Source organism: Triticum urartu, chromosome 1, assembly GCF_003073215.2.
Source record: "Triticum urartu cultivar G1812 chromosome 1, Tu2.1, whole genome shotgun sequence".
In the NCBI taxonomy this organism is placed as follows: domain Eukaryota; kingdom Viridiplantae; phylum Streptophyta; class Magnoliopsida; order Poales; family Poaceae; genus Triticum; species Triticum urartu.
Genome location: NC_053022.1, coordinates 556,814,511 through 556,886,599, shown reverse-complemented (window position 1 = coordinate 556,886,599; position 72,089 = coordinate 556,814,511). Strand labels below are relative to the sequence as shown.

Here is a 72,089-nt window from a genome sequence, read left to right as displayed (position 1 = left end):
GGGGGCCACACCACCTTGGCCACAAGGGTCCAGCGCGCGCCCCCTGCCTCATGGGCCCCATGTGGACCCCTCCACTTACTCCAGCACCCACACGCCTCGTCTTCCTCCAGAAAAAATCATCCCACAACTCAAACCCGTGTTCTAGCTCATCTTGCTGCCATTTTTGATCTCCTGGCTCAAAGCTCCATTCACAAAACTGCTTTGCAGGATTGTTCTTCGGTATGTGACTCCTCCAATGGTCCAATTAGTTTTTGTGCTAGTGCTTTATTTATTGCAAATTTTTGCTGCTTAGGTGGCCCTGTTCTTAAGCTTGCATGTCAAATTTATGTGGTCAAAAGTAGTTTTAATGCATGATATGGCCTCTAGGCACTTGTAGGAGTAGTTTCTATCAATCTTGTTGAGTTTGATTCACTTTTATTTTGAGTCACTAAAAATTTCAAAAATTTCCAGAGGAAGAAAATGTTGAAGAGATTATTGAGAGGCTCCTCGAGACGAAGCTCGAAGGATAACCATAATGAGGAGAATAAAAAGCCCAAATACAATATTCCTCACACTGCGAAAGTTCGGCCATGCGAATGGCCATGTGATGATTTCTTGAGAGCAGCCGAGATTTACGATGAATTTTATTATTTGGCTGAGAATGCAGGCTTCACCGACTTCCTTCGCGACCAGCGCGAATAGTATCTTCTACTCACTAATATTTTCGTGCAAAATTTTTATTTCCATGCTAAGAAATCGCCACCTTCAGTTGAGTTTCATTTATATGATGAGGTTAAGGAGATGTCACTTCTTGATTTTTGTCGGGTCTGCAAGATCCCCTTTGAGGGCAGCATTGACGAACCACATCGTAGCGATGTGGATGGGTTTATTGATAGAATTGCTGTAGGAGAAACTAGGAAAATTTCAGATGCAAGAATTACCAGTATACATTTTCCTGTTCTTCGTTACTTTGCGATATTTGCTAGTAGATGCTTAATTGGTCACGGGAACAATGGAAATCTTAGTGCTCCTGATATTGTCATTTTGCGCCATGCTTTGTTTCATGATACCACTTTCAGCTTAGGCGCTATTGTTGCTAAATGATTAAATCTGAACTGAACAAAGGGTCCCCTCTTCGGAGGCGTCTTTGCTTCACACCTTGCTGAACACTTTGGGGTACCTATTAGGCACTATAAGAAAGAGGAAAAGTTGATGCCCCCTATTTTCCTAGATTATAAGAGTATGGTAGCACATGATTTTATTGTTAAAGATAAGAAGAAGTTGCTTAAGTATAAATTGATATTTGATAAAACTTACTGTGAGATTATTACCTTGCCTGCACCCTCTCTGTTTAACATACTTTTAGGCACATACCTCATCTTACCCGAAGCCATTTATGCATACTGGAGGCTGACACAAGTCCCAGAGCCTGAGCCGGAGCCACCACTTGATCCTTATAGTCAGTCTGTCTATTAGTGGGGTCCGAAGGAGATCGCCAACCAGCGGCACCCTGAGGACCCTCCTCAGTACACCGGAGAGAGTAGCTTCGATCAGTGGCCATAGACCAACTTAGGGCAAAAGCCTAAGCTTGGGGGAGTACGTATTTCTCACCGACATTACATTCATGTTCACACACTCATTCCAGTTGTCGGTGCTCATACTTTTTCATTGTACTATCCATGCTAGTTTAATTTCTTTTAAGCCTTCTTCTTGCGTGTTTGAAAAACCTTAAGAAAAAACAAAACAAATTAGTTGTAGCTTTTAGCTAGTTTACTTTCCATGCTTGTAGTAGTAGTAATTAAAAGAAAACCCAAAAAGATTTCTCGTTCTTCTTTTGCTTGTTGGGAGCTTTCCCATGTAAATAGTTTTATTTCTTTTCTTTGGGGGTCAAGAGGAGAAGACCATGATGAAAATGTTGAGTGGCTCTCATATGCATTATTGTTGATCTAACCAAGAGCCCATATTACCTTGTCTTCTCCCTTGTATTAAATGCTTGCAGATTCCAGCTTAGTCCAATGCATGTGCACTATTATTATTATCCACACCGTTTGATTGTGCAAGTGAAAGGCAATAATGATGATATATGATGGACCAATTGAGATGAGAGAAGCTGGTATGAACTCGACCTATCTTGTTTTTGTAAATATGATTAGTTCATCGTTCCTGATTCAGCCTACTATGAATGAAACATGTTTGCAATGACAATTAGAGATTATAGTTGCTCATGCCATGCTTAATCAGCTAGGAGTTTATAATGGTTTACCTTGTGTGCCAACATGCTATTAAAATAATTGTGATGTGGTATGATAGGGTGGTATCCTCCTTTGAACGATTCGAGTGACTTGACTTGGCACATGTTCATGCATGTAGTTGAAACAAAATCAACATAGCCTCCACGATATTTATGTTCATGGTGAATTTGTTGGGGAACGTTGCAGAAAACAAAAAATTTCCTACGGTTTCACCAAGATCCATCTATGAGTTCATCTAACAACGAGTGATCGATTGCATCTACATACCTTTGTAGATCACACGTGGAAGCGTTCAAAGAACGGGGATGAGGAAGTCGTACTCGACGTGATCCAAATCACCAGAGATCCTAGCGCCGAACAGACGGCACCTCCGTGTTCAACACACGTACGGTCAGGGTGACATCTGCTCCTTCTTGATCCATCAAGGGGGAGGAGAGGTTGATGAAGATCCAGCAGCACGACGGCATGGTGGTGGATGCAGCAATCACCGCAGCAGGGCTTCGCCGTTCTTCTGCGAGAGGGAGAGGTGTAGCAGGGGAGAGGGAGGCACCAAGAGTCAAGGGTGCGGCTGCCCCTCCCTCCCCCCCTTTATATAGGCTCCCCAAGGGGGGGCGCCGGCCCTAGGAGATGGGATCTCCTAGGGGGGCGGCGGCCAAGGGTGGAGTGGCCCCCAAGGCAAGTGGGGCGCCCCCCCCCACCCTAGGGTTTCCAACCCTAGGCGCAAGGGGTGGGCCAAGGGGGGCGCACCAGCCCACTATGGGCTGGTTCCCCTCCCCACTTCAGCCCATGGGGCCCTCCGGGATGGGTGGTCCCACCCGATGGACCCCCGGGACCCATCCGGTGGTCCCGGTACAATACCGGTGACCCCCGAAACTCTCCCGATGGCCGAAACTGCACTTCCTATATATATAATTCTTCACCTCCGGACCATTCCGGAACTCCTCGTGACGTCCGGGATCTCATTCGGGACTCCGAACAACTTTCGGGTTACTGCATATTCATATCTCTACAACCCTAGCGTCACCGAACCTTAAGTGTGTAGACCCTACAGGTTCGGGAGACATGTAGACATGACCGAGATGGCTCTCCGATCAATAACCAACAGCGGGATCTGGATACCCATGTTGGCTCCCACATGCTCCTCGATGATCTCATCGGATGAACCACGATGTCGAGGATTCAAGCAACCCCGTATACAATTCCCTTTGTCAACCGGTACGTTACTTGCCCGAGATTCGATCGTCGGTATCCCAATACCTTGTTCAATCTCGTTACCGGCAAGTCACTTTACTCGTACCGTAATGCATGATCCCGTGACCAGACACTTGGTCACTTTGAGCTCATTATGATGATGCATTACCGAGTGGGCCCAGAGATACCTCTCCGTCATACGGAGTGACAAATCCTAGTCTTGATCCGTTCCAACCTAACAGACACTTTCGGAGATACCCATAGTATACCTTTATAGTCACCCAGTTACGTTGTGACGTTTGGTACACCCAAAGCACTCCTACGGTATCCGGGAGTTACCCGATCTCATGGTCTAAGGAAAAGATACTTGACATTGGAAAAACTCTAGCAAACGAACTATACGATCTTGTGCTATGTTTAGGATTGGGTCTTGTCCATCACATCATTCTCCTAATGATGTGATCTCGTTATCAATGAAATCCAATGTCCATAGTCAGGAAACCATGACTATCTGTTGATCAACGAGCTAGTCAACTAGAGGCTTACTAGGGACATGTTGGTGTCTATGTATTCACACATGTATTACGATTTCCGGATAACACAATTATAGCATGAATAAAAGACAATTATCATGAACAAGGAAATATAATAATCCTTTTATTATTGCCTCTAGGGCATATTTCCAACAGAATTATATCCTACTTATGCTCGCACTCAGTGTTAATTAATTTTAATGCATGTTCATGACTGTTGTCGCTCTCTAGTTGCTCGCTTCCCAGTCTTTTTCTAGCCTTCACTTGTACTAAGCGGGAATACTGCTTGTTCATTGCTACCTCTTGAGCACTTGTGTTGGTTTTCCCTTGAAGATGAAAGGGTGGTGCAGCAATGTAGCGTAAGTATTTCCCTCAGTTTTTGAGAACCAAGGTTTCAATCCAGTAGGAGGCTACGCGTGAGTCCCTCGCACCTACACAAAACAAATAAATCCTCGCAACCAACGTGATAAGGGGTTGTCAATCCCTACACGGTCACTTACGAGAGTGAGATATGATATATATGATAAGATAATATTTTTGGTATTTTTATGATAAAGATGCAAAGTAAAATAAAAGGCAATGAAAATAACTAAGTATTGGAAGATTAATATGATGAACATAGACCCGGGGGCCATAGGTTTCACTAGTGGCTTCTCTCAAGAGCATAAGTATTTTACGGTGGGTGAACAAATTACTGTTGAGCAATTGACAGAATTGAGCATAGTTATGAGAATATCTAGGTATGATCATGTATATAGGCATCACGTCCGAGACAAGTAGACCGACTCCTGCCTCCATCTACTACTATTACTCCACACATCGACCGCTATCCAGCATGCGTCTAGAGTATTAAGTTCAAGAGAACAGAGTAACGCCTTAAGCAAGATGACATGATGTAGAGGGATAAATTCATGCAATATGATAAAAAAAACCATCTTGTTATCCTCGATGGAAACAATACAATATGCGCCTTGCTGCCCCTACTGTCACTGGGAAAGGACACTGCAAGATTGAACCCAAAGCTAAGCACTTCTCCCATTGCAAGAAAGATCAATCTAGTAGGCCAAACCAAACTGATAATTCGAAGAGACTTGCAAAGATAACCAATCATACATAAAAGAATTCAGAGAAGATTCAAATATTGTGCATAGATAAACTTGATCATAAACCCACAATTCATCGGTCTCAACAAACACACCACAAAAGAAGATTACATCGAATAGATCTCCACAAGAGAGGGGTAGAACTTTGTATTGAGATCCAAAAAGAGAGAAGAAGCCATCTAGCTAATAACTATGGACCCGAAGGTCTGAGGTAAACTACTCACACTTCATCGGAAGGGCTATGGTGTTGATGTAGAAGCCCTCCGTGATCGATGCCCCCTCCGGCGGAGCTCCGGAACAGGCCCCAAGATGGGATCTCGTGGATACAGGAAGTTACGGCGGTGGAATTAGGGTTTTGGCTCCGTATCTGATCGTTTGGGGGTATGTAGGTATATATAGGAGGAAGAAGTACGTTGGTGGAGCAATAGGGGGCCCACGAGGGTGGAGGGCGCGCCTGGGGGGGGGGGGGGGGGGGGGGCGGGGGGGGGGGGGGGGTAGGCGCGCCCCCTACCTCGTGGTTTCCCTGTTGGTTGCGTGACGTAGGGTCCAAGTCTCCTGGATCTTGTTCGTTCCAAAAATCACGTTCCCGAAGGTTCATTCCGTTTGGACTCTGTTTGATATTCCTTTTCTTCGAAACCCTAAAATAGGCAAAAAACAGTAATTCCGGGCTGGGCCTCCGGTTAATAGGTTAGTCCAAAAAATAATATAAAAGTGGATAATAAAGCCCAATAATGTCCAAAACAGAAGATAATATAGCATGGAGCAATCAAAAATTATAGATGCGTTGGAGACGTATCAAGCATCCCCAGGCTTAATTCCTGCTCGTCCTCGAGTAGGTAAATGATAAAAACATAATTTTTGATGTGGAATGCTACTAGGCATAATTTCAATGTAATTCTTCTTAATTGTGGCATGAATATTCAGATTCGAAAGATTCAAGATAAAAGTTTAATATTGACATAGAAATAATAATACTTCAAGCATACTAACTAAGCAATTATGTCTTCTCAAAATAACATGGCCAAAGAAAGTTATCCCTACAAAATCATATAGTCTGGCTATGCTCCATCTTCACCACACAAAGTATTCAAATCATGCACAACCCCGATGACAAGCCAAGCAATTGTTTCATACTTTTAATGGTCTCAAACTTTTTCAATCTTCACGCAATACATGAGCGTGAGCCATGGACATAGCACTTATAGGTGGAATAGAATGGTGGTTGTGGAGAAGACAAAAAGGGAGAAGATAGTCTCACATCAACTAGGCGTATCAATGGGCTATGGAGATACCCATCAATAGATATCAATGTGAGTGAGTAGGGATTGCCATGCAACGGATGCACTAGAGCTATAAGTATATGAAAGCTCAACAAAATGAACTAAGTGGGTGTGCATCCAACTCGCTTGCTCATGAAGACCTAGGGCATTTTGAGGAAGCCCATCATTGGAATATACAAGCCAAGTTCTATAATGAAAAATTCCCACTAGTATATGAAAGTGATAACATAGGAGACTCTCTATCGTGAAGATCATGGTGCTACTTTGAAGCACAAGTGTGGTAAAAGGATAGTAGCATTGCCTCTTCTCTCTTTTTCTCTCACCTTTTTTTATTTGGGCCTTCTCCTTTTTTATGGCCTCTTTTTTTATTATTTTTTCGTCCGGAGTCTCATCCTGACTTGTGGGGGAATCATAGTCTCCATCATCCTTTCCTCACTTGGGACAATGCTCTAATAATGATGATCATCACACTTTTATTTACTTATAACTCAAGAATTACAACTCGATACTTAGAACAAAATATGACTCTATATGAATGCCTCCACCGGTGTACTGGGATATGCAATGACTCATGAGTGACATGTATGAAAGAATTATGAACGGTGGCTTTGCCACAAATACAATGTCAACTACATGATCATGCAAAGAAATATGACAATGATGGAGCGTGTCATGATAAACGGAACGGTGGAAAGTTGCCTGGCAATATATCTCGGAATGGCTATGGAAATGCCATGACAGTTAGGTATGGTGGCTGTTTTGAGGAAGGCATATGGTGGGTGTATGATACCGGCGGAAGGTGTGCGGTATTAGAGAGGCTAGCAATGATGGAACGGTGAGAGTGCGTATAATCCATGGACTCAACATTAGTCATAAAGAACTCACATACTTATTGCAAAAATTTATTAGTTATCGAAACAAAGTACTATGCGCATGCTCCTAGGGGGATACATTGGTAGGAAAAGACCATCGCTCGTCCCCGACCGCCACTCATAAGGAAGACAATCAATAAATAAATCATGCTCCGACTTCATCACATAACGGTTCACCATACGTGCATGCTACGGGAATCACAAACTTCAACACAAGCATTTATCAAATTCACAACTACTCGACTAGCACAACTCTAATATCACCATATCCATATCTCAAAACAATTATCAAGCATCAAACTTTTCTTAGTATTCAACACACTCATAAGAAAGTTTTACTAATCTTGTATACCTAGCATATTAGGATTATTTAAGCAAATTACCATGCTATTTAATACTCTCAATATAATCTAAGTGAAGCATGAGATATCAATAGTATCTATAAAACAAATCCACCGACATGCTCTAAAAGATATAAGTGAGGCACTAGAGCAAAACTATATAACTCAAAAGGTATAAGTGAAGCACATAGAGTATTCTAATAATTTCCGAATCATGTGTGTCTCTCTCAAAAGGTGTGTACAGCAAGTATGATTGTGGTAAACTAACAAATAAATACTCATAATACAAGACGCTCCAAGCAAAACAAATATCATGTGGTGAATAAAAATATAGCTCCAAGTAAAGTTACCGAAGGAAGTCGACGAAAGAGGGGATGCCTTCCGGAGCATCCCCAAGCTTTGGCTTTTTGGTGTCCTTAGATTATATTGGGGGTTCCATGGGAATCCCCAATTTTAGGCTCTTGCCACTCCTTGTTCCATAATCCATCAAATCTTTACCCAAAACTTGAAAACTTCACAACACAAAACTTAAAGTAGAAAATCTCGTGAGCTTCGTTAGCGAAAGAAAACAAAACACCACTTCAAGGTACTGTAATGAACCCATTATTTATTTATATTGGTGTTAAACCTACTGTATTCCAACTTCTCTATGGTTTATAAACTATTTTACTAGCCATAGATTCATCAAAATAAGCAAACAACACACGAAAAATAGAATCTGTCAAAAACAGAACAGTCTGTAGTAATCTGTAGCTACCGCAAGATCTGGAACCCCAAAAATACTAAAATAAATTTCTGGACGTGAGGAATTTATATATTAATCATCTGCAAAAATAATTAACTAAATATCACTTTCCAAATAAAAATGACAGCAGTTCTCGTGAGCGCTAAAGTTTCTGTTTTTTACAGCAAGATTAACAAGACTTTCCCCAAGTCTTCCCAACGGTTCTACTTGGCACAAACACTAATTAAACACAAAAAACACAACCAAAACAGAGGCCAGATGAATTATTTATTACTAAACATGAGCAAAAATCAAGTAATAAAAATAAAATTGGCTTGCCTCCCAACAAGCGCTATCGTTTAACGCCCATAGCTAGGCATAAAAAGCAAGGATAGATCTATGTATTGCCATCTTTGGTAGGCAATTCTTCAATAAGACATCTATCATCCTTAGGAGTTTCTTTATTTTTATTGATTATCAAACTTTTAGGCACAAGATCGAAATATTCATTTGTAACAAATGGTTCCTTAATGATAGCAAAAAGATTGGGATGAATACTTATAGATTTGAGATCCGCGGTATCCTTACTAGAGGATTCACCCTTATTTTTAGGAACATACATAAGCTTGGCAATTTTAGTAGGAGGACTTGGAGTATTCTTTACGGAAGAAAAAGCGGTTCCCAAGTTGATAATAATACCCTCAAGTTTATTGATTCTAGTGGAATCCTAATTTATTTTCTCATTAACTATAGGTTCCTTTTCTTTAATATTTTTCAAAGTGACTCCTACTTTAGATCCATATTGAGTGATTCGGTTGTGGATATTTTTATCCAAATTTTTAATTAAATCTACAGTAGTAACCTTATTTTCAATAATTTCAAGTCTTTGCATTACATGCTCCAAAGTTAACATAGTTCCATTAACCAAAAGAGGTGGTGAGCCAAACAAATCTAACATAGCATTATAAGAATCAAAAATATGGCTACCCAAGAAGTTCCCTCCGGTAATGGTATCAGGGATATATCTGTGCCAAGGAGTAGCGCCTACATAAAAATTGCAAAGAAGAATGGAAGTAGATTGCTTCCTGGTAGATCTATTTTGAGCATTGCAAATTCTATACCAAGCGTCTTTTAGATTTTCTCCCTCCCTTTGCTTAAAATTTAGAACTTCATTCTCGGGAGATAACGGAGAAGATAAGGGACTAGCCATAACGACAAGCAAACGGAAAAGAGGCGAACGGAAAAAGAGAGGGAGGACACACACACACACACAGAGAGGGAGAGAGAGGGCGAATAAAACGGCAAGGATGAAGTGGGGGAGAGGAAAATGAGAGGCAAATGGAAAATAATGTAATGCGGGAGGTAAGGGTATGTGATGGGTACTTGGTATGTTGACTTTTGCGTAGACCTCCCCGGCAATGGCGCCAGAAATCCTTCTTTCTACCTCTTGAGCACTTGCATTGGTTTTCCCTCGAAGAGGAAAGGGTGGTGCAGCAAAGTAGCGTAAGTATTTCCCTCAGTTTTTGAGAACCAAGGTATCAATCCAGTAGGAGGCTACGCGCGAGTCCCTCGCACCTACACAAAACAAATAAATCCTCGCAACCAACGCGATAAGGGGTTGTCAATCCCTACACGGTCACTTACGAGAGTGAGATCTGATAGATATGATAAGATAATATTTTTGGTATTTTTATGATAAAGATGCAAAGTAAAATAAAAGGCAATGAAAATAACTAAGTATTGGAGGATTAATATGATGAAGATAGACCCGGGGGCCATAGGTTTCACTAGTGGCTTCTCTCAAGAGCATAAGTATTTTACGGTGGGTGAACAAATTACTGTTGAGCAATTGATAGAATTGACCATAGTTATGAGAATATCTAGGTATGATCATGTATATAGTCATCACGTTCGAGACAAGTAGACCAACTCCTGCCTGCATCTACTACTATTACTCCACACATCAACCGCTATCCAGCATGCATCTAGAGTATTAAGTTCAAGAGAACAGAGTAATACCTTAAGCAAGATGACATGATGTAGAGGGATAAATTCATGCAATATGATAAAAACCCCATCTTGTTATCCTCGATGGCAACAATACAATACGTGCCTTGCTGCCCCTACTTGTTGGGGAGCGTAGTAATTTCAAAAAAATTCCTACGCACAAGCAAGATCATGGTGATGCATAGCAACGAGGGGAGAGTGTGATCTACGTACCCTTGTAGACCAACAGCGGAAGCGTTATGACAACGCGGTTGATGTAGTTGTACGTCTTCACGGCCCGGCCGATCAAGCACCGAAACTACGGCACCTCCGAGTTCTAGCACATGTTCAGCTCGATGACGATCCCCGGACTCCGATCCAGCAAAGTGTCGGGGAAGAGTTCCGTCAGCACGACGGCGTGGTGACGATCTTGATGTACTACCGTCGCAGGGCTTCGCCTAAGCACCGCTACAATATTATCGAGGATTATGGTGGAAGGGGGCACCGCTCACGGCTAAGAATATGATCACATGGATCAACTTGTGTGTCTATGGGGTGCCCCCTGCCCCCGTATATAAAGGAGCAAGGGGGAGGCCGGCCGGCCCTTGTGGGCACGCCAAGGAGGAGTAGGATTCCTACTCCTAGTTGGAGTAGGTTTCCACCTTTCCTAGTCCAACTAGGAGAAGGGGGGAAAGGGGGGAAGAGGGGAAGGAAGGGAGAGAGGGGCCGCGCCCCAAACCCCTTGTCCAATTCGGACTGGGCTTGGGAGGGGCGCGCGCCACCTCCTGGTCCTTCCCACTAAAGCCCATTAAGGCCCATTGCTTCTTCCTCGTATTCCCGTAACTCCCTGGTACCTCCGAAAATACCCGAATCACTCGGAACCTTTCCGATGTCCGAATATAGTCGTCCAATATATCGATCTTTACGTCTCGACCATTTCGAGACTCCTCGTCATGTCCCCGATCTCATCCGGAACTCCGAACTCCTTCGGTACATCAAAACATATAAACTCATAATGAAACTATCATCGAAACCGTAAGCGTGCGGACCCTATGGGTTCGAGAACAATGTAGACATGACCGAGACACATCTCCGGTCAATAACCAATAGCAGAACCTGGATGCTCATATTGGCTCCCACATATTCTACGAAGATCTTTATCGGTCAGACCGCATAACAACATACGTTGTTCCCTTTGTCATCGGTATGTTACTTGCCCGAGATTCGATCGTCGGTATCTCAATACCAAGTTCAATCTCATTACCGGCAAGTCTCTTTACTCGTTTCGTAATACATCATCTCGCAACTAACTCATTAGTTGCAATGCTTGCAAGGCTTATGTGATGTGCATTACCGAGAGGGCCCAGAGATAACTCTCCGACAATCGAAGTGACAAATCCTAATCTCGAAATACGCCAACACAACATTTACCTTTGGAGACACCTGTAGAGCTCCTTTATAATCACCCAGTTACGTTGTGACGTTTGGTAGCACACAAAGTGCTCCTCCGAAAAACGGGAGTTGCATAATCTCATAGTCATAGGAACATGTATAAGTCATGAAGAAAGCAATAGCAACATACTAAACGATCGTGTGCTAAGCTAATGGAATGGGTCATGTCAATCACATCATTCTCCTAATGATGTGATCCCGTTAATCAAATAACAACTCTTTGTCCATGGTTAGGAAACATAACCATCTTTGATTAACGAGCTAGTCAAGTAGAGGCATACTAGTGACACTCTGTTTGTCTATGTATTCACACATGTATTATGTTTCCGGTTAATACAATTCTAGCATGAATAATAAACATTTATCATGAAATAAGGAAATAAATAATAACTTTATTATTGCCTCTAGGGAATATTTCCTTCAGTCTCCCACTTGCACTAGAGTCAATAATCTAGTTCACAGCGCCATGTGATTCAACACTAATAGTTCACATCACCATGTGATTAACACCCATAGTTCACAATGTCATGTGACCTATACCCAAAGGGTTTACTAGAGTCAGTAATCTAGTTCACATCGTTTATGTGATTAAGACCCAAAGAGTACTAAGGTGTGATCATGTTTTGCTTGTGAGATAATTTTAGTCAAGGGTCTGTCACATACAGATCCGTAAGTATTTTGCGAATTCTATGTCTACAATGCTCTGCACGGAGCTACTCTAGCTAATTGCTCCCTCTTTCAATATGTATCTAGATCGAGACTTAGAGTCATCCAGATCTGTGTCAAAACTTGCATTGACGTAACTCTTTACGACGAACCTTTTTTTTCACCTCCATAATTGAGAAATATTTCCTTATTCCACTAAGGATAATTTTGACCGCTGTCCAGTGATCTACTCTTAGATCACTATTGTACTCCCTTGCTTAACACAGTGTAGGGTATACAATAGATCTGGTACACAACATGGCATACTTTATAGAACCTATGGCTGAGGCATAGGGAATGACTTTCATTCTCTTTCTATCTTCTGCCGTGGTCGGGCTTTGAGTCTTACTCAATTTCACACCTTGTAACACAGCCAAGAACTCTTTCTTTGACTGTTCCAATTTTTTAACTACTTCAAAATATTGTCAAGGTATGTACTCATTGAAAAAAAACTTATCAAGCGTCTTGATCTATCTCTATAGATCTTGATGCTTAATATGTAAGCAGCTTCACCGAGGTCTTTCTTTGAAAAACTTCTTTCAAAACACTCCTTTATGCTTTGCAGAATAATTCTACATTATTTCCGATCAACAATATGTCATTCACATATACTTATCAGAAATTTTGTAGTGCTCCCACTCACTTTCTTGTAAATACAGGCTTCACCGCAAGTCTGTATAAAACTATATGCTTTGATCATCTCATCAAAGTGCATATTCCAACTCCGAGATGCTTGCACCAGTCCATAGATGGATCGCTGGAGCTTGCACATTTTGTTAGCACCTTTAGGATTGACAAAACTTTCTGGTTGTATCATATACAACTCTTCTTTAATAAATCCATTAAGGAATGCAGTTTGTTTATCCATTTGCCGGATTTCATAAAATGCGGAAATTGCTAACATGATTCGGACTGACTTAAGCATAGATACGAGTGAGAAACTCTCATCGTAGTCAACACCTTGAACTTGTCGAAAACCTTTTTGTGACAATTCTAGCTTTGTAGATAGTAACACTACTATCAGCGTCTGTCTTCATCTTGAAGATCCATTTAATATCAATGGCTCGCCGATCATTGGGCAAGTCAATCAAAGTCCATACTTTGTTTTCATACATGGATCTCATCTCAGATTTCATGGCCTCAAGCCATTTCACGGAATCTGGGCTCATCATCGCTTCCTCATAGTTCGTAGGCTCGTCATGGTCGAGTAACATGACCTCCAGAACTGGATTACCGTACCACTCTGGTGCGGATCTCACTCTGGTTTTACCTACGAGGTTTGGTAGTAACTTGATCTGAAGTTACATGATCATCATCATTAGCTTCCTCACTAATCGGTCTAGTAGTCACAGGAACAGATTTCTGTGATGAACTACTTTCCAATAAGGGAGCAGGTACAGTTACCTCATCAAGTTCTACTTTCCTCTCACTCACTTCTTTCGAGAGAAATTCCTTCACTAGAAAGGATCCATTCAAAGCAATGAATATCTTGCCTTCGAATCTGTGATAGAAGGTGTACCCAACATTTTCTTTTGGGTATCCTATGAAGACGCACTTCTCCGATTTGGGTTTGAGCTTATCAGGTTGAAATTTTTTCACATAAGCATTGCAACCTCAAACTTTAAGAAACGACAACTTTGGTTTCTTGCCAAACCATAGTTCATATGGTGTCGTCTCAACAAATTTAGATGGTGCCCTTTTAACGTGAATGCAGCTGTCTCTAATGCATAACCCCAAAACGATAGTGGTAAATTGGTAAGAAACATCATAGATTGCACTATATCCAATAAAGTACGGTTATGACGTTCGGACATACCATTATGCTGTGGTGTTCCAGGTGGCGTGAGTAGTGAAACTATTTCACATTGTTTTAACTGAAGACCAAACTCGTAACTCAAATACTCTTCTCCACGATCAGATCGTAAAAACTTTATTTTCTTGTTATGATGATTTTCCACTTCACTCTGAAATTATATGAACTTTTCAAATGTTTCAGACTTCTATTTCATTAAGTAGATATACCCATATCTGCTCAAATCATCTGTGAAGGTCAGAAAATAATGATACCCGCTGCAAGCCTTAATATTCATCAGACCACATACATCAGTATGTATGATTTCCAACAAATCTGTTGCTTTCTCCATTGTTCTGGAGAACGGCGTTTTAGTCATCTTGCCCAAGAGACATGGTTCGCAAGCATCAAGTGATTCATAATAAAGTGATTCCAAAATCCCATCAACATGGAGTTTCTTCATGCGCTTTACACCAATATGACCTAAACGGCAGTGCCATCAATAAGTTGCACTATCATTATTAACTTCGCATCTTTTGGTTTCAATATTATGAATATGTGTATCACTACGATCGAGATCCAATGAACCATTTTCATTGGGTGTGTAACCATATAAGGTTTTATTCATGTAAACAGAACAACAATTTATTCTCTTACTTAAATGAATAACCGTATTACAATAAACATGATCAAATCATATTCATGCTCAACGCAAACACCAAATAACACTTATAGGTTCAACACTAATCCCGAAAGTATAGGGAGTGTGCGATGATGATCATATCAATCTTGGAACCACTTCCAGCAAACATCGTCACTTCACCCTTAACTAGTCTCTGTTTATTCTGCAACTCTCATTTCAAGTTACTAATCTTAGCAACTGAACTAGTATCAAATACTGAGGGGTTGCTATAAACACTAGTAAAGCACACATCAATAACATGTATATCAAATATACTTATGTTCACTTTGCCATCCTTCTTATCCGCCAATCACTTGGGGTAGTTCCGCTTCTAGTGACCAGTCCCTTTGCAGTAGAAGCACTTAGTCTCAGGCTTAGGACCAGACTTGGGCTTCTTCACTTGAGCAACAACTTGCTTGCTGTTTTTCTTGAAGTTCCCCTTTTTCCCTTTGCCCTTTTCTTGAAACTAGTGATCTTGTCAACCATCAACACTTGATGCTCTTTCTTGATTTCTACCTTCATCGATTCAACATCATGAAAAGCTTGGGAGTCGTTTTCGTCATCCCTTGCATACTATAGTTCATCATGAAGTTCTACTAACTTGGTGATGGTGACTAGAGAATTCTGTCAATCACTATCTTATCTGGAAGATTAACTCTCACTTGATTCAAGCGATTGTAGTACCCAGACAATCTGAGCACATGCTCACTAGTTGAGCGATTCTCCTCCATATTTTAGCTATAGAACTTGTTGGAGACTTCATATCTCTCAACTCGGGTATTTGCTTGAAATATTAACTTCAACTCCTGGAACATCTCATATGGTCCATGACATTCAAAACGTCTTTGAAGTCCCAATTCTAAGCCGTTAAGCATGGTGCACTAAACTATCAAGTAGTCATCATATTGAGCTAGCCAAACGTTCATAACGTCTGCATCTGCTCCTGCAATAGGTCTGTCACCTAGCGGTGCATCAAGGATATAATTCTTCTGTGCAGCAATGAGGATAAACCTCAGATTACGGATCCAATCCGCATCATTGCTACTAACATCTTTCAACACAATTTTCTCTAGGAACATATCAAAATAAACATATGAAAGCAACAACGCGAGCTATTGATCTACAACATAGATATGCTAATACTACCAGGACTAATTTCATGATAAATTAAAGTTCAATTAATCATATTACTTAAGAACTCCCACATAGAAATACATCCCTCTAATCTTCTAAGTGATCACGTGATCCAAATCAACTAAACCATGTCCGATCATCACGTGAGATGGAGTAGTTTCATTGGTGAACATCACTATGTTGATCATATCTACTATATGATTCACGCTCGACCTTTCGGTCTCCGTGTTTCGAGGCCATATCTGTTATATCCTAGGCTCGTCAAGTTTAACCTGAGTATTCCGTGTGTGCAACTTTTTTGCACCCGTTGTATTTGAACGTAGAGCCTATCACACCCGATCATCACGTGGTGTCTCAGCACGAGGAACTTTCGCAACAGTGCATACTCAGGGAGAACACTTATACCTTGATAATTTAGTGAGAGATCATCTTATAAAGCTACCGTCGAACTAAGCAAAATAAGATGTATAAATGATAAACATCACATGCAATCAGAAAAATATGTGACATGATATGGCCATGATCATCTTGCGCCTTTGATCTCCATCTCCAAAGTACCGTCATGATCCCCATCGTCACCGGCATGACACCATGATCTCCATCATCTTGATCTATATCAATGTGTCGTCACATGGTCGTCTCGCCAACAATTGCTCTTGCAACTATTGCTATCGCATAGCGATAAAGTAAAGCAATTATTTGGCGCTTGCATCTTATGTAATAGAGAGACAACCATAAGGATTTTGCCAGTTGCCGATAACTTCAACAAAACATGATCATCTTATACAACAACTTATATCTCATCACATCTTGACCATATCACATCACAACATGCCCTGCAAAAACAAGTTAGACATCCTCTACTTTGTTGTTGCAAGTTTTACGTGGCTGCTACGGGCTTAGCAAGAACCGTTCTTACCTACGCATCAAAACCACAATGATAGTTTGTCAAGTTGGTGCTGTTTTAACTTTTGCAAGGACCGGGCATAGCCACACTCGGTTCAACTAAAGTTGGAGAAAATGACACCCGCTAGTCACCTGTGTGCATAGCACGGTGGTAAAACCAGTCTCGCGTAAGCGTACGCGTAATGTCGGTCCGGGCCGCTTCATCCAACAATACCGCCGAACCAAAGTATGACATGTTGGTAAGCAGTATGACTTATATCGCCCACAACTCACTTGTGTTCTACTCGTGCATATAACATCAACACATAAAACCTAGGCTCGGATGCCACTGTTGGGGAGCGTAGTAATTTCAAAAAAATTCCTACGCACACGCAAGATCATGGTGATGCATAGCAACGAGGGGAGAGTGTGATCTACATACCCTTGTAGACCGACAGCGGAAGCGTTATGACAACGCGGTTGATGTAGTCGTACGTCTTCACGGCCCGACCGATCAAGCACCGAAACTACGGCACCTCCGAGTTCTAGCACACGTTCAGCTCGATGACGATCCCCGGACTCCGATCCAGCAAAGTGTCGGGGATGAGTTCCGTCAGCACGACGGCGTGGTGACGATCTTGATGTACTACCGTCGCAGGGCTTCGCCTAAGCACCGCTACAATATTATCGAGGATTATGGTGGAAGGGGGCACCGCACACGGCTAAGAATATGATCACGTGGATCAACTTGTGTGTCTATGGGGTGCCCCCTGCCCCCGTATATAAAGGAGCAAGGGGGAGGCCGGTCGGCCCTTGTGGGCGCGCCAAGGAGGAGTAGGATTCCTACTCCTAGTTGGAGTAGGTTTCCACCTTTCCTAGTCCAACTAGGAGAAGGGGGGAAAGGGGGGAAGAGGGGAAGGAAGGGAGAGAGGGGCCGCGCCCCAAACCCCTTGTCCAATTCGGACTGGGCTTGGGAGGGGCGCGCGCCACCTCCTGGTCCTTCCACTAAGGCCCATTAAGGCCCATTGCTTCTTCCTCGTATTCCCGTAACTCCCCGGTACCTCCGAAAATACCCGAATCACTCGGAACCTTTCCGATGTCCGAATATAGTCGTCCAATATATCTATCTTTACGTCTCGACCATTTCGAGACTCCTCGTCATGTCCCCGGTCTCATCCGGAACTCCGAACTCCTTCGGTACATCAAAACATATAAACTCATAATGAAACTGTCATCGAAACCTTAAGCGTGCGGACCCTACGGGTTCGAGAACAATGTAGACATGACCGAGACACGTCTCCGGTCAATAACCAATAGTGGAACCTGGATGCTCATATTGGCTCCCACATATTCTACGAAGATCTTTATCGGTCAGACTACATAACAACATACGTTGTTCCCTTTGTCATCGGTATGTTACTTGCCCGAGATTCGATCGTCGGTATCTCAATACCTAGTTCAATCTCGTTACCGGCAAGTCTCTTTACTCGTTTCGTAATACATCATCTCGCAACTAACTCATTAGTTGCAATGCTTGCAAGGCTTATGTGATGTGCATTACCGAGAGGGCCCGGAGATACCTCTCCGACAATCGGAGTGACAAATCCTAATTTTGAAATACGCCAACCCAACATTTACCTTTGGAGACACCTGTAGAGCTCCTTTATAATCACCCAGTTATGTTGTGACATTTGGTAGCACACAAAGTATTCCTCCAGCAAATGGAAGTTGCATAATCTCATAGTCATAGGAACATGTATAAGTCATGAAGAAAGCAATAGCAACATACTAAACGATCATGTGCTAAGCTAATGGAATGGGTCATGTCAATCACATCATTCTCCTAATGATGTGATCCCGTTAATCAAATAACAACTCTTTGTCCATGGTTAGGAAACATAACCATCTTTGATTAACGAGCTAGTCAAGTAGAGGCATACTAGTGACACTCTCTTTGTCTATGTATTCACACATGTATTATGTTTCCGGTTAATACAATTCTAGCATGAATAATAAACATTTATCATGAAATAAGGAAATAAATAATAACTTTATTATTGCCTCTAGGGCATATTTCCTTCACTACTGTCACTGGGAAAGGACACGGCTAGATTGAACCTAAAGCTAAGCACTTCTCCCATGGCAAGAAAGATCAATCTAGTAGGCCAAACCAAACTGATAATTCGAAGAGACTTGCAAAGATAACCAATCATACATAAAAGAATTCAGAGAAGATTCAAATATTGTTCATAGATAAACTTGATCATAAACCCACAATTCATTGGTCTCAACAAACACACAGCAAAAGAAGATTACATCGAATAGATCTCCACAAGAGAGGGGAAGAACTTTGTATTGAGATCCAAAAAGAGAGAAGAAGCCATCTGGCTAATAACTATGGACCCGAAGGTCTGAGGTAAACTACTCACACTTCATCGGAAGGGCTATGGTGTTGATGTAGAAGCCCTCCGTGATCGATGCCCCCTCCGGCGGAGCTCCGGAACACGCCCCAAGATGGGATCTCATGGATACAGAAAGTTACGGCAGGGGAATTAGGGTTTTAGCTCCATATCTTATTGTTTGGGGGTACGTAGGTATATATAGGAGGAAGAAGTACGTCGGTGGAGCAACAGGGGGCCCACGAGGGTGGAGGGAGCGCCTGGGGGTGGGGGTAGGCGCGCCCCCTACCTCGTGGCTTCCCTGTTGGTTGCTGGACGTAGGGTCCAAGTCTCCTGGATCTTGTTCATTCCAAAAATCATGTTCCCGAAGGTTTCATTCCATTTGGACTCCGTTTGATATTCCTTTTCTTCGAAACCCTAAAATGGGAAAAAAACAGCAATTCTGGGCTGGGCCTCCGGTTAATAGGTTAGTCCCAAAAGTAATATAAAAGTGGATAATAAAGCCCAATAATGTCCAAAACAAAAGATAATATAGCATGGAGCAATCAAAAATTATAGATACGTTGGAGACGTATCATTCATCCACTTCCATAAACCCCAAACTTATTCCATATGAGTCCACCATACCTTCCTATAAGCTATCTACCTGCCGTTCCAAGTAAATTTGTATGTGCCAAACTCTAAACCTTCAAATGAAATTCTATTTTGTATGCTTGAATAGCTCATGTACCAACTAGGGCTGTCTATATCTTCCATGCTAGGTGGGTTATTCTCAAGATGAGTGGACTCCGCTCATCATTCACAAAAAATGGCTGGTGACCGGGATGCCCAGTCCCATGCTTAAATTAAAATAATTGCAAACAAAACTCCCCCGGGATTGTTGTTAGTTGGAGGCACCCGTTGTTTCAGACAAGCCAAGGATTGATGTTTGTTGGTGGTGGGGGAGTATAAACTTTACAATTCTGTTTGGGAACCACCGATAATGTGTGTAGCATGGAAGATATCGAGATCTCTTGGTTGTTATGTTGACAATGAAAGTATGTCACTCAAAATATTATTTATCTCTATTTCAAAACTCGAGCTCTGGCACCTCTACAAATATCTGCTTCCCTCTGAGAACACTACTAGGGAAAACCTTATACACAGAGGTATAGCAGTAGCGCTGGTCAAAACACGGCGCTATTGCTACTTATTAGTAGCGCTTGTTACAAAAGCACACTACAAATCCCTGCTTCCCTCTGCGAAGGGCCTATCTATTTACTTTTATGTTGAGTGCTACCTCTTTTAGCACTGCGTTGGTTTTCCCCGAAGAGGAAGGGATGATGCAGCAAAGTAGCATAAGTATTTCCCTTAGTTTTTGAGAACCAAGGTATCAATCCAGTAGGAGGCTACACGCAAGTCCCTCGTACCTGCACAAACAAATAAATCCTCGCAACCAACGCAAATAGGGGTTGTCAATCCCTATAGGGCCACTTATGAGAGTGAGATCTGATAGATATGATAAGATAATATTTTTGGTATTTTTATGATAAAGATGCAAAGTAAAATAAAAGCAAAGTAAATAACTAAGTAGTAGGAGATTGATATGATAAAGATAGACCCGGGGGCCATAGGTTTCACTAGTGGCTTCTCTCGAGAGCATAAGTATTCTACAGTGGGTGAACAAATTACTGTTGAGCAATTGACAGAATTGAGCATAGTTATGAGAATATCTTAGGTATGATCATGTATATAGGCATCACGTCCGAGACAAGTAGACCGAATCCTGCCTGCATCTACTACTATTACTCCACTCATCGACCGCTATCCAGCATGCATCTAGAGTATTAAGTTCAAAACAGAGTAACGCCTTAAGCAAGATGACATGATGTAGAGGGATAGACTCATGCAATAAGAAGAAAACCCCATCTTGTTATTCTCGATGCCAACAATACAATACGTGCCTTGCTGCCCTTACTGTCACTGGCAAAGGACACCGCAAGATTGAACCCAAAGCTAAGCACTTCTCCCATTGCAAGAAAGATCAATCTAGTAGGCCAAACCAAACTGATAATTCGAAGAGACTTGCAAAGGTAACCAATCATACATAAAAGAATTCAGAGAAGATTCAAATATTATTCATAGATAGACTTGATCATAAACCCATAATTCATCCGTCTCAACAAACACACCGCAAAAAGAAGATTACATCGAATAGATCTCCACAAGAGAGGGGGAGAACATTGTATTGAGATCCAAAAAGAGAGAAGAAGCCATCTAGCTACTAACTATGGACCCGTAGGTCTGAAGTAAACTACTCACACTTCATCGGAGAGGCTATGGTGTTGATGTAGAAGCCCTCCGTGATCGATGCCCCCTCTGGCGGAGCTCCGGAACAGGCCCCAAGATGGGATCTCGTGGATACAGAAAGTTACGACGGTGGAATTAGGGTTTGGGCTCCTTCTGATCGTTTGGGGGTATGTGGGTATATATAGGAGGAAGAAGTACGTCGGTGGAGCAACAGGGGCCCCACGAGGGTGGAGGGCGCGCCTGGGGGGGTAGGCGCGCCCCCTACCTCGTGGCCTCCTGTTACTTGGCTTGACGTAGGGTCCAAGTCTCCTGAGTTGTATTCGGTGAGAAAATCACATTCCCGAAGGTTTCATTCCGTTTGGACTCCGTTTGATATTCCTTTTCTTCGAAACCCTAAAACAGGCAAAAACAACAATTCTGGGCTGGGCCTCCGGTTAATAGGTTAGTCCCAAAAATAATATAAAAGTGGATAATAAAGCCCAATAATGTCCAAAACAGTAGATAATATAGCATGGAGCAATCAAAAATTATAGATACGTTGGAGACGTATCAAGCATCCCCAAGCTTAATTCCTGCTCATCCTCGAGTAGGTAAATGATAAAAACAGAATTTTTGATGTTGAGTGCTACTTGGCATAATTTTAATGTAATTCTTCTTAATTGTGGTATGAATATTCAGATCCGAAAGATTCAAGACAAAAGTTCATATTGACATAAAAATGATAATACTTCAAGCATACTAACTAAGCAATTATGTCTTCTCAAAATAACATGGCCAAAGAAAGTTCATCCCTACAAAATCATATGGTTTAGTCATGTTTCATTTTCTTCACACAAGAATGCTATCATCATGCACAACCCCGATGACAAGCCAAGAAATTGTTTCATACTTTAGTAATCTCAAACCTATAAACTTTCACGCAATATATGAGCGCGAGCCATGGACATAGCACTATAGGTGGAATAGAATATAATGAGGGGGGTTATGTGGAGAAGAAAAAAAGGAGGAATTCTCACATCAATGAGGCTAATCAATGGGCTATGGAGATGCCCACCGATTGGTGTTAATGCAAGGAGTAGGGATTGCCATGCAACGGATGCACTAAAGCTATAAATGTATGAAAGCTCAACAAAAGAAACTAGTGGGTGTGCATCCAACTTGCTTTCTCACGAAGACCTAGGGCACTTGAGGAGGCCCATTGTTGGAATATACAAGCCAAGTTCTATAATGAAAAATTCCCACTAGTATATGAAAGTGATAACATGAGAGACTCTCTACTATGAAGATCATGGTGCTACTTTGAAGCACAAGTGTGGCAAAGGATAGTAACATTGTCCCTTCTCTCTTTTTCTCTCATTCTCTTTTTTTTGGGCCTTTTCTTTTTTTATGGCCTTTCTCTTTTTTTATATATATTCCTCACTTGGAACAATGCTCTAGAAAATGATGATCATCACACTTCTATTTATTTACAACTCAATGATTACAACTCGATACTAGAACAAACATGACTCTATATGAATGCCTCCGGCGGTGTACCGGGATATGCAATGAACCAAGAGTGACATGTATGAAAGAATTGTGAACGGTGGCTTTGCCACAAATACTATGTCAACTACATGATCATGCTAAGCAATATGACAATGATGAATGTGTCATGATGAACGGAATGATGGAAAGTTGCATGGCAATATATCTCGGAATGGCTATGGAAATGCCATAATAGGTAGGTATGGTGGCTGTTTTGAGGAAGATATAAGGAGGTTTATGTGTGAAAGAGTGTATCATATCACGGGGTTTGGATGCACTGGCGAAGTTTGCGCCAACTCTCAATGTGAGAAAGGGCAATGCACGGTACCGAAGAGGCTAGCAAGGATGGAAGGGTGAGAGTGCGTATAATCCATGGACTCAACATTAGTCATAAATAACTCATATACTTATTGCAAAAATCTACAAGTCATCAAAAACCTCGGTACTACGCGCATGCTCCTAGGGGGATAGATTGGTAGGAAAAGACCATTGCTCGTCCCCGACCACCACTCATAAGGAAGATAATCAAATAACACCTCATGTTTCAAATTTGTTGCATAACATTTACCATACGTGCATGCTACGGGACTTGCAAACCTCAACACAAGTATTTCTCAATTTCACAACTACTCAACTAGCACGACTTTGATATTATTACCTCCATGTCTCAAAACAATCATCAAGCATCAAACTTCTCTTAGTATTCAACACACTCATAAGAAAGTTTTATTATTAATCTTGCATACCAAGCATATTAGGATTTTAAGCAAATTACCATGCTATTTAAGACTCTCAAAATAATCTAAGTGAAGCATGAGAGATCAATAGTTTCTATAAAACAAATCCACCACCGTGCTCTAAAAGATATAAGTGAAGCACTAGAGCAAAATTATATAACTCAAAAGATATAAGCGAAGCACATAGAGTATTCTAACAAATTCCAAATCATGTATGGCTCTCTCAAAAGGTGTGTATAGAAAGGATGATTGTTGTAAACTAACAAGCAAAGACTCAAATCATACAAGACGCTCCAAGTAAAACACATATCATGTGGTAAATAAAAATATAGCTCCAAGTAAAGTTACCGATAGAAGTAGATGAAAGAGGGGATGCCTTCCGGGGCATCCCCAAGCTTTGGCTTTTAGGTGTCCTTAGATTATCTTGGGGGTGCCATGGGCATCCCCAACCTTGGGCTCTTGCCACTCCTTGTTCCATAATCCATCAAATCTTTACCCAAAACTTGAAAACTTCACAACACAAAACTTAAAGTAGAAAACTCGTGAGCTCCGTTTGTGAAAGAAAACAAAAGACCACTTCAAGGTACTGTAATGAACTCATTATTTATTTATATGGGTGTTATAACTACTGTATTCCAACTTCTCTATGGTTCATAAACTATTTTACTAGCCATAGATTCATCAAAATAAGCAAACAACACACGCAAAACAGAACAGTCTGTAGTAATCTGTAGCTAGCGCAAGATCTGGAACCCCAAAAATTCTAAAATAAATTTCTGGACGTGAGGAATTTATCTATTAATCATATGCAAAAATAATTAACTAAATATAACTCTCCAAATAAAAATGTCAGTAGTTCTCGTGAGCGCTAAAGTTTCTGTTTTTTACAGCAAGTTCAACAAGACTTTCCCCAAGTCTTCCCAACGGTTCTACTTGGCACAAACACTAATTAAACACAAAAACACACAAAAAAAGCAGAGGATAAATAATGTATTTATTACTAAGCAGGAGCAAAAAGCAAGGAATAAAAATAAAATTGGGTTGCCTCCCAACAAGCGCTATCATTTAACGCTCCTAGCTAGGCATAACAAGCACGAATAGATCTAGGTATTGCCATAATAATAAGATAGATTGTTAAAACTCATTTTATATTATCTACGTTCAGCAGAAAGTTTTCTTTGAGGCAAGCAAAAGTAATCAAAAGGGCTAAATTTGTTGGGACAAAAGTCTCCAAGATCAACCTTGGGAGGTATAGGTTCCTCCTTTGGTCCTTCATATTGCACAACCAATTCATCATTATAAGCATTCTTTTGACAGAACTTTGTGAGCCTATATTCAAGAGAATATCCCAATTCATTATCTCGAATAGCTAAATCATCATTAAGTTCAGAAATTCTATCAACTAAAACATTGGTAGGAACCCTTTTTCTAAGATTTTCATTGAAAGCAACATAGTCTAGAGATTGAAAACGCATTATTTCTTATTGATCAAAGAGTGTAGTCTCTATGGTAGGACGGCAAGCGTCCACCCTATAATGCGCAAAGATTTCTTTGGCCTCTCTTATTATGAATCGAAACTCGTGAGCCAAAAAGATAGTAACAACACGCTTAACAGAAGAATGCTCAATATTAGAAAATTCTAGGAAAATCCTTTGTATAGAAGTATGCAAGTGCATGAATTGTCTCTCAAGTTCAACTACAAGCATGGCAATAGCGTCCGCAAGACTACTAGTTGTATGAAGAATATAACTATCGATAGAAGGTAAAGCACCGACACAAGTAAAGAAATATTAAATAACTCATTTTCCAATAATATTACCGCTACCAACACGGAATCTTTTTATATGTGAGATAGTGGGTTCTTTAGTAGGAGCATCAAAATTATTATCGACAATAGTATCCCCAATTTTAGACATAGAGGCAGAAGGTAAAGAACTAGCCATAACGACAAGCAAGCAAACTAACACACAAGCAAATGAAAAGCAAGCGGACAAAAAGAGGCAAATAGAGAGGGAGGATAGAGAGAGAGGGCGAATAAAATGGCAAGGGTGAATTGGGGGAGAGGAAAACGAGAGGTAAATGGCAAATAATGTAATGCGGGAGATAAGGGTATGTGATGGGTACTTGGTATGTTGACTTTTGCGTAGACCTCCCCGGTAACGGCGCCAGAAATCCTTCTTGCTACCTCTTTTAGCTCTGTGTTGGTTTTCCCCGAAGAGGAAGGGATGATGCAGCAAAGTAGCATAAGTATTTCCCTCAGTTTTTGAGAACCAAGGTATCAATCCAGTAGGAGGCTACACGCAAGTCCCTCGTACCTGCACAAACAAATAAATCCTCGCAACCAACGCAAATAGGGGTTGTCAACCCCTATAGGGCCACTTACGAGCGTGAGATCTGATAGATATGATAAGATAATATTTTTGGTATTTTTATGATAAAGATGCAAAGTAAAATAAAAGCAAAGTAAATAGCAAAGTAAATAACTAAGTAGTAGGAGATTGATATGATAAAGATAGACCCGGGGGCCATAGGTTTCACTAGTGGCTTCTCTCGAGAGCATAAGTATTCTACGGTCGGTGAACAAATTACTGTTGAGCAATTGACAGAATTGAGCATAGTTATGAGAATATCTTAGGTATGATCATGTATATAGGCATCACTTCCGAGACAAGTAGACCGACTCCTGCCTGCATCTACTAATATTACTCCACTCATCGACCGCTATCCAGCATGCATCTAGAGTATTAAGTAAAAAAATAGAGTAACGCCTTAAGCAAGATGACATGATGTAGAGGGATAGACTCATGCAATATGAAGAAAACCCCATCTTGTTATCCTCGATGGCAACAATACAATATGTGCCTTGCTGCCCTTACTGTCACCGGGAAAGGACACTGCAAGATTGAACCCAAAGCTAAGCACTTCTCCCATTGCAAGAAAGATTAATCTAGTAGGCCAAACCAAACTGATAATTCAAAGAGACTTGCAAAGATAACCAATCATACATAAAAGAATTCAGAGAAGATTCAAATATTATTCATAGATAGACTATATCATAAACCCACAATTCATCGGTCTCAACAAACACACTGCAAAAAGAAGATTACATCGAATAGATCTCCACAAGAGAGGGGGAGAACATTGTATTGAGATCCAAAAAGAGAGAAGAAGCCATCTAGCTACTAACTATGGACCCGTAGGTCTGAAGTAAACTACTCACACTTCATCGGAGAGGCTATGGTGTTGATTGAGAAGCCCTCTGTGATCGATGCCCCCTCCGGCGGAGCTCTGGAACAGGCCCCAAGATGGGATCTCGTGGATACAGAAAGTTATGGCGGTAGAATTAGGGTTTTGGCTCCTTCTGGTCGTTTGGGGGTACGTGGGTATATATAGGAGGAAGAAGTACGTCGGTGGAGCAACAGGGGCCCCACGAGGGTGGAGGGCGCGCCTGGGGGAGTAGGCGCGCCCCCCTACCTCGTGGGCTCCTGTTACGTGGCTTGACGTAGGGTCCAAGTCTCCTGAGTTGTATTCAGTGAGAAAATCACGTTCCCGAAGGTTTCATTCCGTTTGGACTCCGTTTGATATTCCTTTTCTTCGAAACCCTAAAACTGGCAAAAAACAGCAATTCTGGGCTGGGCCTCCGGTTAATAGGTTAGTCCCAAAAATAATATAAAAGTGGATAATAAAGTCAAATAATGTCCAAAACAGTAGATAATATAGCATGGAGCAATCAAAAATTATAGATACGTTGGAGACGTATCATTGAGTCATCATCCTCTTATTAAAAAGAACCAGTTGGAGAGCACCGCCGTCATGTGCATGCATTACTATTAATTTACATTGAGTATGGCTGTGACTGGATCTCTTTTACCATGAATTAAAATGTTTCGGCAGCCCTTGATCTTCAGGGGTGCTCTGCATTTATGTTTTGCGGTCTAAGAAAGGGCTAGCGAGATACCATCTTGTTATATCATAATATGATTGTTTTGAGAAAGTGTTGTCATCCGAGATTTGTTATTATTGGTCGCTAGTTGATTATGCCATTGATATGAGTAAACATGAGACCTAAATGTTATTGTGAATATGGTTGGTTCATAATCTTTGCTGAAAACTTGAATGCTGGCTTTACATATTTACAACAACAAGATCAAATAGAGTTTGTAAAAGTTTTTCTTTATCACTTTCAGTTTGTCAACTGAATTGCTTGAGGACAAGCAAAGGTTTAAGCTTGGGGGATTTGATACATCTCCATCGTATCTACTTTCCAAACACTTTTGACCTTGTTTTGGACTCTAACTTGCATGATTTGAATGGAACTAACCCGGACTGACGCTGTTTTCAGCATAATTGCCATGGTGTTATTTTTGTGCAGAAATAAAAGTTCTCGGAATGACCTGAAAATCAACGGAGACACGTTTTGGAATAAATAAAAAATACTGGCGAAAGAATCAACACCAGGGGGGCCACACCCTGTCCACGAGGGTGCAGGGCGCCCCCTGCCTCGTGGGCCCCCTGAGGCTCCACCGACTCTATATATTCACGTTCGGAGAGAAAAAATCAGGGGGAAGGATTCATCGCATTTTACGATACGGATCCGCCGCCGAGCCCTAATCTCTCTCGGGAGGGCTGATCTGGAGTCCGTTCGGGGCTCCGACGAGGGGAGTCCATCGCCATCGTCATCATCAACCTTCCTCCATCACCAATTTCATGATGCTCACCGGCGTGCGTGAGTAATTCCATTGTAGGCTTGTTGGACGGTGATGGGTTGGATGAGATTTACCATGTTATCGAGTTAGTTTTGTTAGGGTTTGATCCCTAGTATCCATTATTTTCTAACACTGATGTTGCTAAGACTTTGCTATGCTTAATGCTTGTCACTAGGGCCCGAGTGCCATGATTTCAGATCTGAACCTATTGTGTTTTCGTGAATATATGTGAGTTCTTGATCCTATTTTTCAAGTCAATAGTCATCTACTATGTGTTATGATCCGGTAACCCCGAAGTGACAAAAATCGGGACCACTCCTGGTGATGACTATAGTTTGAGGAGTTCATGTATTCACTAAGTGTTAATGCTTTGGTCCGGTACTCTATTAAAAGGAGGCCTTAATATCCCTTAGTTTCCAATAGGATCCCGCTGCCACGGGAGGGTAGGACAAAAGATGTCATGCAAGTTCTTTTCCATAAGCACGTATGACTATATTCGGAATACATGCCTACATTACATTGATGAACTGGAGCTAGTTCTATGTCACCCTATGTTATAACTGTTGCATGAGGAATCGCATCCGACATAATTATCCATCACTAATCCATTGCCTATGAGATTTTCACATATTGATCTTTGCTTAGTTACTTTTCCGCTGCCACTGTTACAATCACTACAAAAACTACTACTGTTCTTTTTGCCACCGTTACCGCTGCTTCCATATTACTTTGCTATTAAATACTTTGTTGCGGATATTAAGTGTTTCAAGTGCGGTTGAATTGACAACTCAACTGTTAATACTTGAGAATATTCTTTGGCTCCCCTTGTGTCGAATCAATAAATTTGGGTTGAATACTCTACCCTCGAAAACTATTGTGATCCCCTATACTTGTGGTTTATCAATCTCCCACTCACTTTCTTGTAAATACAGGCTTCTCCAAAAGTCTGTATAAAACCATATGCTTTGATCACACTATCAAACGTATATTCCAACTCCGAGATGCTTGCACCAGTCCATAAATGGATCGCTGGAGCTTGCACACTTTGTTAGCACCTTTTGGATCGACAAAACCTTCCATTTGCATCATGTACAACTCTTCTTTAAGATATCCATTAAGGAATGCAGTTTTGACATCCATTTGCCAATTTTCATAATCATAAAATGTGGCAATTGCTAACATGATTCGGACGGACTTAAGCATTGCTACGGGTGAGATGGTCTCATCGTAGTCAACTCCTTGAACTTGTCGAAAAGCTTTCGCAACAAGTCGAGCTTTGTAGACAGTAATATTACCGTCTGCGTCAGTCTTCTTCTTGAAGATCCATTTGTTCTCTATTGCTTGCCGATCATCGGGCAAGTCATATAAAGTTCACACTTTGTTCTCAGATTTCATGGCCTCAAGCCATTTTGCGGAATCTGGGCTCATTATCGCTTCCTCATAGTTCGTAGGTTCGTCATGGTCAAGTAACATGACCTCCAGAACAGGATTACCGTACCACTTTGGTGCGGATCTTACTCTGGTTGACCTATGAGGTTTGGTAGTAACTTGATCAGATGTTTCATGATCATCATCATTAGCTTCCTCACTTACTAGTGTAGGAATCACTGGAACTGATTTCTGTGATGAACTACTTTCCAATAAGGGAGCAGGTACAGTTACCTCATCAAGTTCTACTTTCCTCCCACTCACTTCTTTCGAGAGGAACTTCTTCTCTAGAAAGGATCCATTCTTAGCAACGAATATCTTGCCTTTGGATCTGTGATAGAAGGTGTACCCAATAGTCTCCTTTGGGTATCCTATGAAGACACATTTCTCCGATTTGGGTTCGAGCTTATTAGTTTGAAGCTTTTTCACATAAGCATCGCAGCCCCAAACTTTAAGAAACGACAACTTGGGTTACTTGCCAAACCACAGTTCATAAGGTGTCATCTCAACGGATTTCGATGGTGCTCTATTTAACGTGAATGCAGCCGTCTCTAAAGCATAACCCAAAAACGATAGCGGTAAATTAGTAAGAGATATCATAGATCGCACCATATCTAATAAAGTGCGGTTACGATGTTCGGACACACCATTACGCTGTGGTGTTCCAGGTGGCGTGAGTTGCGAAACTATTCCGCATTGTTTCAAATGAATACCAAACTTGTAAGTCAAATATTCTCTTCCACGATCAGATCACAGAAACTTTATTTTCTTGTTATGATGATTTTGCACTTCACTCTGAAATTCTTTGAACTTTTCAAATGTTTCAGACTTATGTTTCATCAAGTAGATATACCCATATCTTCTCAAATCATCCGTGAAGGTCAGAAAATAACGATATCCGCCGCGAGCATCAACACTCATCGGACCACATACATCAGTATGTATTATTTCCAACAAGTCTGTTGCTCGCTCCACTGTTCCGGAGAATGGAGTCTTAGTCATCTTGCCCATGAGGCATGGTTCGCAAGACTCAAGTGATTCATAATCAAGTAATTCCAAAAGCTCGTCAGCATGGAGTTTCTTCATGCGCTTTACACCAATATGACCTAAATGGCAGTGCCACAAATAAGTTGCATTATCATTATTAAACTTATATCTTTTGGCTTCAATACTATGAACATGTGTATCACTACTATCAAGATTTAGTAAAAATATACCACTCATCAAGGGTGCATGACCATAAAAGATATTATTCATATAAATAGAACAACTATTATTCTCTGATTTAAATGAATAACCGTCTTGCATCAAACAAGATCCAGATATAATGTTCATGCTCAACGCTGGCACCAAATAACAATTATGCAGGTCTAAAACTAACCCCGAAGGTAGATGTAGAGGTAGCGTGCCGATGGCGATCACATCGACTTTGGAACCATTTCCCACGCGCATCGTCACCTCGTCCTTAGACAATTTTCGCTTAATCTGTAGCCCCTGTTTCGAGTTGCAAATATTAGCAACAGAACCAGTATCAAATACCCAGGCGCTACTACTTGCATTAGTAAGGTACACATCAATAACATGTATATCAAATATACCTTTCACTTTGCCATCCTTCTTCTTCGCCAAATACTTGGGGCAGTTCCGCTTCTAGTGACCAGTCCCTTTGCAGTAGAAGCACTCGGTCTCAGGCTTAGGTCCAGACTTGGGTTTCTTCACTTGAGCAGAAACTTGCTTGCTATTCTTCTTGAAGTTCCCCTTCTTCCCTTTGCCCTTCTTCTTGAAACTGGTAGTCTTATTGACCATCAACACTTGATGCTCCTTCTTGATTTCTACCTCCGCAGCCTTTAGCATTGCGAAGAGCTCGGGAATTGTCTTATCCATCCCTTGCATATTATAGTTCATCGTGAAGCTCTTGTAGCTTGGTGGCAGTGATTGAAGAACTCTGTCAATGACACTATCATCAGGAAGATTAACCCCTAGCCGAGTCAAGTGGTTGTGGTACCCAGACATTCTGAGTATATGTTCACTGACAGAACTATTCTCCTCCATTTTGGGGCTGTAGAACTTATTGGAGACTTCATATCTCTCAATCCGGGCATTTGCTTGAAATATTAACTTCAACTCCTGGAAAATTTCATATGCTCCATGATGTTCAAAACATCGTTGAAATCCCGGTTCTAAGCCGTAAAGCATGGCACACTGAACTATCGAGTAGTCATTAGCTTTGCTCTGCCACATGTTCATAACATCTGGCATTCCTCCTGCAGCGGGTTTGGCACCTAGTGGTGCTTCCAGGACGTAATTCTTCTGTGTAGCAATGAGGATAATCCTCAAGTTACGGACCCAGTCCGTGTAATTGCTACCATCATCTTTCAACTTAGCTTTCTCTAGGAACGCATTAAAATTCAACGAAACAACAGCACGGGCCATCTATCTACAACAACATAGACATGGAAAATACTATTAGGACTAAGTTCATGATAAATTTAAGTTCAATTAATCATATTACTTAAGAACTCCCACTTAGATAGACATCCCTCTAATCATCTAAGTGATCACGTGATCCATATCAACTAAACCATGTCCGATCATCACGTGAGATGGAGTAGTTTTGAATGGTGAACATCACTATGTTGATCATATCTACTATATGATTCACACTCGAACTTTCGGTCTTAGTGTTCCCAGGCCATATCTGCAATTGCTAGGCTCGTCAAGTTTAACCCGAGTATTCTGCTTCTGCAAAACTGGCTTGCACCCGTTGTATGTGAACATAGAGCTTATCACACCTGATCATCACGTGGTGTCTTGGCACGATGAATTGTAGCAACGGTGCATACTCATAAGAACACTTGTACCTTCAAATTTAGTGAGAGATCATCTTATAATGCTACCGTCGTACTAAGCAAAATAAGATGCATAAAGGATAAACATCACATGCAATCAATATAACTAATATGATATGGCCATCATCTTGTGCCTTTGATGTCCATCTCCAAAGCACCATCATGATCACCATCGTCACCGGCTTGACACCTTGATCTCCATCATAGCATCGTTGTCGTCTCGCCAACTATTTCTTCTACGACTATCGCTACCGCTTAGTGATAAAGTAAAGCAATTACATGGCGATTGCATTTCATACAATAAAGTGACAACCATATGGCTCCTGCCAGTTGCCGATAACTGTGTTACAAAATATGATCATCTCATACAACAATTTATATAATCACGTCTTGACCATATCACATCACAACATGCCCTGCAAAAACAAGTTAGGCATCCTCTAGTTTGTTGTTGCAAGTTTTACGTGGCTGCTACGGGCTTCTAGCAAGAGCAGTTCTTACCTACGCATCAAAACCAACATAGTATAGTGATTGCTTTTTGATCTTCAGAAAGAACTCTGTTCATTGAAACCGATTCAACTAAAGTTGGATAAACAGACACCCACTAGCCACATGTGTGTGAAGCACGTCGGTAGAACCAGTCTCGCTATGTAGGGGAACGTAGCATAAATTCAAAATTTTCCTACGTGTCACCAAGATCTATCTATGGAGTCATCTAGCAACGAGGGAGGAGTGGATCTACATACCATTGTAGATCGCGCGCGGAAGCGTTCAAGAGAACGGGGTTGATGGAGTCGTACTCGTCGTGATCCAATTCACCGATGATCCTAGCGCCGAACGGATGGCACCTCCGCGTTCAACACACGTACGAAGCAGCGACGTCTCCTCCTTGATCCAGCAAGGGGGAAGGAGAGGTTGATGGAGATCCAGCAGCACGACGGCGTGGTGGTGGAAGTAGCGGGATTCCAACAGGGCTTCGCCAAGCGCTGCGGGAGGAGGGAGGTGTGTCATGGGAGGGAGAGGGAGGCGCCAGGGCTTAGGTCTTTCTGCCCTCCCTTCCCCCCACTATATATAGGGCCAAGGGAGAGGGGGAAGGCGCAGCCTTGGCCCTTCCTCCAAGGAAGGGTGCGGCCAGGGAGGAGTCCCTCCTCCCCAAGGCACCTCGGAGGTGCCTTCCCCCTTTAGGACTCTTCCTTTCCCTTGATTCTTGGCGCATGGGCCTCTTGGGGCTGGTGCCCTTGGCCCATATAGGCCAAGGCGCACCCCCTACAGCCCATGTGGCCCCCCGGGGCAGGTGGCCCCACCCGGTGGACCCCCGGGACCCTTCCGGTGGTCCCGGTACAATACCGGTGACCCCGAAACTTGTCCCGATGGCCGAAATAGCAGTTCCTATATATAATTCTTTACCTCCGGACCATTCCGGAACTCCTCGTGACGTCCGAGATCTCATCCGGGACTCCGAACAACTTTCGGGTTACCGCATACTTATATCTCTATAACCCTAGTGTCACCGAACCTTAAGTGTGTAGACCCTACGGGTTTGGGAGACATGCAGACATGACCGAGATGACTCTCCGGTCAATAACCAACAACGGGATCTGGATACCCATGTTGGCTCCCACATGTTCCACGATGATCTCATCGGATGAACCACGATGTCAAGGACTTAATCAATCCCGTATACAATTCCCTTTGTCTAGCGGTACGATACTTGCCCGAGATTCGATTGTCGGTATCCCGATACCTTGTTCAATCTCGTTACCGGCAAGTCTCTTTACTCGTTCCGTAACACATCATCCCGTGATCAACTCCTTGGTCACATTGTGCACATTATGATGATGTCCTACCAAGTGGGCCCAGAGATACCTCTCCGTTTACACGGAGTGACAAATCCCAGTCTTGATTCGTGCCAACCCAATAGACACTTTCAGAGATACCCGTAGTGCACCTTTATAGTCACCCAGTTACGTTGTGACGTTTGGCACACCCAAAGTATTCCTACGGTATCCAGGAGTTGCACAATCTCATGGTCTAAGGAAATGATAGTTAACATTAGAAAAGCTTTAGCATACGAACTACATGATCTTGTGCTAGGCTTAGGATTGGGTCTTGTCCATCACATCATTCTTCTAATGATGTGATCCCGTTATCAATGACATCCAATGTCCATGGTCAGGAAACCGTAACCATCTATTGATCACCGAGCTAGTCAACTAGAGGCTTACTAGGGACATGGTGTTGTCTATGTATCCACACATGTATCTGAGTTTCCTATCAATACAATTCTAGCATGGATAATAAACGATTATCATGAACAAGGAAATATAATAATAACCAATTTATTATTGCCTCTAGGGCATATTTCCAACAGCGTAAGCGTACGCGTAATGTCGGTCTGAGCCGTTTCATCCAACAATACCGATGAATCAACAATCAACTAGTGACGGCAAGCAATATATATATACCCACACGCACAACTCCTTTGTGTTCTACTCGTGCATATAACATCTACGCACAGACCTGGCTCTGATACCACTGTTGAGGAACGCAGTATTTCAAAATTTTCCTACGATCACGCAAGATCTATATAGGAGATGCATAGCAACGAGAGGGGGAGAGTATGTCTACGTACCCTCGTAGACCGAAAGCAGAAGCGTTATGAAACGCGGTTGATGTAGTCGAACGTCTTCGCGATCTAACCGATCAAGTACCGAACGCATGGCACCTCTGTGATCTGCACATGTTCAGGTCGGTGACGTGCCTAGTACCCTTGATCCAGTTGAGGCCGAGGGAGAGTTTCGTCAGGACGACGGCGTGATGACGGTGATGATGAAGTTACCAAAGCAGAGCTTCGCCTAAGCACTACAACGATATGACCGAGATGGAATTCTGTGGAGGGGGGCACCGCACACGGCTAAACAATCAACTTGTGTGTGTATGGGTTGCCCCCTCCCCCGTATATGAAGGGGTGGAGAAGGGGGCCAGTCGGCCACCTTGGGCGCGCCCCCAAGGGGGGAATCCTACTCCTACTAGGCATAGGTTCCCCCCTTTCCGAGTCCTACTAGGAGGAGGGAGGAAGGGAGAGAGGGGAGGAAGGAAAGGGGGGCCGGCCACCCTCCCAATTCGGATTGGGCTTGGGGGTGCCCCTCCTCTTGGCCTTCTCCTCTCTCTTCCACTAAATCCCATGTAGGCCCATTAAGCCCCTAGGGGTTCCGGTAACCTTCCGGTACTCCGGTAAATGCCCGAACTCATCTGAAACCATTTTGGTGTCCAAACATAACCTTTCAATATATCAATCTTCATGTCTCGACCATTTCGAGACTCCTCGTCATGTCCGTGATCACATCCGGGATTCCGAACTAGCTTCGGTACATCAAAACACATAAACCGGTAATACTGATTGTCATCGAATGTTAAGCGTGCGGACCCTACGGGTTCGAGAACTATGTAGACATGACCGAGACTCACCTCTGGTCAATAACCAATAGCGAAACCTGGATGCTCATATTGGTTCCTACATATTCTACGAATATCTTTATTGGTCAAACCGCATAACAACATACGTTGTTCCCTTTGTCATCGGTATGTTACTTGCCCAAGATTCGTCCATCGGTATATCAATACCTAGTTCAATCTCGTTACCGGCAAGTCTCTTTACTCGTTCCGTAATGCATCATCCCGCAACTAACTCATTAGTCACATTGCTTGCAAGGCTTATAGTGATGTGCATTACCGAGAGGGCCCAGAGATACCTCTCCGATACACGAAGTGACAAATCCTAATCTTGATCTATGCCAAATCAACAAACACCATCAGAGACACCTGTAGAGCATCTTTATAATCACCCAGTTACGTTGTGACGTTTGATAGCACACTAAGTGTTCCTCCGGTATTCGGGAGTTGCATAATCTCATAGTCATAGGAACATGTATAAGTTATGGAGAGAAAGCAATAGAAATAAACTAAACGATCATAGTGCTAAGCTAACGGATGGGTCAAGTCAATCACATCATTCTCTAATGATGTGATCCCATTTATCAAATGACAACTCTTGTCCATGGCTAGGAAACTTAACCATCTTTGATTAACGAGCTAGTCAAGTGGAGGCATACTAGTGACACTCAGTTTGTCTATGTATTCACACATGTACTAAGTTTCCGGTTAATACAATTATAGCATGAATAATAAACATGTATCATGATATAAGGAAATATAAATAACAACTTTATTATTGCCTCTAAGGCATATTTCCTTTAGTACCCCCTCCTCGTCGCCACCGCCCCAGCGCGCAACATCGTGATCCGCTGATCGCCTGAGGCGCGTCTGGGTTTTCTCTTGTGTTTTTTTTTCTAAATATTGAATTGTTTATCTCATATATCACTTAATTGGGATTTTTCTTGTTAGTTGTATTATCTGTTTGGCTTGTCGTGTCACACGGAGGCAGACGTCGATCAGAGGAGAGGAGAGAACAGAGTTCGCGTGGCCCAGCGGGTTTATATACAGCTCACTCGGGGTGATGCGTAGCGTGGCGCTGCGATGTGCAGCGCGAGGGCGCCAAATAGTCATCCCTTTGCTAAGGAGAGCCTCCGGTTGAGCCGGCCCACCTACGGGATTCAGGCGATGTTTGATTGTGGTTGATTCCTTCCCTATTTATTGCGGATTTTTGCTTATGGTTCTGTTTTGTCCGTTTTGTTCCCGTTTTCCCCTTTTTTTCTGTTTTGGTTCTCTTTTTCTTTGGGTTTTTCTGTTTTTTTCTTTTTTCCTCATTTTTTGTTTATTATATGATAAGTTCGCCACATACTATAAAAGAATCCATCATATATTAAAAAGAGTTCACCGTACATTATGAAAAAGTTCACTGTGCATTATATTTTTTATCGTGTATTAAAAATGTTTATTATAAAAATGTTTATATTAATTTAAATTTGGTCATCATATATTACAATTAGACAAAATATTTAAAAGGAAAAAAACCCCGGCTCACAAAGAAAACTCGCCTACGGTCGCCCTTTCCGCTGCCATGGCCAACACTCTCCTGCTCCTCCAGCGCTTCACGCTCAACAAGAGCAGCGCAGGTGTCGTGGAACGCTCCGCGGCTCTCCTCATTCGTGAAGTCACCTTCGACATCTTTAAGGAGAAGGATTCCGCTCTCAACCGGAACATTTGTGTGAAGTGTCTCTTTAAATTGTTCTAACTAATTTTTTTCACTTATTTATATTAAACTTTTTTACTTATTTATAACTCATTCTTCACATGCAGTATTAGTAATTATAATTCATTACAATTTTAACATAAGTCTTGGAGAATGCACCTACACTAAAATTTTACAAAATATTAAATCAAAAGTGATTTATTTATTGCAGATAGTGCTTCTTCCAACATTGTACTTAAATTGATTTTTCCTAGATCAAGGAAAAAATAGAAGCAACAAGACTTCAAGGTATTACACATTAGTTTGTATCACCAAGATGAAATTTAAATATATGTATGTATTCCTATCTATATCATTAAATATCATGGGAGAGAGCTCAAAAGGTAATACATGATTCTAGATTGCATGATTTTAGTTAAGCGCAAGTAAATTAAATGGATGTCTATCAATATAATAGAAAACTCTCAAAGTATGCACAATTAGAACGAGAGGTTTGTTCTCAAATCTTTGTCATTGCTTGTTTATTCTTATGAATCAACAATCATCCAGGTATTGAATTTTCACCCCCTAAAGAAGGTATTGAATTTTCAGTTGTTCTTGATATAGTATCGTTGCATTCAGTGAATCCAGTTTATTTGCATGCCATGTACTTAGTAAAGGGCCACAGTCAAATGGTGGTAAGAGTGATTATGCACTCTCTTCTCTTGGCCGATTCAAGTCCATCGGTATGCAGAAGTTGTATATTATGTCAAACAGTGTGACAACATGAGACCCCACATATTAAAGTGTTGGAAGATGGAGAATCAGTTTAGTAAATCTATACGTGTACAAGGGAGGGATTGCTTATTTTCAAGTCATAATTTTAGCCTTATTTGGATCCTTTTGATCACAGTTCAGTTATTCTCGTACTCACCATACTCCATGTATGACATGTCAACTAGACATTGTAGTACCCTAAAAAAAAACTAGACATTGTAGTAATGTTTTGCCAGGACCTGACTTCTCCCATGAGAGGCACCAGGGCAAAGTCAAACATAGAGATTATATCATTATACTATATAGTATTTTGACTTGCATATGTATGGTTGCAAAATCATACGTTCAGAATTAAGCGTACTACTTTGTACATCTCTTTTTATTTTAAAATATTATGAAAACCCCAGATGAATAAGAACGTGGAACTTCCATATAAAATAAAATTGAACCTAATAATATACGTGCTTTTTATTAGTAAAACACAATACATGGGCTAAGTTATACAATACATTCTAAGTTTGTAATATTTTTACGTCACCCTTCTAGCCGTGTCACATGAAAGTTCAAGCAGACTGCTTGTATATGCAGGCTGAAACATGGGCTTTTGTTACCCTGCTGTGAGTTGTCTTCTGCAAAACATGGGCCTGACTATACTGGATCAGTCTAACCTATAACTTGCTGGAATTTTGTCTATTTTGGGCCTAGTCCAATAGCAGTTTCAGAAATTCCTAATAAATCTTAGAAGCCCACGCAGATCATTTGTGCAAGGCAAGAGGTGGAACTAAAGTTTAGTCCCACATTGCTAGTTTAGTGGGAGTTGGACCTTCTTATAAGGGAGGTTCTTTCCCCACTTGTATGAGCATGAGAACAAGAGGGATATTCACGCACGCTCCTCCTCCACCGCCCGCCTCGTCTCGTCTCGTCACGTCACGTCACGTCACCACGCACTACGAGTATACGAAAGGTCATGGATATTTAATACGAACGCTGCACACTTTGATTGGGATAGAGAAAACCAATGGATTCCTGTGGCTGGGGGATCCTATGTCTATAGATAGATTCAAGTACCATTCTATACCCCTTCCCTAGCGCCCTATAGACCTGTTTTGCTAAGTGGGTCCTACTTAGCTGGTCGGCCTAGGGGGGGATGCAATTCAAGAGACAAGTTCTACAAGTTCTCATGGCCGAGATCCCCGTATTGGTAACGGGGCTGGTGCTGACTCGTTCAGAGAACAGACCCCTGATGTTCTTGGGAAGAAAGAGAGAAGGACGGCCCTGTAAGGGGGATCCTGTGTTGGAAGATATTGGTGGGTGTCAATTCTGGGTCAAATGACAAGAGGGCCGTTCAAGCAGATTAGAAGTAGATGTTGTTGAGAAAAGGTCAAAGTGCCACTATGGAGGTCGGAACAAGCATCTACCTACCAAGTGAATTGTGATTGAAATGACGATGGCAACAGGTTGAGCTCTATCCACTGAAATTGAATCCATCGATGCGGTAAAGGACAGAGCAGAAACAAATCCTCCATTTCCCTGCCTTGCGACCGAACAAAGAAGAAATGCTAGAGTGAGGAGACCTGTTGGTTGACCAACTGAAGGAAACGACGCCTCTCCTGCTTTGCTTACTTTTGGCCAGCATTCGTCTTCGGCTTACAGTAGCGTTTGCAGCTCTATTGGAAATCGAATTTCTATGTCCGTCCATAAAAAGCATCAACTTCTAGTGCCGCCATCCACCACAAGAGTAGGTAACCTGCTCGCTCTTTTCTCTATTGGGGGATCTAGGTATATCTTCCAACTCTCCTTCCTGCACACTGGCATACAAAACAGCCTCATAAACTGCATTTTGTAACTGAACCTCCACAGTTTTCAAACCTAAGGGTGGATCAAAAGGCACCGGTATTCTCTAATCTAACTTGAATTCAGATCAATAATCAAGGGGCACAAGAAGAAGGCAAGAGCGCGGTTCCGGCTAAAACCAACTCTGCGAGGAAAGCAGAACTCAGCGGTGACTGATCCGCTCGAACCACACTACTTACTTAGGCTCACTTACGAGAGCTCCCCTGACTCTGATCTCTGATCTAGTAGATGCGAGAAATCAATCCAACTCCATCTGATCTTATGATCTTTGCAGAGGACAAAGGTACTAGGGATATTTCCTCCATTTATATTCGTAAGAAAGAACTCCCACTATTCGTTTGTATCAGCCGGGTCTTGGTGAATCAAAAAAAGGCGTAGATAATGCACATTGCTTTTGAGTTTGATTTGAACTAACTAGTTTCCACGGTTCTCCAGGAACCTACCATTTGTTTGGAGTATAGCCAAGTGGTAAGGCATCGGTTTTTGGTATCGGCATGCAAAGGTTCGAATCCTTGTACTCCAAATTATGAAGACCCGATCGGATTTGTCAAGAACGAGCTAACAACTACAGGGGAAGCGGCTCAGTATCAACATACCACCTACCCATCTTATCAATGACAATCATCCGTTTGGATGAGGCCATTCTAAGGGTAGTTTAGGATTGGTATCTGCTCTCTTCCCACGGAGTTCTTGTCCCCATGACCAGTATCAGCAGAGGCAAGACCTGTAAGCATCAAGCCAGCCAAGAAGTAGAAGTTGGTAAAGATGGCACAAACAGAAGAAGAAAAGAACTTGGTTGGTGTTCTTACATACGGGAGACCTTCTATAGAGTGAGGCAAATAGCGATTTTGCTATAGATACTGGGATCAGAAAATGGTAGTGGATGTGGACGCCGAACAGGTGGCACGAAATGCTCGTTCAACGGACGGAGTCATACCACCGCCTCCTCCTGCAAACGAGCAAGTTCTAAGCTTTATCGATCTTCTCCGGCTCACGAAACTCTGGTCTAATGCCCGCCTTTAGAAAGGACATGTTTCTTCCTATTATTCATATCCGCTAGGGGTACGAAGGAGAAGGAGACCGGATGCGTTAAGCTAGTTGGTAAGAGTTCCTGTCATTATTGATAGTGGCCCTAGAGAAAGAGCTTACGCTGATTGTTCTAACTTCATTCATATTTGATTCCGCAACTAAGACCTTTTCCACATCTGTGCCAGGAGGGCAAGCGGTCAAAGCAGAAAGGGTTCTCGCTTCTCCGTCTGGAAGGACACCAAATGGACCAAATCCTATCGATCTTTCCTTACGACTCGACTTCAAAAAAAGGCCGCAGAGGCTAAAGGCAGTATCTTTAGTCTACCCAACTCCCTTGCTGCCTATTTCCTTCTATACGGTCATTCCGTGGGGCCACAAGCACCATCAATTGCATTATCCCCGGTACCACACATCACTCCAATCAGAATAAGCGGGAATGCTGGTTGGAAAGACAGAGAAATAGAATAATGAGAATCATATGGTCTGCTTGGGAAGATAAGCGAAGAAAGCTCTAAGGTTTCCCTTCCTGCATTCAGAGCTTATCAATTCGTCCCATTCTATATAGTGAAGCAAAGCTATCTATAAATCGAGCATATCTTTTATCCGGAAGGTAGTGGGATTTCACCCGTACTCGCCCTTCCACTTCACACTAATAAATTAGGCTGAGTGTATGCGCACATGAAAACAAACAAAAAATGAGTGAGCACTTTCTTTCTATAGACAATGGTCAAGTCTGCGATCCAAACAGTAATGAAAAGAATTCTCAAATCATTCGCGGATGAATGTGAAAGAAGGAAGAACCAAATGGCACTGCTTCCTCAAAGCGAGCTTCGGGTACCCGATCAAGGGACTAATGAAACACCAGTACATGTCATACAGAAGCTCCACTCATCCCTCCGCCAGCCCAACCTAAGTTTCTATCGGACTGAGCTATTCTTCAATCCAGTGCCCTAATCCTTTCGAACTTGGGTCCAGAAAATAGTGCTATTGTACAACCTGGGGAAGTCAAAGCACATTCTAAGTGGTCCGCATGGGTCGGCCCTTTCACCTCATTCTTTTCTGTTTCCACGCTCTGAAACCGGGTTCTTTCACTTCAATCTCTCTCATAATCAAGCTGAGATATGATGTTGTTTCATCCTAGAATTTTGAGAAATCCCTTGTTGGCTGGGACGGACCCTTAGTATAAGATAAGTCAACACAACAGGTTGTGTCAGTTTCTCAAAAGACATGGGCTCGCCTTTCGGGGTGACTAGCTGCATTCATTGGTTTGCTTTCTTCCACCAACTTCACAACCATCCTTCATTGATGACAGGCAAGCTCAACCATAGTTTCCGTAGTTTGGTTCAATTCATTCAGCATTTCCATTTCCAATTGGTAAGTTCTATTTTCTCCGACCCAAGGAAGAAGATCACAAGCGGGAGTCCCCTCTAGGAAGAGATGCTTTCCAAAGGCCGTACGCTACTGTTGAATGGCCAAATAGGGATTGAAACAGAGTAAATAACTAGAGTATCCCGTCGTAGTGGTAGCTGCATTTACGCGACCGGGTCCGAGCCACGGGACAAGACCAAATTGAATTGGATTTGTCACATCCGCGGATGGAAGACCGTAGATTTCTCACTTTCCCTACTCGGAGAGCACGTGTATGTAGTCCGCCTGTATCTACTTATTTATTCAGAGAGCGCCATTAATAGGATTCAGAAGTCGTACAAGCTATGGCGGAGCCGTTTACCAATGCACCCAGTTCTCCTCATATTTGATTCTTTTTTTGGTATCATTGGTTCCACGTACGTCTTTTGGGCGAGCTTTCTTCACTGTCATCAAAACCAACGCTCAAACCAAAGCTTTTCGAGCAGTTGTTTATTTCTCACTTTAGCTGCTGTCGTTTTCCTCTTCCTAATTAAGCGAGTGAAAAACAAGGGGATCAGAAGAACAAACAATAAGAATGAGGGATTGAAGTCCGTTTCCTTCGTATCGTATTTCAACGGATCGGGTAGTTCTAGTCTTTTTTGATTACTCCTTCCTTTTTCCCATCATTTGACATAACATAATTAAGAAACTGTTTGATGGTCAACGGAACGAGTAGAGAAGAAAAATGCCCTTATTCCAAAGGAAGTGAGTGCCAAAGTGAAAATAGAGTAAAGAACAAAAGAACGAAATGCAAGGGTTGCATCCGCTGTTTCAAGTCCGTACGGTTCCTCCGCTAGGTTATTGAGTTGGCTCCCCCGTTATTATTCATCAGACAATGCACACTTAATGGAAAAAACGAGGTATCTTTTTGGAAAACTTCTCTACTTACGACTTTGTTAGCGCTTTGAGGGCTTCACTATGTTCTCTGAAATCTTGTATAAATAAGAAAGAAGTCTTTCTCAGGAGATGACTCTGCTGATACCGAGTTTCAATGCAAAATGGCTCCTGCTTCTTCTGAAAGAAAACAGGGGAAAAATCAATATGGAGCCGTCAGAGGCTTATCTGGCCGATATGACTTCCTGAAATTCTTTCCAGATAAAAACCTAAAATGGAGGGGTTGGGGCTTTGGCTCCAGGCTCAAACTCTATCTTGTGGTAGACTGCCCTCCTAGGGAGCGCTTGGGCAACTAACTTGTGGGGCATGACATCCCAAATTCATCATTTACATTAGGAATTTCCTGACAAAAAGTCTTATGTGTATTGGATCCGCTCTTCTGTTAGCATGAACACATGAATGAGATTCTTCTTATTCTTCCTAACATGAAATTTTGCATAGAATGATTGTTCATGTTCACGCCGCTGAGGTTGTTCCCACCATTGAAGTAAGAGTCTGGGTGTGTTTTTCTTACTAATACGGAGAGGGTTCCGAATGATAAAAACCAATCCAAAACTTCTTCGTTTCGTTGGTAGAACCCACGCCAACTCTTTTCTCTAAATAATAGAGAGATCTTTTGATAGTCTCACTTCTATCAATGCAATGAAAGAACTATCCCTTCCTATTTGTTTTGTCCTAATGAGACAAAAAAGAGCCTCCTTCTTTACCACTTTAGGGGATGGGGGTGAAGGGGGGTTTACATACAACCGGGGCAAAGTGGTTTATGATTGAATCTCAGAGGCATTCTTATCATTTGGTAGATCCAAGTCCATGGCCTATTTCGGGTTCACTCGGAGCTTTGGCAACCACCGTAGGAGGTGTGATGTACATGCACTCATTTCAAGGGGGTGCAACACTTCTCAGTTTGGGCCTAATATTTCTCCTTTATACCATGTTCGTATGGTGGCGGGATGTTCTACGTGAATCCACGTTGGAAGGGCATCATACAAAAGCTGTACAATTAGGACCTCGATATGGTTCTATTCTCTTCATAGTCTCGGAGGTTATGTTCCTTTTTGCTTTTTTTTGGGCTTCTTCTCATTCTTCTTTGGCACCTACGGTAGAGATCGGAGGTATTTGGCCCCCAAAAGGGATTGGGGTTTTAGATCCTTGGGAAATCCCTCTTCTTAATACCCCTATTCTCCCTTCATCCGGAGCTGCCGTAACTTGGGCTCATCATGCTATACTCGCGGGGAAGGAAAAACGAGCAGTTTACGCTTTAGTAGCAACCGTTTCACTGGCTCTAGTATCCACTGGCTTTCAAGGAATGGAATATTACCAAGCACCCTCCACTATTTTGGATATTATTTATGGTTCTACCTTTTTCTTAGCAACTGGCTTTCATGGTTTTCATGTGATTATAGGTACTCTTTTCTTGATCGTATGTGGTATTCGCCAATATCTTGGTCATCTGACCAAGAAGCATCATGTTGGCTTTGAAGAAGCTGCATGGTACTGGCATTTTGTAGACGTGGTTCGGTTATTCCCATTTGTCTCTATCTATTGGTGGGGAGGTATATGAAAGAAGGGAACGAATAAGTGGATTGAGGAATAAAAGCTCGAAGACAAAGAGAACTTCTCCGGGTACTCAAGATATTGTGTTTGGAGAGGTGTAGATTGTAGATTCCAGCCGAGAAGACCAGGAAAAGATAAGGATAAAGAATGTCATATATCTCAGGAGCTAGATCACTTCCCGATGAACAAGTCAGAATTGCCTCAACAAAAATGGATGGAATTGGACCGAAAAAAGCCATTCAGCTTCGTTATCGATTAGGTATCAGGTGCATAAAAAGGAAATCAAGTTTGGGAAATGCCACCAAGGAAATGATTTATGGACCATAGTCATTGCTAGATCTCTTATTGCTTTATTTTCCTGCATCCGGACAAGAAGATCTATTTCTCCCTTCGGGGTGACGCTAGCTGAACTTACTTAGAAATGGTCAATTTTGCCTGCCTTGGAGTAATGATTCCACCATTGGATCTTAGAAACGGAGAAGTCGAGGTCGAAGCCTATCATCAAGGCTATCTACAAATAAAGCATAATCGGAAATGAGCAAATACAAATAAACAAGATCCGGAAGAGTTTCCGCTTTCGCACGCACCTGGACCGCTGGATTATGTTGAAGAATAAGACCTCGCCATGGCAGACTCTAGCTTAAAGGTAATGAGCTGATGAAACCAGAGCAAGAGAGGCACCGAAGCAACTCGAGAGATACTTTCTTTGAAATCGGGATTTTGGGGGTCTCGATGGAAGGCAAGGTAGCGCTACTGAATCCCCGTCGTACTGAAGCTGCTCCTCTCGCTCTCGATAAAGACAAGGAGGTCATGAAGGAGCTGGAGGGGTAACGTGGGGAGGATGGGCTGGAACCTGAAAACGCTTGCTTGCACCCCACCCTGGCCCTATCTTGCTCTAGCTTTATGGGGGTGATCGACGACGGCCACGCCGAGGAGATGAACGTCTCTTCAGGCATGAGATTATGTGGGAGACTTGAGCGCGTGTTGGACTCGCCCTACTATGGACATGAGATACATCTGGTCCCACTACCCTGTGTCATATTTAAAAGCTGGATCTTGTTGTTCATGGCCCCATTTCTCACTGCACTTAAAACAGAGCCCCCGGGTGTGTCGATATGTATGGAGGGCCGAATTCTTGTTGGCGTTGAGTGTACTAATTCTAAGATCTGCTTACCCGTGTGTCCTAAGATACTGCTGCTTTCCTTGTAGCCATGTCTGAAGCAAACAGTGCCTGGGTAAGCTAGTTGATCCCACCCTAGAGCTCTAGCGATTCGTATAAGTGTTGGTTTGTCGACTAAGCAGTCGCCTTAGGAGCACGTCATCAGTATCACACTTGTTATTCGCAAAATCTACCTTCCAAATGATTTCCAGAGGATCGAGCAAGAAAAGGAGATAGTCAATCTCTGTTTGATCCCGGTTGCTTTCTGCGTAGAGATGTTTGCTCGTGTCTGTCTTCCGGGTCATCTATAGAGGCTTCTGTTTGGATATAAAAACGGACGTATAGGTAGCTTTTAAGGTGATGTATCGTCTGCGGTTCTTCCCGCTGTACATCAATCGTTCACTAAATCGATGAGGAAGGTGAAAGTAGGGCCATCGACTGGGAAGCAAGCATGAAGGAAGAACTCTGGACTTTGGTTTCAAGCTGAACTATTTACTTCTTCTTAAACAATTTATTGCTTTCCATTCTACTACTTCTGCACAAAGCCAATGAGCATCAAACTTATTGCTACTTCCACTCCGTGAAGATTCTTGGTCGTCGTAGTAACACGTATCAAGCACCAGTTGAAAGACCCATTCTAGCTTAAAATAAGTCTTCTACACGATTCCTTATTTAGGAGCTTCCTGTGGTGAATTGGGATACCTAAGTATTTTAAAGCTATGGATACACCAAAAAGGTGGGCATATTGAGTCTCGAACTACTTGCTTTATGCGGCTCAACTATTGCCAGTCAGTACGGATGCATTGGTACTCCGATCCAATATCATAACTTTATTCAATCTCATATCCAGATCCAGATTGGGAGCACGGTCGCGAGTATGCACCTAAGGTGCCTCGCCTCTCGTGGGGAACGTATTGCATTTTATGCATTCTACCCCGCTTCAATGATTGCTATTGCCCCGCTTTTCTGACTCTTCTCTGCTTCTGAACTTGCCTGCTCTGTTTCCACAGGTTCAGAGTTAACACCTTCAGGCCATCTTCCAAACTACAATTGTATTTGCCAACTGGAATTCGGGAAGTAGTAGCAACGACGAGATTTCTTGCATTTTAGTACTCGAAAGGATGGATAATTCAATACTGAACTGCCCGAATCAACCTGAATCAAAAAATGATTTCTCGAATTTTAGTATAGAAAGCAGATCGAAAACCCCTATTTAATTAGTTCTTTCGAGTCACTCACTGAAGAGGGAAAGAAAGATCAGGGGAAGAAGCAGGGTAGAGGAATTGGTCAACTCATCAGGCTCATGACCTGAAGACTGCAGGTTCGAATCCTGTCCCCGCCTTATCACACGTCAGAAAGATACCCAGGATCCGAGTCCTGATCACCTATTTTTTAATCCCTGTTGTTATGGAAAGTGTTGCTGTGTCAAATCGAGATTATGTGGGTGTTCAGCTTATTAAGCAATTCGTTCGTCCTCAATAGCTCAGTTCGGTAGAGCGATCGGCTGTTAACTGATTGGTCGTAGGTTCGAATCCTACTTGGGGAGATTTGATTCATTCTTTAATGTAAGAATAAAGAATGGAATTAAAGGGCTTGCTTTTACCCTTAGGAGTAGAGTAGGTAACCCGTTTGCTATCCTTATTTCTATTTCTATTGCATTTTCTATCTCATTGTATCACATTGTGTTCTACGATTCCACTTCGACAAAAGGAAAGAGCATACCTAAGTTCAATAGCTTTACGTCCGCTATCCCGATCATGATTTTCCTACCCTCAGGGGGAAAGTAAAGGCCCTTTCTTACTCGAAAGCCGTTCCAATCAAGGCAAGAGCCAGAAGTAGACCGACTTGTAGATCGGGTAGCAATAGGCTATGACATAGCTCACTTTACCAAGAACATAGGGCGTAAGATCAAGAGGTTCTTCCACCGAAAGATGGGGATCCTGTCTCTCCACAAGGGTTCCCTTTCTATCGAACTGGCCTTGGCGAGTCGCTTTAATTCCACTGGAGGGTTGTAGCTAGACCAATTCTCTACATTGTTATTATTGTCCTCCCGACCGATCGATCACATCCTAAACTCTGTATGTCAAGCTAAGAGTAACCATAGTCTCAGCAAATAGATAGTCTCCTTCCTTTGTTACCGGTCTTCTTATAATGCCGGGCCACGCCCAGAAGTTTCCCTAAGTGACATGGCTAATAGGAATATTACAGATTTACTCAGCGTCCATTTTTTATTCCCGTCCATATCTGTTACGGTTTGTTTCCTAGAGCAGCACTTAGGAGCAGTTGGAAAATAAACCACTTTCAACACCCGGGCGCTAAGAGACATAGGATCTTGTAGAATCCGCCAGGCTTGCCTATCCAAGATAGCCAGATTCTCAATTTCAATGTCTCTAAATCCCATGCCTCCCTTATACTTCGGCATCGTCATCAAGTCCGACAAGACCCATGCCGTCTTCCTTCCTTTCTACTAAACAGAATTTGACCCTATTTCAGTACCACTTGATAAGCCCGGATCTGTCTGACCAATAGGAGATAGGCAGAAGAACAGCGCTAAGGATAGTTACTGAAAGGCAAGGCTTATATGAATATGCTTTCTAACAGTCTTAGTCGATTGAAAGAAAGGATTGCTATCCAAGCACGATAATAAGAATATAGATAGAGCCTCTATAACTCGAGCAAATGCCATGAGTGAGACTCTAGGACTTTCAGCGTTCATCCTATTTATGATAAAGCGTGTACTGATGTAGTCGGCGAGCATCCCATGCTAGAGCAGAAGAGGTTCTTTCTAAATCGGAGTATCGGGACTCATTGAACTTCTTGCACATAAGATTCAAATTAGAGTGTTGAATTCAGATACCGTTTTTGGGATCGATCTTCCTTTCGGGTCATATATGGATGTTATCGAGAATGAATACCGCCCTGAGGTTGTGTTGTTTCTCTTTCCAGAGCAGTATAAGAAAATATGGTCGTTACTTTTCAGGTTGCCCGTGGTTGTGCCTGAAGTTGACGGTCGGTATACTCGCCAAGCCTACCACTGTGAGATATGTGCTCTAAATGGGAGGTATGGACAACCGCATGAGATTTATGTAGTGCATGAGTTGTTGTGGGGGAGTCAACCGATCTCTAACCAGATCTAGAAAAAGAGGTAGCTATGGTCGAGTATCCGATCTCTAACCAGCCTTCGGTGCCTCTCGAATAGGATTTGTCGTAGACATGTGCCAATGACGCTTCCTCGTCACATGTTGATACAAGTAAGATTGAGGGTAGAACCTTTCCCCTCGCGCAGTAGCGAATTCTATAAACGGATTGTTCTATTTCTAAATCATTTTAGGAATGAATGAGAATTGTGTATGCATTGTACCTTGCCTTAAAGGTCTATTTTCTCAGAAAAGCGGTTTGAACATATAGATAATATGTTTTCTAGCACGAGCGAAATGAACATCACTGATCCAATACAAGATCAGACAGATTCAAACACCCGGCAGAAAAAAACCTTCTCTGGACATTGTATTGTAACAAGACTCCCGTCTAACCAATATAGTTCCACTCTTCATGGCAGTCTGCTTGCCGCACTTCTGATGTTAAGATCCTTCAATCTTTTTAAAACAGAGGAGGGGGATGGCTCGTACCACCGCCGGTAACCCAAACTACAGATAAGGAGGTTGCAGCCTTAAATCATAAACAATAATAACGTTGAAAGCAGGCGGACTATCTGCAGTATAGCGATTCTTTATTGTGGCAAACCCTTAGAGAATCAAAGTGGTTTCAAACCGCACCTATAATAGACTACACTATACAACGTCCCGCCCTTAAGTGAAGGATCTGGCATACCTTGATTGGTAATAGCCTACATGCAGGCTGTGTGGAGAGAAGGCTGACGTTAGATGACAACTCTAGTATAGTCTCAGAATACAGAATTCTCGACAAATTACGCCTCGAACTATATGTCCGAATTCCCCCTCAACAAATTATGTGGCACCCTTTAAGAGTATAAATCTCTTTCTTATAAATTCCAGGTGTAAAATAGCTCGTAAATTCATTAGGTAAAACATAGTTTTATAATATGCCCTCTTTCAGTATTGTATAAGGCGTAGTGTTACAGGTATAATCACGTTTGTAGTGATAAAGGTTGCAATCATGATTGCTAGTCCAATCGAAGCCATACGTTCTTTTTGAGCCAGATGCTCCATATCATATTGATTAACCTCAACTATTCGGCAAAAAGGTTCACAAGAAGGTTTATAATTGTTATAAACTATCTCCACAACATCTTCAGTCATCCAGTATGTGATTTTATTATAACCCTCTACTACGGAACTATAATGTTTGAATGGCTCGAACAAGTGGAGCTTCGTATCCTCTAGTGGTAGAGTAAGTGCATCTTGTGCACTAAATTTGTACCAAACAACTACCCCGATCCCTAATAAAACGAGGATATGGAAAGTGCAGAAACTACCCCCCTCGAATTTATGTGCATATGCCCTTGTTGTAACTTGAACTAATAGTCTTGTGTACCCTTCAGCAAATAGGGATTTCACCCCAGAACCATAATATGTGTTATGGATCTCATTCCACGACAGAGTTAACTTGTTTATACTCATTAAACCTAAAGAATTCATTATTCTATTCAAATTATTAACCGAATAATACCTATTTCTAATGGTAGACCACGGAATGGTCGAAGATGCAGGCCAATTTGCAAAAAGGGGCAGGGTTTTGTCAAACAATAACGATTTCTTAGGCGCCTTTACTATGCGAGTATTCGGTCTATCAAAAACAGTGTAATCAAAAGCACTTCCAGCTATGCGATGACTGATATCAAACCGGTATTTAGTAAAATACTCCCCTAAATACAGATAGATTATATAAGCTATCACGATTTCAGTTTCATATAGAGCAGCCCAACCTTGTATAGCACCTCCGAGAGCACACAATAAATCGATTAAGGAAGCCCATGTCGCACTAATATCAACGATTTGATAATGTTTCAGAGCAGATATACATTGACAGCTAATTCTGTGGATTAAAGTGTTGATCTTTGAACAATGACCGAAGATATTATTCATCTTCCCTAATGAAGTAGCGGAAGTATCTGACCCAGTTGAACCGTCATCACCACCGTCTGCCCTCGATCCAAGGACGATTCCTATAGCAATCAAATCCTCTTTACTAATTATAGCAAAACCTTTACCCTTTTCACTAGAAGTCGATTTGATCTCCATCTCTACTTCTTCTATGTCATCTCGCTTATTAGACGCTGAATGATTACTATCAATAATATATACCTCATCATTAGATATTGAATCTATATTATTCACATTGTAAGCGATTAATAACTTGAATATCCACCGCTAAAAAGGGGATAAAATGAAGGAAACGAAAGCGAAATGACTCAAAAACTGTCTCCCCACTCTGTTTATGAGACCCGTATACCTACGACGAATACTCAACCACCACTATATAAGAAAACACCTCTTTCTGCTTCTGGCAGTTATGCCAGGTATTTCAGAAATCTACTTATTGATAATAGGAGAGTTTATGAACCGTATGAGATGATACAAGAAATGGGGGCATTTAATGATTTCAATGGTTGGCTGAAGAAACTAAGCACGGCTAAACCGAAGTGCTGCGGCGTGGAGATTTCTAGTGCGTCACACTCGTTATCTTTGAGTGGGTATAGTGGTTATGAACAAAAATTCATTAGGTTTATGAAGGAGCGTAATCATGATTTCATTTATAAGACTAGCTGTTTCGATTACACTGAAAGGGCAAATCCTCATCTAGGAAATCCTGATGTCGTGAGGGAAATCATTTTTAATGAGAGAAAGTCTTGGCAGGAATTCGGGCGGAACCCAACATTTATATGGCATATGGCATATTTGAATCATCTCATGTGTTTAAGAATGATGAAGGAAATATTTTGGGATAAAGGAGTCTTTGATCGTTGTATTCCTGAATATAACACAGCGATCAACACTTGCATAACGAACTATCACACCAATTGCACTGGTTCCGGACGCATAGGGGTATCAATGCTCTAGCGATGAAGACTAAAGCCCTTGTCATAATGGATAATACGTCTGTGGGTTACAGATACATGTATGGGAATCTACTCGCAAGTGTCCAGTTAGGCTGTTGTGGGACTATGACATTGTTGAGTATCACACAAGGTGATGTTGCGATTCTGGAACTCATATCAGGGATGGGTAATTTCATGGAAATTATGAGAAATTCTAAACCATTTCTAGGGTGGGCGACGGGTGGATCGTTATTAATTTCGTGGGAGAATATGCATTCAGATCTTATGGATCCTCCCACTGTAGGGGATGACATCCCTCATATCATATACGACAAAAACATCAACGACGGCCCCTTTGATGGCGGGATCGAAGATGGGGAGGGCGGCATACCTCTCCCTCCAGCAGCAGATGGTGGGGGTGAGGGTCCCGTGCCCGATAGCAATAGTAATAATGTGGGTTGGGGGAGTATTCTCATCGGATTTGGTCTAATAATTGGTGGAGTGTGCATTGGGACTGGTGTAGTTCCTCCAGACCTAAATCTCTCAGAAATTCTCAGCAACATATTGAAAGGAGGGAACGAATAATAAAATGATTATGAGGCAAAAACAGATGAGGATGCAGTTTCAAATTCAATCAATTAAGATAGGTATTTCAGGAATAATTAGTATGGGAATGGATGGAAGCAATTCTAGAGTTTATGATATCTTATATAGCATAAATAGGAATGGTAGAAGGAGCTATTGTATATACCTAAATAGTAGACCCGCATATCGGTTAGCGTCAACAGTAGAGACAATGTATAATAGCGACCCAAAGGGATGGGAGAGTCGGGGAGTCCTCCGTTTCCGTATGGAGCGCGCCGTTAAAGCAATTTTAGCTAATCGTTATGTGTTATCAAACATAGAGTGTTGTTCTCTAACAAAAATTCCTCACGCCTTCGAGGCTCTCCTCCACGGTGAATATAGACGAGGGTATTCACACCAATATTATGATGCGGAAACCCAAACTACTAATGTTTGGAGAGCGGGGTGCGGCGTAGATTTACTAGTATTGATGGCACTATCAAAACGTCTATTGGAATTGATAGGTCACCCACACAATGTTTACGAGTTGGAAGATCTTGAGGAAGCTCACTATTCTTATATTAGTAAGATGTCAACGAATGTAAGAAGAGTGTACAAGATCGACTTCTCATTATGGAATGTGAAGAAGTATACTCTTCAGAAAGTTGTGTTAAGCTATGTAGATGGGTTGAGTAGCATGGAAGAAGCGCTGATCGGAATGTTGTTAAACAACCCCTTTTACTATCAGGATAAAGGGTGGGATGCGTCATGGGAGTATGTCCCAGAGATAGGAGAAATCTCTCGGGTGCTATTTCATGTTTACTTGAGGGCGCAATTTGACTCGAAGATGTGGAAGGCATATCCAGGAGTTAGTTACTCACGGTTGGGTAGCGAAGTGATTATAGTAATCAAGGATGAAACATATATCGATCTGGAATCGTTGTTAGAAGATGTAGGTATTCCTGGGAAAATTGACTATCTCGATGAGGAGAATAGTACAACCCCTTGTCTGGTTTGTACCCCACATGAAAGAAAAGTCATCGTTTTAGCGGATGGGTGTATTGAAGTGGAGAACAGCGAGGATTATCTGTGATAGAAGGCTTCGTTACAATCCTAGCTATGCCATAGGGGTAAATAGCAATGTCGCACGTGTTTTTGCTGTTGTTAGATCCACGGCATAGATCTAAAAGATGGCTCCACATGCACAGAGGATGGTATACCACTTCGTAAATAGAAGAAAGAATGGAAAGATTTGAGACGAACCACATTTCCAAGAGATTGATGTCTACTCCGTGTCCTGTAACCTCGAATCTAGTGGAAAAAGAAAAAGCTAGTTCCACTTCAACGTTGTTATCTGCATCGGGCGATACTCCTTCAACGAGAGTGAGTCGCTTAACACGGAACCACTTTCAGAAGCTTTATTGAGTTCGATTTTTGATAGTTGCGAAGATCCGAGTTCAGCTACTTACGAAGAAGGGGAGACTACCCTATTCCTACCCCCACAGACAGACTAGCTAAGCGTGGTAGTTGAGTGAATAGGCTATCAAGAGATTTATGCCCTCTATCTGATAGTGGTAAATAGAAGCCGTAGGAATTTCCCCATCTATATACATTCGAACCGCTCTTCGTCATATTTCACTCTTCTAGAGGATAAAATACAATGATTTACTCACCCTATTCAGACAGTACCTAAACATGGAAGAGAGAGTCGACGATGCCTTCCCGTCAACATCCTGCAGCAATCGGCATAATGTCAAACAAGTGTTGTCGATTTGGTAGCGCTCGCTCGTAGGAAGCAAAAACGATCGTGTGCCTCATCCTTTGTCATGACTCTATTCCTAGGTCAAGGGCAAAACGAACCCTATGAGGACATAAGCACAAACCGACTTACCTAGGAGTGTATAAAACCGGGCCCCCGTTTTACACCATAACTCGAGTACCCGATAAATGGAAGGGATAACCTTCCTATGTCAGATGGAGTGCATAGATGACGGGAGGTTGGAGGGCTTGTTAGCACGCCTAGTGTACGGCCTTGTTGAGAAAGTTATAGATCGCCCCTTCTGATCTTTACGGTTACATGTTGACATCACCCGGACTCCTATAAAAATGGACAGTAGGCCTCCGAAACCACACCTCTTTGAGTCCTGTACGGGTGTAACATCCCAAATTTTCAATTTGGAATGTTATACTTTAGATCATCAATGCATATCATATTTTATTTGCTTTTAGTTTGATCCTAGAAATGTCTATGCAACTCAAGGACCCACGGAGAGAGTTGGGGAATTCATTATTTTCATATTTGAGTTTTCTCAAATTTTGAGAATAGGATCATTTGATTTTAATTATTTTATCATCAATTATTTATATTACAAAAATATGAGCAAGGGAATAAAATGACTTTCCCAAAATAAAGAAATATTGAGGATTTAATAATAAAATCAAACAAGATTTTATTTCGAAGTTTTTCGGTATTTTATTTGAATTTAGGAAAAATGCACGTTTTTCAAAATTGCATTTAGTCCCCAAATAAATGTTCACCTTGTGCGGCTTGATTTTAGAAGCCCGGGGAAATTTATTTTGGGATTTTTGGAGTCCGTTTAGTATTTGTTTTATTTGTTTTTCTGCGCGAAATAATTAAAAAACGCGAACCGACTTCGGGTCGTACTCGAGCGGGACACCGCCCGGGGGCAGCCTTTAAATAGCGCCGCCCCGAGCCGCCCCAGCCCACCGCGCCCGAAATCAGAGCCGCCGCCGCCGCCCGCCGCAGGAGCCGCCGTCGCCGGACCCAGGTCAACCTCGTTTTCACCGCCTTTTTAAAAAAAATCGCGGTTTTTTTTAGTTTCGGTTTTTTTAAATAGATCGGTTTTCCGATTTATTTGATTAACGAGGTCACATCATTAGTTGAATGATCTGATTGACATGACCCATTCCATTAGCTTAGCACCCGATCGTTTAGTATGTTGCTATTGCTTTCTTCATGACTTATACATGTTCCTATGACTATGAGATTATGCAACTCCCGTTTGCCAGAGGAACACTTTGTGTGCTACCAAACGTCACAACGTAACTGGGTGATTATAAAGGAGCTCTACAGGTGTCTCCAATGGTAGATGTTGGGTTGGCGTATTTCGAGAATAGGATTTGTCACTCCGATTGTCGGAGAGGTATCTCTGGGCCCTCTCGGTAATGCACATCACATAAGCCTTGCAAGCATTGCAACTAATGAGTTAGTTGCGGGATGATGTATTACGGAACGAGTAAACAGACTTTCCAGTAACGAGATTGAACTAGGTATTGGATACCGACGATCGAATCTCGGGCAAGTAACATACCGATGACAAAGGGAACAACGTATGTTGTTATGCGGTCTGACCGATAAAGATCTTCGTTGAATATGTAGGAGCCAATATGTGCATCCAGGTCCCGCTATTGGTTATTGACCGGAGATGTGTCTCGGTCATGTCTACATTATTCTCGAACCGTAGGGTCCGCACGCTTAACGTTACGATGACAGTTATTATGAGTTTATGCATTTTGATGTACCGAAGTTAGTTCAGAGTCCCGGATGTGATCACGGACATGAAGAGGAGTCTCGAAATGGTCGAGACATAAAGATTGATATATTGGAAGCCTATATTTGGACATCGGAAGTGTTCCGGGTGAAATCGGGATTTTACCGGAGTACCGGGAGGTTACCGGAACCCCCCGGGAGCCATATGGGCCTTAATGGGCTTTAGTGGAAAGGAGAAAGGGGCAGCCCAAGGTGGCCGCGCGCCTCCCCCCTCCCTATCTTTCCCCCTCGGGGAATCCTAGTCCAACTAGGATTGGGGGGGAGTCCTACTCCCGGTAGGAGTAGGAATCCTCCTGCGCCCTCCTCCTGGCCGGCGGCCCCTCCCCCTTGGCTCCTTTATATACGGAGGCAGGGGGCACCTCTAGACACACAAGTTGATCCTTGAGATCGTTCCTTAGCCGTGTGCGGTGCCCCCTGCCACCATATTCCACCTCGATCATATTGTAGCGGTGCTTAGGCGAAGCCCTGCGACAGTAGAACATCAAGATCGTCACCACGCCGTCGTGCTGACGGAACTCCTCCCCGACGTTTTGCTGGATCGGAGTCCGGGGATCGTCATCGAGCTGAACGTGTGCTAAAACTCGGAGGTGCCGGAGTAACGGTGCTTGGATCGGTCGGATCGGGAAGACGTACGACTACTTCCTCTACGTTGCGTCAACGCTTCCGCAGTCGGTCTGCGTGGGTACGTAGACAACACTCTCCCCTCTCGTTGCTATGCATCACCATGATCTTGCGTGTGCGTAGGAAATTTTTTGAAATTACTACGTTCCCCAACAGTGGCATCCGAGCCTAGGTTTTATATGTTGATGTTATATGCACGAGTAGAACACAAGTGAGTTGTGGGCGATATAAGTCATACTGCCTACCAGCATGTCATACTTTGGTTCAGCGTATTGTTGGACGAGACGACCCGGACCAACATTACGCGTACGCTTACGCGAGACCGGTTCCCCCGATGTGCTTTGCACATAGGTGGCTTGCGGGCGACTGTCTCTCCAACTTTAGTTGAACCGAGTTGGCTACGCCCGGTCCTTGCGAAGGTTAAAACGGAGTCAAATTGACAAACTATCGTTGTGGTTTTGATGCGTAGGTGAGATTGGTTCTTGCTTAAGCCCGTAGCAGCCACGTAAAACTTGCAACAACAAAGTAGAGGACGTCTAACTTGTTTTTGCAGGGCATGTTGTGATGTGATATAGTCAAGGCATGATGATGAATTTTATTGTATGAGATGATCATGTTTTGTAACCGAGTTATCGGCAACTGGCAGGAGCCATATGGTTGTCGCTTTATTGTATGAAATGCAATCGCGATGTAATGCTTTACTTTATCACTAAGCGGTAGAGATAGTCGTGGAAGCATAAGATTGGCGAGATGACAACGATGCTACGATGGAGATCAAGGTGTCGCGCCGGTGACGATGGTGATCATGACGGTGCTTCGGAGATGGAGATCACAGGCACAAGATGATGGTGGCCATATCATATCACTTATATTGATTGCATGTGATGTTTATCTTTTATGCATCTTATCTTGCTTTGATTGATGGTAGCATTATAAGAAGATCTCTCACTAAATTATCAAGAAGTGTTCTCCCTGAGTATGCACCGTTGCCAAAGTTCGTCGTGCCCAGACACCAGGTGATGATCGGGTGTGATAAGCTCTACGTCCATCTACAACGGGTGCAAGCCAGTTTTTGCACACGCAGAATACTCAGGTTAAACTTGACGAGCCTAGCATATGCAGATATGGCCTCGGAACACGGAGACCGAAAGGTCGAGCGTGAATCATATAGTAGATATGATCAACATAACGATGTTCACCATTGAAAACTACTCCATCTCACGTGATGATCGGTTATGGTTTAGTTGATTTGGATCACGTGATCACTTAGAGGATTAGACGGATGTCTATCTAAGTGGGAGTTCTTAAGTAATTTGATTAATTGAACTTAAACTTATCATGAACTTAGTACCTGATAGTATCTTGCTTATTAATGTTGATTGTAGATAGATGGCACGTGCTGTTGTTCCATTGAATTTTAATGCGTTCCTGTTGGAAATATGCCCTAGAGGCAATAATAAATTGATTATTATTATATTTCCTTGTTCATGATAATCGTTTATTATCCATGCTAGAATTGTATTGATAGGAAACTCAGATACATGTGTGGATACATAGACAACACCATGTCCCTAGTAAGCCTCTAGTTGACTAGCTCGTTGATCAATAGATGGTTACGGTTTCCTGACCATGGACATTGGATATCGTTGATAACGGGATCACATCATTAGGAGAATGATGTGATGGACAAGACCCAATCCTAAGCATAGCACTAGATCGTGTAGTTCGTATGCTAAAGCTTTTCTAATGTCAAGTATCATTTCCTTAGACCATGAGATTGTGCAACTCCCGGATACCATAGGAGTGCTTTGGGCATGCCAAACGTCACAACGTAACTGGGTGGCTATAAAGGTACACTACGGGTATCTCCGAAAGTGTCTGTTGGGTTGGCATGAATCGAGACTGGGATTTGTCACTCTGTGTAAACGGAGAGGTATCTCTGGGCCCACTCGGTAGGACATCATCATAATGTGCACAATGTGATCAAGGAGTTGATCATGGGATGATGTGTTACGGAACGAGTAAAGAGACTTGCCGGTAACGAGATTGAACAAGGTATCGGGATACCGACGATCGAATCTCGGGCAAGTATCGTACCGCTAGACAAAGGGAATTGTATACGAGATTGATTAAGTCCTTGACATCGTGGTTCATCCGATGAGATCATCGTGGAACATGTGGGAGCCAACATGGGTATCCAGATCCCGCTGTTGGTTATTGGCCGGAGAGTCATCTCGGTCATGTCTACATGTCTCCCGAACCCGTAGGGTCTACACACTTAAGGTTCGGTGACGCTAGGGTTATAGAGATATTAGTATGCGGTAACCCGAAAGTTGTTCAGAGTCCCGGATGAGATCCCGGACGTCACGAGGAGTTCCGGAATGGTCCGGAGGTAAAGAATTATATATAGGAAGTGCTATTTCGGCCATCGGGACAAGTTTCGGGGTCACCGGTATTGTACCGGGACCACCGAAAGGGTCCCGGGGGTCCACCGGGTGGGGCCACCTGCCCCGGGGGCCACATGGGCTGTAGGGGGTGCGCCTTGGCCTATATGGGCCAAGGGCACCATCCCCAAGAGGCCCATGCGCCAAGAGTCAAGGAAAAGGAAGAGTCCTAAAAGGGGAAGGCACCTCCGAGGTGCCTTGGGGAGGAGGGACTCCTCCCTGGCCGCACCCTTCCTTGGAGGAAGGGCCAAGGCTGCGCCTCCCCCCTCTCCCTTGGCCCTATATATAGTGGGGGGAAGGGAGGGCAACCATACCTAAGTCCTGGTGCTTCCCTCTCCCTCCCATGACACATCTCCCTCCTCCCGCAGCGCTTGGCGAAGCCCTGTTGGAATCCCGCTACTTCCACCACCACGCCGTCGTGCTGTTGGATCTCCATCAACCTCTCCTCCCCCCTTGCTGGATCAAGAAGGAGGAGACGTCGCTGCTCCGTACGTGTGTTGAACGCGGAGGTGCCGTCCGTTCGGCGCTAGGATCATCGGTGATTTGGATCATGACGAGTACGACTCCATCAACCCCGTTCTCTTGAACGCTTCCGCTTGCGATCTACAAGGGTATGTAGATCCACTCCTCCCTCGTTGCTAGATGACTCCATAGATTGATCTTGGTGACACGTAGGAAAATTTTGAATTATTGCTACGTTCCCCAACAGTTCCTTGAGAAAGCAAGGTTGAAAGATGATGGTAGCAATTACACGGACTGGGTCCGTAACTTGAGGATTATCCTCATTGCTGCTCAGAAGAATTACGTCCTGGAAGCACCGCTAGGTGCCAGGCCTGCTGCTGGAGCAACACCAGATGTTATGAACGTCTGGCAGAGCAAAGCTGATGACTACTCGATAGTTCAGTGTGCCATGCTTTACGGCTTAGAGTCGGGACTTCAACGACGTTTTGAACGTCATGGATCATATGAGATGTTCCAGGAGTTGAAGTTAATATTTCAAGCAAATGCCCGGATTGAGAGATATGAAGTCTCCAATAAGTTCTATAGCTGCAAGATGGAGGAGAACAGTTCTATCAGTGAGCATATACTCAAAATGTCTGGGTATAATAATCACTTGATTCAGATGGGAGTTAATCTTCCAGATGATTGCGTCATTGACAGAATTCTCCAATCACTGCCACCAAGCTACAAGAGCTTCGTGATGAACTATAATATGCAAGGGATGAATAAGACTATTCCCGAGCTCTTCGCAATGCTGAAAGCTGCGGAGGTAGAAATCAAGAAGGAGCATCAAGTGTTGATGGTTAACAAGACCACTAGTTTCAAGAAAAAGGGCAAAGGGAAGAAGAAGGGGAACTTCAAGAAGAACGGCAAGCAAGTTGCTGCTCAGGAGAAGAAACCCAACTCTGGACCTAAGCCTGAAACTAAGTGCTTCTACTGCAAGCAGACTGGTCACTGGAAGCGGAACTGCCCCAAGTATTTGGCGGATAAGAAGGATGGCAAGGTGAACAAAGGTATGTGTGATATACATGTTATTGATGTATACCTTACTAGAGCTCGTAATAGCACCTGGGTATTTGATACTGGTTCAGTTGCTAATATTTGCAACTCGAAACAGGGACTATGGATTAAGCGAACACTGGCGAAGGACGAGGTGACAATGCGCGTGGGAAATGGTTACAAAGTCGATGTGATCGCGGTCGGCACGCTACCTCTACATCTACCTTCGGGATTAGTATTAGACCTAAATAATTGTTATTTGGTGCCTGCGTTGAGCATGAACATTATATCTGGATCTTGTTTGATGCGAGACGGTTATTCATTTAAATCAGAGAATAATGGTTGTTCTATTTATATGAGTAATATCTTTTATGGTCATGCACCTTTGAAGAGTGGTCTATTTTTGATGAATCTCGATAGTAGTGATACACATATTCATAATGTTGAAGCCAAAAGATGCAGAGTTGATAATGATAGTGCAACTTATTTGTGGCACTGCCGTTTAGGTCATATCGGTGTAAAACGCATGAAGAAACTCCATACTGATGGGCTTTTGGAACCACTTGATTATGAATCACTTGGTACTTGCGAACCATGCCTCATGGGCAAGATGACTAAAACACCGTTCTCCAGTACTATGGAGAGAGCAACAGATTTGTTGGAAATCATACATACAGATGTATGTGGTCCGATGAATATTGAGGCTCGTGGCAGATATCGTTATTTTCTCACCTTCACAGATGATTTAAGCAGATATGGGTATATCTACTTAATGAAACATAAGTCTGAAACATTTGAAAAGTTCAAAGAATTTAAGAGTGAAGTGGAAAATCATCGTAACAAGAAAATAAAGTTTCTACGACGGCCGCATTCAGATATGGTGCGATCTATGATGTCTCTTACTGATTTACCGCTATCGTTTTGGGGATACGCTCTAGAGACGGCCGCATTCACGTTAAATAGGGCACCATCAAAATCCGTTGAGACGACGCCTTATGAACTGTGGTTTGTCAAGAAACCAAAGTTGTCGTTTCTTAAAGTTTGGGGCTTCGATGCTTATGTGAAAAAGCTTCAACCTGATAAGCTCGAAACCAAATCGGAGAAATGTGTCTTCATAGGATACCCAAAGGAGACTGTTGGGTACACCTTCTATCACAGATCCGAAGGCAAGACATTCGTTGCTAAGAATGGATCCTTTCTAGAGAAGGAGTTTCTCTCAAAAGAAGTGAGTGGGAGGAAAGTAGAACTTGACGAGGTAACTGTACCTGCTCCCTTATTGGAAAGTAGTACATCACAGAAAACTGTTTCAGTGACACCTACACCAGTTAGTGAGGAAGCTAATGATGATGACCATGAAACTTTAGATCAAGATACTACTGAACCTCGTAGATCAACCAGAGTGAGATCCGCACCAGAGTGGTACGGTAATCCTATTCTGGAAGTCATGCTACTAGATCATGATGAACCTACGAACTATGAAGAAGCGATGGTGAGCCCAGATTCCGCAAAATGGCTTGAAGCCATGAAATCTGAGATGGGATCCATGTATGAGAACAAAGTATGGACTATGGTTGACTTGCCCGATGATCGGCAAGCAATTGAGAATAAATGGATCTTCAAGAAGAAGACTGACGCTGACGGTAATATTACTGTCTATAAAGCTCGACTTGTCGCAAAAGGTTTTCGACAAGTTCAAGGGATTGACTACGATGAGACCTTCTCACCCGTAGCGATGCTTAAGTCTGTCTGAATCATGTTAGCAATTGCTGCATTTTATGATTATGAAATTAGGCAGATGGATGTCAAAACTGCATTCCTGAATCGATTTCTGGAAGAAGAGTTGTATATGATGCAACCAGAAGGTTTTGTCGATCCAAAGGGAGCTAACAAAGTATGCAAGCTCCAGCGATCCATTTATGGACTGGTGCAAGCCTCTCGGAGTTGGAATAAATGTTTTGATAGTGTTATCAAAGCATTTGGTTTTATACAGACTTTTGGAGAAGTCTGTATTTACAAGAAAGTGAGTGGGAGCTCTGTAGCATTTCTGATATTATATGTAGATGACATATTACTGATTGGAAATGATATAGAATTTCTGGATAGCATAAAGGGATACTTGAATAAGAGTTTTTCAATGAAAGACCTCGGTGAAGCTGCTTACATATTAGGCATTAAGATCTATAGAGATAGATCAAGACGCCTAATTGGACTTTCACAAAGCACATACCTTGACAAAGTTTTGAAAAAGTTCAAAATGGATCAAGCAAAGAAAGGGTTCTTGCCTGTGTTACAAGGTGTGAAATTCAGTAAGACTCGAAGCCCGACCACTACAGAAGATAGAGAGAAAATGAAAGATGTTCCCTATGCTTCAGCCATAGGCTCTATCATGTATGCAATGCTGTGTACCAGACCTGATGTGTGCCTTGCTATAAGTTTGGCAGGGAGGTACCAAAGTAATTCAGGAGTGGATCACTGGACAGCGGTCAAGAACATCCTGAAATACCTGAAAAGGACTAAGGATATGTTTCTCGTATATGGAGGTGACAAAGAGCTCACCATAAAAGGTTACGTTGATGCAAGCTTTGACACTGATCCGGACGATTCTAAATCGCAAACCGGATACGTGTTTACATTAAACGGTGGAGCTGTCAGTTGGTGCAGTTCTAAACAAAGCGTCGTAGCGGGATCTACATGTGAAGCGGAGTACATAGCTGCTTCGGAAGCAGCGAATGAAGGAGTCTGGATGAAGGAGTTCATATCCGATCTAGGTGTCATACCTAGTGCATCGGGTCCAATGAAAATCTTTTGTGACAATACTGGTGCAATTGCCTTGGCAAAGGAATCCAGATTTCACAAGAGGACCAAGCACATCAAGAGACGCTTCAATTCCATCCGGGATCTAGTCCAGGTGGGAGACATAGAGATTTGCAAGATACATACGGATCTGAATGTTGCAGACCCGTTGACTAAACCTCTTCCACGAGCAAAACATGATCAGCACCAAGGCTCCATGGGTGTTAGAATCATTACTGTGTAATCTAGATTATTGACTCTAGTGCAAGTGGGAGACTGAAGGAAATATGCCCTAGAGGCAATAATAAAGTTATTATTTATTTCCTTATATCATGGTAAATGTTTATTATTCATGCTAGAATTGTATTAACCGGAAACATAATACATGTGTGAATACATAGACAAACTTAGTGTCACTAGTATGCCTCTACTTGACTAGCTCGTTAATCAAAGATGGTTATGTTTCCTAACCATGAACAAAGTGTTGCTATTTGATTAACGAGGTCACATCATTAGTTGAATGATCTGATTGACATGACCCATTCCATTAGCTTAGCACCCGATCGTTTAGTATGTTGCTATTGCTTTCTTCATGACTTATACATGTTCCTATGACTATGAGCTTATGCAACTCCCGTTTGCCGGAGGAACACTTTGTGTGCTACCAAACGTCACAACGTAAATGGGTGATTATAAAGGAGCTCTACAGGTGTCTCCAATGGTAGATGTTGGGTTGGCGTATTTCGAGAATAGGATTTGTCACTCCGATTGTCGGAGAGGTATCTCTGGGCCCTCTCGGTAATGCACATCACATAAGAATTGCAACTAATGAGTTAGTTGCGAGATGATGTATTACGGAACGAGTAAAGAGAATTGCCAGTAATGAGATTGAACTAGGTATTGGATACCGACGATCGAATCTCGGGCAAGTAACATACCGATGACAAAGGGAACAACGTATGTTGTTATGCGGTCTGACCGATAAAGATCTTTGTTGAATATGTAGGAGCCAATATGGGCATCCAGGTCCTGCTATTGGTTATTGACCGGAGATGTGTCTCAGTCATGTCTACATTATTCTCGAACCGTAGAGTCCGCACTCTGAACGTTACGATGACAGTTATTATGAGTTTATGCATTTTGATGTACCGAAGTTAGTTCAGAGTCCCGGATGTGATCACGGACATGAAGAGGAGTCTCGAAATGGTCGAGACATAAAGATTGATATATTGGAAGCCTATATTTGGACATCGGAAGTGTTCCGGGTGAAATCGGGATTTTACCAGAGTACCGGGAGGTTACCGGAACCCCCCGGGAGCCATATGGGCCTTAATGGGCTTTAGTGGAAAGGAGAAAGGGGCAGCCCAAGGTGGCCGCGCGCCTCCCCCCTCCCCTAGTCCTATTAGGACTAGGAGAGGTGGCCGGCCCCCCTCTCTCTCTTTCCCCATAGGGGAATCCTAGTCCAACTAGGATTGGGGGGGAGTCCTACTCCCGGTAGGAGTAAGACTCCTCCTGCGCCCTCCTCCTGGACGGCGGCCCCCTCCCCCTTGGCTCCTTTATATACGGAGGCAGGGGGCACCTCTAGACACACAAGTTGATCCTTGAGATCGTTCCTTAGCCGTGTGCGGTGCCCCCTGCCACCATATTCCACCTCGATCATATTGTAGCGGTGCTTAGGCGAAGCCCTGCGACAGTAGAACATCAAGATCGTCACCACGCCGTCGTGCTGACGGAACTCCTCCCCGACGCTTTGCTGGATCGGAGCCCGGGGATCGTCATCGAGCTGAACGTGTGCTAAGAACTCGGAGGTGCCGGAGTAACGGTGCTTGGATCGGTCGGATCGGGAAGACGTACGACTACTTCCTCTACGTTGCGTCAACGCTTCCGCAGTCGGCTGCGTGGGTACGTAGACAACACTCTCCCCTCTCGTTGCTATGCATCACCATGATCTTGCGTGTGCGTAGGAAATTTTTTGAAATTACTACGTTCCCCAACAGTATGCTTGTTTGTTTGTCTGCGATAGAATACCCGGAGTGCGCTGCCTGTTACTTTGAATCTCTAGGTTTCGCGGATCATCAGCAAGGCAAGTAACACTTTGATCATACCTCCTACTACCCAGTTTTATTGCATTAGATAAATCCTCAAACATTGCATGATTAGGATCTAATTAAATTGTGGGATGGGAAGTAGTTGAGGTAGTACCTATTACCTGTTGTATTATCAAACCTTTGGGAGTTACTTCTACGTTTGCCTATTATGCCATGCTATGCTAGTAGACGTGGATTGGGTGAGTGATATCCATGACATATGTGAGTTTTGTTAATTAAGGGTTTATCTAAGGTGGCAACTTAAACACACATCTGGGTGGATTGAGGTACCTGGGTATTCCAGGATTGCCTGTTTTTCTTTATGGACCGCCACCCAGGCCCAAAGGGGTCATGAGATTTTTCATACTAGAAACTTCCGTGTGCAACCACAAGTTATTATGGGCTCTAGCATAGTTGATTAAGTCGTGTGAACTCTTACAGGGTAGACTAGCAGATGTAGGGGAAAGTAGGTGTAACGGTCTATCCATCGTAAGGTGCTAGCGCTTCTGAAAGACTATGTCTCGGTCATCCGTCTTCTCAAACACCATGTAGTGCGAGAAACCAAACGGAGGCGATCGAGTCTTGTGGGGATAAGTGCGCAAACCTCTGCAGAGTGTATAAACTAATCATGGTTAGCTGTGTCCCCGGTTATGGACAACTTGAGTATCTAGTACTTGGATTATCATGTGAATCTCAATATGTTACTCTAAATTAATTTTCTTGGGTTTTGTTTAATGATGATGCTTAATGGGGATTGAGAATGCTGTCAACCATTCTCAATGTTTAACAACCACCAAGATAGTTAAATAAAATTTATTCCTTTGAAGTAGGGAAAAATTGGCTTTTCGCAAAACTGTAACCATAGAGCTTTCCACCAGCCAAATATGCATATAGTATAGCTGTTTCATTCCATTACTCTCTATGTGTTACCTTGCCAGCATATTCCATGTGCTGACCCGTTTCGGGCTGCAACGTTAATGTTGCAAACTTTTTAGACGACGATTAAGGAGTTTTAGGTCGTGGTTCTATACTCAGTGATGCCGTTGGAGTTGATGGACTCACTTATCTTCCAAGCCTTCCGTTGTTATCGCTATTAGATGGCCTTAAGCCATATTTATTGTAATAGGTTCTCTCTTGAGACACTCGATGTAATAAGTGTGTGATTGCTACTCTGTTATAAATCCTCTGAGTACTGTGTGGTGTCAGCATTACTGATCCAGGGAAGACACCTGAGCACAGAGATCAGACTGTTTGAGGTCTGGTCGCTACAGAGATGGTATCAGAGCACACGCTGACTGTAGGACATGACCACTAAGCTAAAGACCTAGAACACTAATCACTCTCTTCTCTTCTGACCTCTCATCTTTTCTATTCTTTAGGATGGCGGATGCAAGGAACAAGTTCACGCAACCGGATGAAGATACACCCTTTGGACGCCACTTGAAGGAAGTCACTAGATACCTGAACATAGGATTACCAAGCTTCACCGGAACCTACAACGCCACTTTACCTGAAGAAGAGCGCTGGATGATTCAAGTTCAAGTTCCAGGAAGGACGTTCATGCCAGTCACTGAGTCCATAGAGTTTTCTTTTGATGCACCAACTTGGAGTCTAGGAAAGAGCATGGCAGCTCACATCGCCATGGGACGCATTGGAGAAGTCTACCGCAATGATCTCAAGGATACTATCTACCAGATTTGTGGGCGCCGAGATGAACACTGCGAGATGATCAGCACCAGAAGAGATAGATCAATTGCAGCTTTTATCCAGGAACTAAACTAGCATATTCAACGACAGGAGAACCAGATGTGTGCCGACATGATAGACCTGAAGAAGGCAAGGACAAGAATCAAGGAACTGGAGGAAGAATTCAAGGCTACACGTGAAGATTATGAAGAAGAAATTGAAGTATTGGTGGAGAAGAATGACGATCTGATCAAGAAGATCGAGATATTTATGGGAGGCCCTAGACCAGTAGATGAAGACGAAGAACCCAAGGAGATTCGCCCGGAAGACTACATCACCATCGACGACACCGACTCGGACCCAGATGACAGTGATGATGACTATGTTGATGAAGCCGGAGTAGATATCATGGAGTCTGCAACCGAAGAATATTTCTAGTAGACCACCTCATCAGTATAGTAATCCACCATGTAAATACAGTAGTCCGAGCACTTTTGCGATAGTTAGATCGATTGTATGCCCTTGTTTGATTAAATGAAGTGCATTGTTTGTTTTTGCCTCATGTGCATATGAGTAGTGTTTTCTCTTTAGACCCCCTCTATTCTTAAATCTCATCTTTTCTAAAACCTCAGATGCCTCCGAGACATGACCCCGGATTTACCTTTCCACCGGAGCTCACCCAGTTGATCCAGCAGCAGAACACATTGATGCAGTTGCTAGTCCAGAATCAGAATCAGGGGAAAAACAACAACAACCCACCACCACCACCACCACCTGTTGATCACTTAGCCCGTTTTCTTAGGCTGAATCCGTCGGTGTTTTCCAGTAGCACCAAGACGATAGTAGCAGATGATTGGCTCCGCAAGACAGCTAGAGAGTTGACCACAGCAGGATGCACAGATCCGGAGAAGGTGAAGTTTGCCGCACATCCTCTTGAAGGACCCGCAGCATCATGGTGGGAGAATTTCCCAACCACTTTCCCTATCGACACTGTCACATGGGACTAGTTTTAGCAGGCTTTTCGTACTGCCCATGTTTCAGCAGGAGCTATGGCCATGAAGAAGCGAGAGTTTCGTAACTTGCGCCAAGGAGGATGGACAGTTGGCCAGTATGTGGAGGACTTTAGTAAATTAGCACGTTATGCCCCAGATGACGTTGCTACAGATCCAGCTAAGCCGGAGAAGTTTCTGGAAGGACTAAATGATGAGTTGAGCATGCAGTTGATGGTAGCAACCTTCTACAACTACCAGGAGTTGGTAGACCGTGCTCTTATGATTGAAGGCAAGCAGCAACAAATTGAGAACCACAAGAGGAAGTATGGACAAGGGAAGTACAATTCAGGAGCTCAGCAGAAGCCACGTTTTACCCCTAGACCGGGAGGACATTTTCAGCATACCCATGGAGGAGGTAGCTCGCACAATCACAACTGCACCAAGAATGGTAATGGAAATGGAGGAAGCAACGGCCAGAACCGTACCAACCCGTCAACCCCAGCCAAGAAGGACCTGAGCCAAGTCACTTGCTTTAAGTGCCAGAAGACCGGACATTATGCCAATGAATGTCCTGAAGGCCAGAATGGCAATGGAAGCTCTGGGAAGAAGCCGAACCCTTTCAACAAGGGACAGGTGAACCACATTAACATGGAGGAGGTTGAAGAGCAGCCGGATGCCGTAATCGGTAAGTTTTTGGTTTAGTCATTTACTGCACTCGTTCTTTTTGATACTGGTGCATCGCATTCATACATATCAAGGGGATTTGTGGATAAGTATAACCTGCCCACTAAGGTTCTTAGAACACCTATGCTAGTAAGCTCACCAGGAGCGGAGTATATGGCCAGTCAAGGATGTTTTCAAGTGCCATTGAGTATAGGTAGGCATGTGTTTCCCTCGGATTTAATCATTTTGGAATCACAAGGATTGGATGTAATTCTGGGTATGGATTGGCTGTCGATGTATGGAGGAAACATCGATTGCACCAGTAAGACAATTTTGCTTACTACCCCAGAAGGGAGAAGGATCAAGTATGTATCCCGACATGTGCCAAAAGGGACTCAAGTAAATTGTTTAACATGAGTTGTGCAGGAGGAAGTACCAGTGGTAAGGGATTTTCCTGAAGTATTTCCAGAAGAGTTGCCAGGCATGCCACCGGATAGAGATATTTAGTTTTTGATTGAGCTATTGCCAGCCACAGGGCCAATATCAAAGAGACCATACAGGATGCCTGCAAAGGATTTGGTGGAGATTAAGAAGTAGATTAAGGAGTTACTGGATAAAGGTTATATTCGCCCAAGTTCGTCGCCTTGGGGATCACCAGTACTTCTAGTGGAGAAAAAGGATGGATCGTTAAGGATGGTTGTTGATTATCGAGGATTGAATGAAGTAACCATCAAGAACAAGTACCCACTACCAATGATCAATGATCTATTTGATAGATTGCAAGGAGCTAAGGTATTTTCCAAGATCGATCTGCGATCAGGATACCACCAGTTGAAGATTCGAGAACAGGATATACCTAAGACGGCTTTTACCACCAGGTATGGGCTATACGAGTATACCGTTATGTCATTGGTCTGACTAACGCACCTGCCTATTTTATGAACATGATGAACAAAGTGTTTATGGAGTTCTTGGATAAGTTCGTCGTGGTGTTCATTGATGATATTTTGGTTTACTCGAAAAGTGAAGAGTTGCATAAGGAACATTTGCATTTGGTTCTTGGAAAGCTCAGAGAACATCAACTATATGCCAAGTTTAGCAAATGTGAGTTTTGGTTGAAGGAAGTAGGATTCCTCGGACATGTTATATCCGGAGAAGGTATAGCAGTAGATCCCACTAAGGTTGATACCGTGACAAATTGGGAGGCACCAACAACAGTTGGAGATATCCAGAGTTTCCTTTGACTCGCAGGATACTACCGGAGATTTATTGAGAATTTCTCAAAGATTACGAAGCCTATGACTGAGTTATTAAAGAAGGATACCAAGTTCATATGGACCGAGGAGTGTGAGGCTAGTTTCCAGGAGTTGAAGAAACGCTTGGTTACTTCACCAGTGTTGATTTTGCCAGACCAGACCAAGGATTATGAGGTGTACTGCGACGCTTCACGTCGAGGACTTGGAGCAGTGCTTATGCAGGAAGGGAGAGTTGTTTCATATGCCTCAAGACAGCTTAAGCCTCATGAGTTGAATTATGCTACGCATGATTTGGAGTTAGCAGCCGTAGTGCATGCATTGAAAACATGGAGACATTTCCTCATTGGAAACCATTGCGAGGTGTACACAGATCATAAGAGTTTGAAGTACATTTTCACGCAGAAGGAGTTGAACCTCAAACAAAGGAGATGGTTGGAGCTCATCAAGGATTATGATATGAGATTGCATTACCACCCCGGAAAGGCTAATGTAGTAGCTGACGCATTGAGCCGTAAGAGCCATGTCAATACATTAATGACGGGAGAAATACCAAGGGAGTTAGCCAAAAATCTTCGTGAGCTATGTTTGGAAATAGTTCCGAGAGGCTATGTAGCAGCATTGGAGATTCAGTCAACTTTGATGGATAGAATCAAAGAAGCTCAGAAGACTGACAAGGAGATTGCCTCTATAAAGGAGAAAATAAGCGAAGGAAAGGCTAAAGGATTTCGTGAGGATGAGCACGACACCCTATGGTTTGAAGACCGTGTTTATGTGCCCAATGACCCGGAGATCAGGAAGTTGATTCTGCAAGAGGCACACGATTCACCATATTCGATTCTCCCAGGAAATACCAAGATGTATTTGGATTTGAAGGATATTTTCTGGTGGACCGGAATGAAGAAAGATATTGCAGAGTATGTAGCAGTTTGTGATGTATGTCAGAGAGTAAAGGCAGAGCATTAGAAGCCAGCAGGATTGCTACAGCCATTGCCGATAGCCGAATGGAAGTGGGGTAAGTTAGGCATGGATTTTATCACGGGATTACCCAGGACTCGTTCAGGCTATGACTCGATTTGGGTTGTAGTTGATCGGTTGACGAAAGTAGCTCATTTCATCCTGGTAAAGACCAGTTATACCAGTGCGAAGTTGGCAAAGATATACATGACCAGGATTGTATGCTTACATGGAGTTTTGAGGAGTATAGTATCAGATAGAGGAACCCAGTTTACCTCAAAATTCTGG

General features: G+C 42.7%; 1 protein-coding gene and 2 non-coding genes across 3 annotated transcripts; all 3 read left to right on the top strand.

Moving 5' to 3' along the window:
- Positions 1-44,040: 44,040 nt before the first annotated feature.
- Positions 44,041-46,208, top strand: LOC125529556 (cytochrome c oxidase subunit 3-like). The gene has a single exon (XM_048693965.1). It carries the CDS (start codon positions 44,657-44,659, stop codon positions 45,497-45,499), a length of 843 nt encoding a protein of 280 aa, XP_048549922.1. The 5' UTR covers positions 44,041-44,656; the 3' UTR covers positions 45,500-46,208.
- A 1,711-nt stretch (positions 46,209-47,919) lies between these two features.
- Positions 47,920-47,993, top strand: TRNAM-CAU. Its single transcript has one exon. It is a non-coding gene; the product is annotated as a tRNA-Met (tRNA).
- Positions 47,994-48,123: 130 nt separating this feature from the next.
- TRNAN-GUU lies at positions 48,124-48,197 on the top strand. Its single transcript has one exon. It is a non-coding gene; the product is annotated as a tRNA-Asn (tRNA).
- The last annotated feature ends 23,892 nt before the right edge of the window (positions 48,198-72,089 follow it).

Excerpts from the sequence above, each read along its gene's own strand:
- LOC125529556 (XM_048693965.1), top strand. The coding sequence starts at position 44,657 with ATGGGGGTGAAGGGGGGTTTACATACAACCGGGGCAAAGTGGTTTATG.